The following is a 69155-nucleotide window of genomic DNA, read 5'->3' as shown; positions in this document are numbered from 1 at the left end:
GGGGGTCCTTGCCCGTTTCCACAGTGGCTCTAACCCTAGTCAGGGGCTACTCCATGGCAGGTGGCTGTCCCCAGAGACTGGTTTCAGAGCAACAGCCGTGTTAGTCTGTATCCGCAAAAAGAACAGGAGGACTTGTGGCACCTTAGAGACTAACACATTTATTTCAGCATGAGCTTTCTTGGGCTACAGCCCACTTCATCGGATGCATAGAAGGGAACACAGAGACAGCAGATATTTATACATACAGAGAACGAGATGAGCTAATAGCAGGAGGAGAAAAAAAACCTTTGAAGTGGTAATCAAGATGAGCCATAGAAGGTGTGAGGAGAACGTAACATGGGAAAATAGATTCAATTAGTGTAATGACCCAACCATTCCCAGTCTCTGTTTAAACCTAAGTTAATTGTATCTAATTTGCATATTAATTCGAGTTCAACAGTCTCTCTTTGGAGTCTGTTTCTGAAGTTTTTCTGTTGCAAAATTGCCACCTTCAGGTCTGTCACTGAGTGGTTAGAGAGGTTGAAGTGTTCTCCCACTGGTTTTTCAGTGTTATGATTCCTGATGTCAGATTTGTGTCCATTTATTCTTTTGCGTAGAGACTGTCCGGTTCGGCCAACGTACATGGCAGAGGGGCATTGCTGACACACGATGGCATAGATCACATTGGTAAATGTGCAGGTGAACGAGCCCCTGATGGCGTGGCTGATGTGGTTAGGTCCTATGATGGTGTCACTTGAATAGATATGTGGACAGAGCTGGCATCGGGCTTTGTTGCAAGGATAGGGTCCTGGGTTAGTGTTTCTGTTGTATGGTGTGCGGTTGCTGGTGAGTATGTGCTTCAGGTTTGGGGGCTGTCTGTAAGCAAGGACGGGCCTGTCTCTCAAGATCTGGGAGAGTGAGGGATCATCTTTCAGGATAAGTTGTAGATCTTTGATGATGTGCTGGAGAGGTTTTAGTTGGGGGCTGAAGGTGATGGCCAGTGGCGTTCTGTTATTTTCTATGTTGGCCCTATCCTGTAGTAGGTGGCTTCTGGGTACTCTGCGTAGTTCCCAGAGACTGTTTCTTAATGCCCCCTGACCCGTTTTCCAACTTGAGATCTCTCTGGGGCCTCTGTCCTCCTCCAGCATCTCCCCTCCGCCCCTAAATCTGTGGTAGCAGGCAGAGTGGGGCCGGACCAGATTCCCAGATCCTGACACCCTGGGAATTTCCAGGGAGCCCTGTTTCAGGCTTCGGCCTTCTCTGAACTCCCTTCCCGTGGGCACTGGCAGTGGTGAGCTAGGAGCCATGAAGCCCTGGCTGAGTGACCTACGGCATGCAGCCTGCCCAGATGTGCCTCGGACCAGCCTGCCTCTCGGATCCTGCCCGGGGAATCCAGGCGGCCAGAAGGAAGCACTTGTTTCGCTCCCTGGGTGACAGCTGCCGAGTGGCAGGCTCTGCTCCTGCACCCGGGCTATTGTGTATTGTGCTGTTCAGAGTCAGCAGCTTCCTCCCCCACCATAGCTCACACAGGAACTGCTGGGAAAAGCTCCCCACCACCTTATTCTCCCTCTCTGGGCCCCTCCTGGGCTGTGGGGTTTCACATTGGCTAGGCCTGAATCCTCTCGCCACCCGATCCCTTTGCCCTCCTGGCTCTTGGCTGCAAATCTGATCAGAGCTGAATTCCAGCCAGGGAAGGGTCAGAAGCTGCCACTCATGGGGGCAGCATAGGATTTGTGGGAGTCAGGGAAGTGCTTAGAGCCCCAGGGGCTGGGCTACGCCCATTGAAGACTGGCAGGTTCTTCTGTGCCATGAGAGGAGCCCCTGGCACTGCCCATGGACCAGTCTGAGAGCAAGCGCTACGGGTCCTTATCGCACGCCCATCACCACAGCATCTGGGCCCCTCCCCATCAGATGTTAAGCGACACAGTTGACATTGGTCACCAGGGCAGCCCAGAGGGGGGAGGGAGGCAAGTGGGGCAATTTGCCCCAGGCCCTGGGCTCTGCAGGGCCCCCCCACGAGAATATAGTATTCTATAGTATTGCAAGTTTTTTTAATGGAAGGGGCCCCCGAAATTGCACCAGGCCCCCTGAATTCCGTCGGTTTGGGGTTTGGTTGCCCCCTGGGGTGACGTGTGTGCTGAGGAGCGGTTTGTTTTGGTAGGGTTTTAGTTGCTATACACATTGTTCTGCATGTACGTTAGGAAAGGAAGTGAAATCCTGTACTGAGCACTGGGCGGGGAAGTTTGCGCCAGTCCCGCTGCCTGGGGGAGTTTGCGCCAGTCCCACGGCCTGGGAGAGTTTGCTCCAGCCTGGGATCTGGCCCACTTTGGTCAGCCCCCTTAAAGCACTGCGAGCGTCGTTTGGCCCCGAGGGCTGTGGCTTAGCCGGAGCAGCCACATGGAGCTTAGGGTCATGGCAGCAGCGTTGCGGAACTCACGCGTCTGGCCCCAAAGTTCGAGAGGTTTTAAAATAATTGTGAGGGTTTTTTTCTGGCTTTAGAGCCTTTAAGTCCCACTCAGGTCCCATTTTCAAGCTCTTTGCTCCAATCATGAGGGCTGGAAACCTGCTTTTTGACCCAATGGAAGCTGAGATTCTCGCCTCATCCCGTGACTCCAGGAGCTGGGGCTTAATGGAAACCCACCAAATGCCGTGAGACTCGTGCTGACATTGCAAGAGCTGGCAACGCGGCCCATTGCCCTGCAAAGCACACGGGGCCTGGCCGCAACTTTTGTGAGCTCAGAATGGCAGCACTTTTTATGCCTCTTGCACTGGTGGAAGACACCGTGCCGGGGCAGACCCAAGCCACACGGCGAGGATGAACTGGGCCCTTGTTCCTGCTGGCAGGGAAGCCCAGTTGGGACTCAGAGCAGATCCAATGGGCCAGATTCTCCTCCTGTTTCCCCTGGATTTACCCCATCCACTCCAGTGAAGTGACTCCTGATTTACACCTGTGTGGAGCAAATTCAGGCCCTTTGCATACTGAAAAGCTGATTGAAGGCTGGAGCCAAACCCTGGCCCTGAATATCCCCAGCCCCCAAGGGATCCGGATCCCCATATGGGCCCAAATCCGGATTTCGTGCCAGAGCCATGCATCTCCCTTTGCTGCTTATCCTGGTGCTGGGGGAACCTGCCTGCGACAATGGCCTTTCCCAGCCTCCTGTCGGCGGAGGTTCACATAACAGGAGGAGCCAGACGCTGACCGTGGCCGAGCACCTGCCCCATCCGGGGAGCCAGCTGCTCACTTCCGCTTGTCCAGACAGAGCGGAGCCGCTCACTAAACTGTTCTAGACTTAAAGGCACAGTGCCCCAATTCGGGAGCCTCTCTGCTCGCTGGGATGTGAGCATGCAGACCCTGAAGTGGCCTGGCAGAGAGCGGGTCCTTGTTCTGGTGTGTAACTGGCCAAGGGAACTCCTGCGACATTGGGCCCAAGAACCCTGCGGCCCCAACGCGCTGGGCTCTTTGGCTTGTGGATCCGGAGCTCGTCTGGGCTGGAGCCTGACACCAACGGTCCGGGCTGTCCAGATCCAGGCTGGTCCCCGTTCCTGACAGCTGCCTGGGGAGGTGCCAGCCGATGGGAACCTCTGAGACCCCCACGCAGCGAGGACAGCTGGATACAGGCTGCATGACCTGAGGCAAGGTCAGCGCCCTGTCGAAAACCTGCTGCAGCCCAGAGACTGTCCTGCAGCCCCACACCTCTGCCTTGCTACAGACCGATCTCCCCACACTTAAGGGATCCAAGCTGCAGCTCATAACCAGGGGCCCTGCTCCTGGGCTGCAGCCAGACTGCTTAGTGAATCTCTCGGGAGGAGAGTGCAACGTAGACCTTAAACCTCCTTTGTGCTTCCCCCGTGGACTTTGGGCCAACTGGGGCTGGGCCAGTGCCCCTAGCGTTATGTGGAGCAGCCCAGAGGCTGCTGTTAGCTACACTGGCTGGCTGGCCTGCAACGGCTGTGCTACCAGCCAGAGATAGCCAAGATGCAGGGGGACCTGCCCAGCCACAGCTCCTTCCCCCTGGCCACGTCCAAGGAGCAAGGCCGCCCAGAGGACTCAGGGGGCCTGGGGTCTTCGGTGGCGGGAGGCCTCCACATTGGCGGTAATTCAGCGGCGGGGGGTCCTTCCGCTCCGGGAACTGCAATCAAAGAGCACCAAAGACCTGCAGTAGGGGCCCCCCACCGCTGAATTACTGCTAAAGACCCAGCACTTCGGTGGCGGGTCCCACTTCGGTGGTAATTCGGTGGCGGGGAGTCCTTCTGCCGGGGCGGAAGGACCCCCCGCTGCCGAAGACCTGGAGCAGAAGAAGCTCTGGGGTCCGGGCCCTGTGAGAGTTTTCCGGGCCCCCCAGAGTGAGTGAAGGACCCCGCTTCAGGGGCCCCGAAAAACTCTTGTGGGAGCCCCTGTGGGGCCCAGGGCCTGGGGCAAATTCCCCCACTTGCCTCCCCCCTCTGGGCGGCCCTGCCCAGGAGCCAGGAGCTGGATGGAGTCACTATGCCAGAGAATCCCCCTGCATTGGTGAAGCCAGCTGTAAATCGGTGGCACCCGACAAGGAAATGGGGTGCTTTGCCTCCTTAGAGGGGTGGTGACTGCATCTCCCCCTGCCTGGCATCTTGTGCCCTCTCTGACAGCCATGCAAGGGGAGTGCCAGATGCTACCAAGGCCAGGACGGCACCCACTGGGCACCAGTGTAAATCTCTCTTCTGGCAGCAGGGGATCAGTATCTGTGTCGTGAGATGCACTGGATCTCTGGTGCCAAAAGCCTCCAGGGCTCCTGCCCCTCTAGCTCCCCAGGCTCTGGGGAGGCCTGGAGGTTTTCTCTCCCTCACCCTACAAGCTGGCTCTGTTTGGCCCCAACGGGAGATGTGGGTGCAAGCGAGGGTGCTGGGGGGGGCGGTTGCTGCTGTCGATAAAGCCAAGCACAGGGGTGAGGGTGGAGTGGCCCCAGGGCGTCGAGGAACATTCTTGCAGCTCATCTTCCCAGCACATCACGAGCCCTGCGGGGCTGGGAGCGGGGAGTCCTCAGGTGCACCCAGCCCTAGACGTTTGGGCTCCCCACCCATCTCCAGGCCAGACCATAAGAGCATATGAATAACACTCTGCCTTTGATCTCAGGGGCATCCTCACCCCCATTTTGCAGATGGGGAAACTGAGGCACATGGCAGGGCAGCGACTAGCCGCGGGCATGGCGTGAGTCGGGGATAGGACCCGCCCCTGTGCTATGGACCACGTGGCGTGGATGGGAGGCTGCATCAGTTGTGTGGGGCTGGGCGGGGAGCCTGCTCTGGCGCTGCCAGGAAATGGGGGGAAATGGCAACTGTGGCAGGATTTGTCAGGTCATCCCCAGCAGCCTGTGTGCCCAGAAGCTGCTGCCTGGTCTCTACCCAAACCCGCTCTACAATTGTCCTGTGTTTCCAAAGCTTGGGGGGGCTCCTGCCAGGTGCCAGCCCTCAGTAATTCCCAAGGAGCTTCCTGGCACAGGCACAGCTCTGGGGGAGAAAAGGTTTGAGCTCCTTTGTATGCACCTGCCTCCTCTTTCATCCTGCCCACCCCTGAGTCAGGCATGCCCTGCCCGACAATGGATGCCAGTGTCAGTTGGAGGGCGGCCTGCCAGGCCTGTGAAAGGGGCTCTCTGGCTGCAGGCATCGTCCGGGTCAGGCACAAGGGCCGGGCTGGGCCAGCACCTTAGTGCCCCAGGTTCAGGACCAGGCACGTAGGCAGCTGGGAAGGTCCTGTCTCCCTGGCATGGCCATTTTGGGACAGCGGCTCCGTGGCAGTGGGCAGATGAGTGACCTTCCTGTGGGCCGATGGCCAAGAACCTCGTGAGAGCCGCTTTCTTCTGACACTGAACAAGGAACTCTGGTTGCAGGAGGGAAGCAGCCTTATCCCCAAAGTTTCACTGCAGAGCTTCTGCCTCAGCTCTCCCCTGTTGCTCTGGTGGGCTGGCTCCTTGCTACACATTTAAAGGACCAGGGCACCCAGACTCACACCCTGCCTGCCCTGCGGTACTGCCCCTGGGGAAGGGAAGGCCTGGTTCCTGTTGGCCCCTGTCGCGAACAGAGGGTTAATAGATAAAGGGGCTGAGGTCTGGTGGGCAGAGGACTGGGAGCTAAGACGCCTGGGTTCTGTTCTCAGCTCTGAGAGGGAGTGTGGCCTAGTAGCTAGAGTACGGGATTAACAGGCTGGCAGGGCAGGCTTTAGGAAGTGTGGGGCCCAATTCGAACAGTTTCGATAGGCCCCCGGTAGGGATGATCAAAAAAAAAAACCATGTAAAAAAATATGTGAGGCTTGTACTCACTGGACAGTGCTCCAAGTCTTCAGGGGCACTTGGATGACGGGTTCTTCACTTGCTCCAGGTCCTCAGCGGCACTGAAAGACCCGCCGCCAAAGACCAAAAGCGAGCGAAGAACCCGCCACTGAAGTGCCCCCGAAGACCTGGAGCGCCGCCAGGTGAGTAAAAATTAAAAAGGCGCCTCTAGCCAGGGAAGGGATTCTCACTGGGCGCCGGGCCCTCTTAGGCGTGGGGCCCGATTTAGGGGAATTGGTGGAATAGGCCTAAAGCAGGCCCTGCAGGCTGGGCTCTAGTCCTTGCTCCGGGAAGGCGTGTCGCCTGGTTGCCAGAGGAGGGGAGAGGGGATCTGGACGCTGGTGCTTCCCTTCCCGTGCAGCGTGATCTCTGGGCCCCAGCATCCCCAGCAGGACACCGGGGCCAGTGGGAAGGAGGAGCGAGGCGTCAAAGTGCTGTGATCAGGGATGGATGATGCTGGGGTAGCACAGGGCGGGAGCAGCCATTCCGTCGGCTGTTTGGCTGTGGCCTGTTCGGCTTTAGCCAAGCGCCAGGAGCAGCGTCCGGAAGCCGCAGGAATTGCAGAAACTCCCACGGCCAAGTGCCGCCCCGCTCTCTGGCAGGCCTTCGGGGCAGGAAGGAAGGGCTTCTGCAGCTCCGGGGGCAGGAAACGCCAGCTGGGCCATATCCGCATTCCAGCATCCCCGCTGACCTGCGCCCTGGATGTGTCACAGGCCTCCCGCTGGGCCTGAGGGGTGGGCGCCCTGGCACGCAGGCGTGGGCAGGGCCGGCTTTAGGAAGCGCGGGGCCCAATTCGAACAGTTTTGATGGGGCCCCAAGAGGGATGACTAAAAAAAAAACCAAACCAAAACAACAACAAAAAACACCTGTAAAAAAAACACGTGGGGCTTGTATTCACCGGGCGGTGCTCTGAGTCTTCGGCGGCACTTCGGCAGTGGGTCCTTCACTCGCTCCAGGTCTTTGGTGGCACTGAAGGACCCGCCGCCGAAGTGCCGCCGAAGACCCAGAGCAAGTGAAGGACCCACCGCCGAAGTGCTGCTGGAGACCCAAAGCGCCGCCAGGTGAGTAAAAATTAAAAAGGCGCAGCTAGCTAGGGAAGGGATTCTCACTGGGTGCGGGGCCCTCTTAGGCGCGGGGCCCGATTCGGGGGAATTGGTGGAATTGGCCTAAAGCTGGCCCTGGGCGTGGGGCCAGGCTTTGGGCTCAGTTACTGGGTGGGCTCAGTTGGGTGTCTCTGCTTTACACCGGGGTAACTGAGAGCCCAGTCTGGCCCTGAGTCGGGGCCCACTCCCTGAGCCCGCTGCCCCAGTTTTCACCCCACAGAACTTGCCTTTCTCTCTTGGGCCTCTTGCCAGCCCCAGAGGTGGAGAGGGGGTGCCTGGGAGAGTGGCTGACTTGCTGCTGCAGGGAGACGCGCCAAGAGCAGGGTGGGCTCTAGCAGCAGAAACTCCTCCCCCTGCTCTGGGGTCTCCCCAGCAGACTTGTGTAAGTACGGGCATGTGTGTGTGCCGGGGTCTGCCCCAATCGCCTGGGACAACATCTTCCTTGCCTCCCTCTCTGTGATGCAGCGTGCGAGATTGCTGCTCACCCCAAAGGTGGCTGCATCTCACCTGTGTTCTGCACCTGTGCAATCACAAACCATGAGGATGATGCCCCTCATTGAATGAATGCAGAGATTGACACGCACTGCTCCTTCTTGGCCGTGCACAAGGTGGGACCAGCGACGGGCCAGCCTCCGGAGCTTTTCAGTGAATAGCCCGGGGCTGGAGAGCGCAGGAGGGAGCCCGTCCCAAAGAGCAGGGTTTTCTGAAAGGCAGCTCAGCCCTGTGGAGAGGGCCCTGGCCTAAGACCTGAGAGACCACATTGTATTCCTAGCCTGCTGTGTGACCTTGGGCAAGTCACATCACTGCCCCGTGCCTCAGTTTCCCCTCCCACTCTTTGTCTATTATGCCAACTTAGCTTAAGTTCTTTTGGTCAGTGACTGTCTCGCACAGAAGACTGGTAGATGAGAAGACCAGGCACCCTGGAGGCTTGTGGGCAAGGGCTGGCAGCCCATCATCTGTCGCTCGTGGGAGCTGCTGTGGCTGTGCAGCGTCATTTGTATACACCTCGAGTTAGCAGAAAGCCAGATGAGTTCATTTCCTGGCTGCCCTACACCCCAGAGCCTGAGAGCTGGGGGTAACCTCACGCTCTGCCCGACACCCCAGAGCCTGAGAGCTGGGGGTAACCTGACGCTCTTCCTGACACCCCAGAGCCTGAGAACTGGGGGGTAACCTCACGCTCTGCCTGACACCCCAGAGCCTGAAAGCTGGAGGTAACCTCATGCTCTGTCCTACACCCCAGCGCCGGAGAGCTGGGGATAACCTCACGCTCTGCCCAACACCCCAGAGCCTGAGAACTGGGGATAACCTCACGCTCTGCCCGACACCCCAGAGCCTGAGAGCTGGGGGTAACCTCACGCTCTGCCCGACACCCCAGAGCCTGAGAGCTGGGGGTAACCTCACGCTCTGCCCGACACCCCAGAGCCTGAGAGCTGGGGGTAACCTCACGCTCTGCCTGACACCCCAGAGCCTGAGAGCTGGGAGTAACCTCATGCTCTGTCCGACACCCCAGAACCTGAGAACTGGGGGTTAACCTCACGCTCTGCCTGACACCCCAGAGCCTGAGAGCTGGGGGTAACCTGATGCTCTGCCCAACACCCAGAGCTGGGCAGCTGCCTGGTGGTGGGGCCGAGTGGCACTGCTGAGGGATGCTGATGCCTGAACAGAGAGCGTGTTACTCTCGATTCACAGGGCGTTAAATATGTGTCTGCTCAGCGCCTTGCGCTATGGGCCCCTGACCTCAGCCGCTGCCATGATGGAGCCGTTAATCTGTCCTGGGGCCTCGGTTCCTGGCTGGGGTGCACGGCCGCTGCAGCGAACATGGAAAATGACGTTAACCGCAGCTTTTTTCCAAATCGCAGGAAATGTTTCGTTTGTGTCGGCTCCTACTGGATCCAGCCCAGCTTCCCGCTGCCCCCCTCCCGCCTCGGTGGGACATAGAAAGGGAGGAGGGGCAGGGCACACTTTCCACCGAGCAGCAGTAACCGTCTGGGTACCGCGTTTCCCTGAGTCAGCGTTTGGGAGGCAGCTTGTGAGGGAGCAGTGGGCTGGCGCGGGACAGAGGGAAATTTGGGTCCAAGAGGGGAAACGAGTGAGTTACGGGAGGAAGAGCTGCGGTGTGGCTAAGACGCAGGCCTGGCAGCACAGAGCCCTGGCTCTGATGGTGATTTGTTTGTATTGTGGTAGCGCTCGGGAATCCCATTCGTGGCTCCGGGCCCCGTTCTGCTAAGCACTGTATAGACAAGTAACAAAGGAGACAGGCCCTGCCCTGGACAATTTTCTGCCACTGTCTTCTTGGGTGAGCTTGGGCAAGTGCGCCGTGCCTCAGTTTCCCCCATCCATTAGGCGAGGATAACAATGCTGCCTTGTCTCCCGGGATGGTCATGTAAAGTGCTCTGAGATCATTGGCCAGAAGGAGCCACTTAGTAGCCACAGGCTCCTGAGTACTGATTTCTGGATGAAGTGAGTGGGAGCCAATCCTTCCTTGCTAGGACTCCAGTAACCCCCAGAGAGCTGCCACGGGGGTGAAATTGGCCCAGTGTGACCAGGAAACTACAGCTGCCCCCTTCAGGCTCCCCTAGGAATTGGGGCCTGCTGGCTGCCGGGGATGGAAACGTCTTCCCAGCCCCACCTGGCTGCTGCACCTCCCCTCTGACCTCTGTTCCCGCCTCCGAACACCCTGCAGCTTCCCAGCTCCAGGAGGGTCTTTGCCCCCTTCCCTAGGGCCCAGGCCTGTCCATTGACATTTGTAACAAAGGCGGCAGTGGGATCAGACAGATCCTCCATTTCCTTGTGGATCGTTTGCTAAATTCCTGAGGATGGACTGTGCCCATTGGCTGTGGCGTCAAGGCTTCCCCCTTGGCAAGCTGGCATAAACCGCTGGCTGCGCTCCAGGGGCAAAGGGATTGGTCGTGACTGCTTGGCTAAGGGGGCTGGCACCCGTCCCTCCCAGTGGTAGCAGATAACAGAACAAGGAGCAATGGTCTCAAGTTGCAGTGGAGGAGTCTAGGCTGCATATTAGGAAACACTATTTCACTGGAAGGGTGGTGAAGGACTGGAATGGGTTCCCTAGGGAGGTGGTGGAATCTCCTTCCTCAGAGGTTTTTAAGGCCCGGCTTGACAAAGCCGTGGCTGAGATGATTTAGTTGGTGTTGGTCCTGCTTTGAGCAGGGGGTTGGACAAGATACCTCCTGAGGTCCCTTCTGACCCTGATAGTCTATGATTCTCTGGTGTGCAGAACCAGAATCACACTGGATCTGACACTAGGGGCAGAGGCGAACTCATCTGAATCCAAACACCTCAAAACCACAGGGCAGCTGGAAGCTGGCTCCTGATTTGGCAGCCTGGCCTCATCTCGATGTATCTAAAACATAGGCCTTGTCCACACACACAGCCTGAAACCAGTTTGGCTTAAATCGGTGTCTAAACTGGGTTAGCGAAGCCTCTGCCAGCCCCTTTGTGGGCACTCACATTTCAGCTCCAGAAGGGCTGATTTTAGCTTCGCTTTAACTTCTTCCCGAGCATTGACCCCTGCCGGGGTTTGTGCGGCTTCAAGACAAGCCACGCAGCCTCGGAGGTCCTAGGGTAGCCTGGACTAGGGTAGGGGGCTGACCTGACCTGTCTGAGTTGGCCCAGTGGGGAGCCCCTGCTCTATGTTGCCCCGGAGGTGTGTGTGTGTGCGGATGGCTGGCGGGGGTGGGGTGGCGGGATGGTAGATAGTGACCTCCCTCCGCCCGCCTGCCAGCACATCCAAGGCTTTATGGAGATTTAACGACAGAGGAAGCAGCCCTGTGTGACACCAGAGCCCTATTCAGACTGGTTGCGCCATCCTCCCCTAGCGATTCACATACAGCTTCCTCCCCCTCCCCCTGGTAACAGCTTTACGAGGTGGGCTGGGGTTTTCTCCCTTTGAATGAGCCGAGGCCCATAAAACGCAGGCCGCCCATGGCAGGGGCTATGAGGAGCAGCACCTGGTTTACAAGGCGGAGGCAGGAAGCTGGGGGCACAGGGAGGCGATTTAGCAGGCCGGATGGTTGCAAGGAGGGGGCCAGGCTGGCCCTCAGACTGCAGATAGGGACGGGCAGAGAAGAACCGGCTTGGGGTAGGCATGGGTGCCCCACCTCACTGGCACCTCACGGACCTGATTGCACCCACCTTTAATAGAGGTGTGGCCCACAAGACTACCGATTCCAAAGTGCCATGTTCCATTTTGAGCGGAGCAGCCGGCCACGTTGCATCTGGGTGCCCATGGGCGTAGACGGGGGGGGCACCCCTCCCTCCTGCAAAATGCAGGGGTTGCATCGATGACTACAGTGATTTCCTCTTTGCACCTTCAAAACAGATGCTTTGATCTGGGGCTCCCCTCAGTGAGACTGGTGTTGGCTTGCAGACCTAAAGCCCCCACGCATCGTGGGTGGAATGCACGAATCCACCTAATTTCTCCTGACGCTCCTAACCCCCGAGGATTTCAAAACAGCACGGTTAGAGCTGTGTTCGTCCCAGGAGATGAGGGAGACAGGGCAGGCAAAGGAGTATCTTTTACTGGACCAGCGTCTGCTGGTGGGAGAGAGGCACTCTCGAGCTCCGATCCAGCTCTGGGAACCGTACTCAGCTTTCCAGGGAAGTTAGGCCCTAACTAGAGGTTAGGAGCCTACGGGCTGGTCTGCATCGACATTACTCAGAGCTGTGAAAAATTTTCAGCCTTGAGCACTGGGGTTAGGTCGACCTGACCCCTGGCATGGCTCTGATTGGAAGGAGTCTTCCATCAACTTTGCTACGCCTCTCGGAGAGACAGACTAACCACACTGATGGAAAAAAACCCTCCAGCGACATAGGACGTGTCCACACAACAGGGCTACAGCAGCCTAGCTGCTGCGCCGTAGTGTAGACAGATCCGTGTGGGCTTTGCAGCTTGCAGACGGTGCTCCCTGGCCAACTGACACATTGAACTGGCCTCTTGCTTGCGACTGATAGTCCTAGAAGATCAGTCCGGAACGTGGCTGTGGGGAGAAAGGGGGCAGCCAATGCCACTGGAAAACAATGGTTCCTCACCCTCAGCGACTCTGACGCGGAAAAGACTGCCAAGAAGGTGGAAGCCCTTTGACCCCACCCCAGGGTAGATGGGCCTGGGGTGTGAGGCTGCGAAAGGACAGCCAAGGAGTCTGCCAGGCACCATGAGCTGGGCTCTTCTGGGAGGGGCTCGAGGCCCTTGTGCAGGAGAGGGGGGAAGAAGAGCAGAGAAGAGACAATCGGGAGGCTCTGGAAGTCAGCCCCTGAGGCGTGACAGCTGGCTGGACCTACCCCGGGTCTCTCTAGAGAGCGAGAGAGGTTCAAAAGTCTCCACGTGGCTCCGTGGCTTTCAGAAAATGGCGCTTCCCGCAGCTATGCACAATTCCCCATCAATTCACAGCCAGGGCAGACCCAGCTCACTGAGCCCGCCCAGCCAGGGCAGCAAGGAGCCTGAGCCTGCTGCAGGAGAGCCCATCCCCTGGGCCTGGCTACCAAAGCGAGTGGGGCAGAGAGCAGAGCTGTCTGTCTCATGTGGCTCTGAGGAGATGGAGGCCCCATAGAAGGTCATTAGAAATGGTGCTGGCGAAGCACTGGGGGGCCATGGTAACGGTGATGGGGGCCGCTGTGCTAGGAGGGGGGAGATGGCCTCAGGAGCCTGCTGGGCCTTTCTCTTCTCTAATGGCGCTGCTCCCATGTGGGGTCCTTCCCCAGCATCGCCGAGCAGCTAGTTGCCCCTCCCCTGCTTTGCTGGATGGGAGCAAGGAGAGGCCTTACCCTGCCTCAGGGCACGGTGAAGCAAAGACCCTGGAGTTAAAGGAGGAAACCATCATCCAGACTGTCAGAGGAAGGCTGGCCTAATGGGCTGGGCACCTGCCTGGGGCTTGACCAACCTGGGATCTATGCCCTGCTCGGCCACAGGATCCCTGCGTGACCTAGGGCATGTCCCTGAATAAGAGATTCAGCATGGTCGGGGTGCTGTGGGTCTCAGGACTGGAGTGGTCCAGACAGCTCCTCCTGAGACGGGACTAATCCACCATAACGCAGCCAAGGCAAAGGACTCGCAGCCACTCTTGGCCCATCCCTCCAGGCCCTGCTCCACCGCTCATGGAAATCAGGGGGAAAAGCTCCCGCTGACCCCCTGGGCGTTGAGTCAGGTCCTCAGAGCAGGAACAATGGGCTCCCTCCCCTCACCCCAACCCCATTTGTGTGCCCAGACCTGGCTTTGGAAACTGGCTGGTTAGATTTGCCTGGTGACCATTTCTCCAGGCTCCTCAAGGGACTTTGTTATGGGGCTGGGAGCAAGGGGAGAGGGCCGGGATGAAAGGTTAACAAGCCGTTTAATTGCTGTGAAATGGATTGACACAGGCCTCATATGGCTTCCTATCTCCTGATGCACCGGCTGTCTCCAGCTGTGCTGCTTGCTGGCCTCCAAGCAGGGCAGGGGAGCAAAGAGCTGTGTTATCTCTGGTATTTGCATTCCTGGCTGTGAACTGTGGCACTCCACACCCCTACCTGTAGCTTTCCATTCCCCTCTGGACCTTGCAGCCTGCAGCCCCTCAGTGAGGAGCAGGCTGGGAGCCAGAACCCCCGTTTATTTCATTTGGCCTTCTTTCACGCTGGCAAAAGGTGCTGGTGTGAGCGGGAATGCCAGACATCTCACAGCCCCGGAGCATGGAGTTGTCCGTCTGTCTACAGACGAGGCACCGAATTCCCTCTGGAATAGTGATTTTGAGTGCCCCATCCAGATTTTCAGAGGTCAGGTGCTGAAGATCAAGCACTTTTAAGGTGTCTCAAGTTGCCCCCCAAGCAGAGGCACCCAAAATCAATAGTCAGTCTGGAAAACTGAGCCCACTTAAATTCCTATTTCTGTCTCCTCGTCTGTCCAGCCCTAAGCATCTCGGCTGAAACTGCCAGTGCAGGGGCCAGTGAGCACCAAGAGCGCATGTGGGTTTGGATTCCCACTGGGAAAAATGCTGAGTCCCATCGAACTCATTTCACAGAGGCCGGTGAATAGCTTAGTAGATGGGAACAGCCCCCACCCGATCCTGAGCTTGCAGGCATGCGGACCAGTGAGTTGTAGGGAAACCCTGCTGCATCTCATTGCCAATTCTCTGAGCCACCCGGGGCCTCTTGGGAAGATGGGTCCAAGCCTGAAATATTTCTGGAGGACTTGTGGCACCTCTTAGAGGCTAACACATTTATTTGATCATAAGCTTTCGTGCTCAAATAGATTTGTTAGTCTCTAAGGTGCCACAAGGACTCCTGTGCTTTTTGCGGATACAGACTAACACGACTGCTACTCTGAAACCTAAATATTTCTGTGCTTCTTTGGCTCCACTGAAGCCTCATTTCCTTTGCGCTGGGCATGGTTAACGTGCAGCTTTTGGAAGAAGAACCGCAGATGATAATGAAAGGAACTAACTGGCAGCTTTGTGGTTTAGTCTTTTAAGACCTTTTCTCTGGGGGCCGGGTCCTTCGCTGTCTCCAGTGGGTTGCTTAGCTCTTGACCAGACATCAGCCGTCTTTTTGCTCCTGGCTCCTGGCACATGGTTCTGGCCCAGCTGTGGGAGAAATAGCGATCGGGAGCGAGATTAAGATGACGACGGCAATCAGTTCCTGGCTGCTCTAGGGTAAACTGGGGGAAGGGATTATGGTATAACTCAGTGGTTTGACCATCAGCCTGCCAAACCCAGGGGTGTGAGTTCAATTCTTGAGGGGGTCACTTAGGGATCTGGGGCAAAAATCTGTCTGGGGATTGGTCTTGCTTTGAGTAGGGGGTTGGACTAGATACCTCCTGAGGTCCCTTCCATCCCTGATATTCTATTCTATGATTAGAAGAGGAGAACGAATGAATTGTCTTGACAGAGATTTGGGGAAACCAGGAGCCCTCAGGGCACTTTATGGAATGGAGGAGAACTTTCCTGTGGAAGCCCCACAGAACTTACCTCAGCCCCACATTTGCAGCCTTGGTGGCACCTGCCTTGCCCTAGCAGATGAAAGTTGTCCCAACATGATGTGCTTTGGCTCAGCCAGATGGGGCGCTGCTGAGTTAGTGACAGGAGGGATTTGCTTTGCCCATCTCAGGGAGCCAAGGAGACAGAGACTTGACCCCAGTTTCTGTTGGGAGCAGTGCAGAAGTGAGCTGCTGGGCTGAAGGTTCAAGCCCTACCTTGCCCCCCACCATCAGCACATCCTGCTGTTCCACCCTAGGTCCAGTGCAGAAGCACAGGGTTTGCTGTCCTGCCCGAGAAGCTCACAGATGTTGCCACCTCCCAGCTGTGTTGATCTGGATGGAGAGGTGAGGTCTCCTTTGATGATAGGCCCGAGGGTGATGCTTTCATCCCTGCCCTTGTGCTGAACTCCCCCTGGGATCGCCTGTGGGCCCTGGGCTTTCCCACACACTAGGTTTCCTACAGGCTCCCGGCCTGGCACCAGAGTCCTTGGGAAAACTGATTGGGAAAGGGCAGGAAAAATTGTTTTGCTAGAAGGATGAAAGGGGAAGGGGAGGGAGAATGGGCTCATCCGTGCCCCGAGATAAGTTGCCACTTAGCAGGGTCACAAGTCCATGGCGTGTTTACCCACCAGCCTCTCAGGGTGTGAAAGGCTGAAGAGGGCATCCCCATGAATGGCCCCTTGTGTGCAGCGATAACCGATAACCCCGGTGAAATGGGGCTGTTTCCAGCGCCCCCAGGGCTCAGCCCTTCCCTGCGTCCAGGACTTGGAAAACACACTCCAAAGCTGCCAGGTGAGTGCCAAGTACCTGCCTGGCCACGCCCCTCTGTGGCCACGCCCCCTGCCATTGAGAGGAAATGGAGCGACACAATTGGATACTGTCTCGACTGTAGCACTGTCAATCAACCTTTTGCTGAATGAATAAAATGTAACTGACTCAGTGGCCCAGGTCCTGTTTAACTCTTTCCTCCCTGCACTCTGCTGTCTTTTTACAGTGAAAGCTGTCACATGAACGCAGGAGCTGGGGTTTTAACAAATGCACCAAATACCGCAAGACTTGCCCTAAAATCATTGGAGCAGGCAACCCTGGCATAGGTCCAGAGCCCAGGATGGGAATCGCACAGGGAGCAGCAGGTCAAGGTCAAAGACCTCGGCAGAGCCGCTAGGACCTGGGAAGGCACCGGGTGGGAAGGCAGGACCGGACCATCAGGGGATGTTGCAGAGAAGGACTGAGGTGCGGCAGATAAACTGTTGGGGCCAGCAAAGCAGAGGACGCTGCTGGTCAGAAATAGAGAGAGGCATTGGCAGGACTAGGTCGAGGCAGGCTCGACTAGCTGGGCAATGGCAGAGGTGTGGGGGAGAAGCTCCCATGGCACTTGGCTCTAACTTGGTCCCTTCCTCACCTAGCTGGGCAAGAGAAATGAACCCTGGAATTCCAAACCAAAAATAGCACGAGACCCGGTAAACAGCTGAGGAGCCTCTGGCACCGAACCCGGAGAGCAAGGTGTGGCTGGCAAACCCCAGGCAGGCGGGAGGTACAGTTACACTGGCTGACTAATGGGTAGGATTTTGCAGGAATCGACTTCAAAGGCTACCATGAAATGTGACCGATCCGGGCAGGACGTCACCCTGAAAGCAACCGGAGCAGGCAGCAGATTGCATGAGGGGAGAGAAAGAGCAGCACTCAATTACCACATGTGGACTTTCTGCACAGGGACTTCAAACGCAGCTCACAGTACAATGAGCCGCTGCACCCACCGAGATGTCAGCAGAGCCAGCCGGGCCCGCTGGTTACACCCCATCCCAGCACTAGCGGGGGAGCAGGGGAATCATTCTCCATCTGGGCCCAATAACCCTGGAGCCAGGGATACTGCAGGTACTATCCTGGTGTCTTACCATCCTATTCATCCGGCAGAGGATCTCTTGCCCTGCAGGGTGAATTCCATTGAATGACACCGAGGTCCTGTAAAAAATGACACTCCCTCCCTCAAGGACTGGGAGCTTTCTGAACCCCAAGACTGTTGCAGCTCGGCAAGCTGCCCCACAACCCTGGGACTGCACCTCAGCGCTGTTCGGCAGCCCCTCTATGATTCCAGTCCTGGGGTCCCCACACACATCTCTGCTGGTGCCCCTCAATCCTGACCTCCAGCCCCTGCTAGTCCAGTCCTGAGTTTCCTCCTCCCGAGAGCTGTCAGCGCACCTCAGTCCTGATCTGAATCATACTCTACAAGTCTAGTTCCTGAACCTCATTGATCTTCGCTTAGCACTTTGCAGGGACAAATCTGGTCCCCACTGAAGTCCGTGGAGCAGCATCTCATGTCTAACCAAGGGCAGAATTCAACCCACATAGTGCATAGTTTTGTACCAGATCCACGCTGCTCTATGTCAGCTTTGGAAAGGAGATAAGAGGGGACACAACATTTTTTCCCCTGTACAATGTTGCTGAAAAAATGTTGCAATTTCACGTTAGACAATTACGTGATGCAAGATGAAACCGCCTGGTTCCCAATGAAAACATGGGACATCTGAACCAAACCACGGTCCTGAAATTTTTGAGCCATTTGTGGTATTGCTTGAAAACAGGATCGGTTCAGAATGCAGGGCAGCCTCATTCCTCAGTGCAGCCCCCCACTCCCGGCTACATTTCAAAACTTTTCTTCTTGTCAGATTGAACCCTTGGGGTGATCCCTCAAATAAAACATGGAAGACTTGATTTTCCCCTGGGATTTTATGTTATTCTGGCTAGATCCTTGCCCCCAAATTATTATTAGTATGTTGCATCTAGGGCCCTCAGACAGGGCTCAAGGCCTAGTTGTGCTACCAATAACACAAAGACGGTTCCTGCCCTCGAGAGCTCGCAGTGCAGGAACGAGACAAAACAGAAATGGTGGGAGGACAAGGTAACAGCAGGGAACAGAGCGAGTGTGCAGTGGAAAATTCCTGGTGGTCTCTGCAGTCACAGGTTAATTTCCAAGTCTGGAAGTCATGTCCTTCAGTGATTGATTTGGCTGCACAGCCTGCAAAACTTGCATGCATGGAACTCTGTGGAAGCCTGATGGGCCCCAATCCTGGTGATTGTTGTATGCAGGCTGCCACACACAGCCTCGGGATGTCAGTAGGAAGGCATCAAGCGGTGGGATCAGGGCCTTCCCTGCAAGAACCAGGCCGGCAGGATCAGGCTAAGCCATAATATGTTTTCCACTTGAATAAACCCCACTGGGGTGACGGTCCCTGCAGCAGCCAGGAGTTCAAGGCAGCCACTCGGAGGCTTGGCTAGCCCGTGATAAGGGATCATGGGACGTTATCATAATTCACGCCTCCCGGAAAGGTGTTGCCATCACATTACACTTCCCAATACACTAAACAGGAGGTTAAGGCTGGAGTTTTACGAGCGCTTTGTCGGCTCGGAATGGCATTCAGCACCTCAGGCCCTTCCCTGGACTTTACGGGAGAGCTCATTCTTCATTAGGGTTTATGGTGGCAGCATAAATACCACCTTCGATTATTTTTATAAGGCTTGCCTATAATCATCCCTTTGTAAAGGCTGTTCAGAAGGGGTCCCTGGGGGGCTGTTCTCAGCTGGTCAGAGTGCAGGAGGACTGGGGGGCTACATCGGCTCGACAGAAAATCCCAAATACATACAGTAGGAGGGAATGATCCTGCAGTACCGGGTGTTGCTAGGATAGGTCCTAGTGCGAGGGAACCGATTCTGATCTCACATCACCTGCTGGTCCCAGTGCTCAAGAACATGGCCAAGCATGTGAACAGCCCCCTGGATCTTTGCACAACTAATTCCGGGCTTAAAGCTGACAGTAGGACTAACTCCGCTCTAGCCAACACCTTGTGCGAAGCCAGCCAAAGAGGGAGCCCCGGCAGACCCCCACGTGACATGTCTTGAGTAGCTCAGTGGTTTGAGCATTGGCCTGCTAAACCCAGGGTTGTGAGTTCAATCCTTGAGGGGGCCATTTAGGGATCTGGGGAAAAATCTGTCTGGGGATTGGTCCTGCTTTGAGCAGGGGGCTGGACTAGATGCTTCCTGAGGTCCCTTTCAACCTTGATTATTCTATGATTCCTCAGCCATCACACCAGTGTCTGTGGAACCACTGGCATCAATCACACAAAAATCAGCCTCCCCAGAGAAGTCAGGGCCTGCTCGCCCTCTGGCTTTACTCCAGCGGTGCTTCACTGCCTGCCGTAGGGTGAGACGCCGATGACTGGGTCAAACAGAATTTCAGTGGAATTTTCAGGATGCTTTGGAGGGCTCACCATGATGCATGGCGTTCAGAGAGCAGCACGTGGAGTGATCTCTCTAAAGCGCTTGGGGCCAGCGTTTCGAGTGCTCTGCACCCAGAACGGGAACCAGATTTTAAAAACCTCTCTGCCCCCAACGTGCTGAGCGCATCTACAGATTGGGTTCTGACTCTCAGTAACGGAGCAGGCAGTTTTGGAAATCCAGGCCTTAGTGCAAGTTCTACTGCAGGCATTACAAAAAAAAAGATCTTACCCTGCTGAGGACATTAAAAAAATAAAAAGTTCTGAGCAGGTGAAAAGAAAGTCAGTATCTCAGTGTATCAGTGTGAATTACATCGAGGGAGTGTGGAACCATTGCTGGAGGATTGAGATATTACAAGGACATTTCCTACCAATTATTTGTCTCCTTTGAACTAAACCCTCTGTGTGTGTGTGTGGTGGGGGTGGGGGAGAGGGTCTGGCGGTAGTGGGAGGACAGGGAGGATATTTCTGTGTGTGTACCAGGAGTCCAGCTGCAAATGGGTGCGAGATCTCTTAAATACATTCGACTTTAACACCCAAATGTGTCCTTGTCCCTGAGCAAGAGGTGGGGTGGGCAGCGTTTCTCATCTTGCTCTGTTCCCAAGGATTTACCATATGCCCCTGCGTGAAGCTTTGCTGCCCGGTAGGAGGATCCCCCCCCCATGGGGTGAACAGGATAGCACCGGGATGAGGGGTGATAAAAGATCAAAGCGCCGGGGTCACACATGCTGGGGCAGAGGAGACCCCTTTGCCGCGCATGCTGGTGCGCTGTCTCTTTAAGGCATTCCTCAGGGCGTGGCCTGGATGACATCAGCTCGGGGCATGAATGAACAGGACTGAAGTTTCCCACAAACTCCCAGTAAGTTGTTCATGGCAGGAGGGCGCAGATAAGGCACCAGCGGGCGCAGCCGCCGCCGCCGCAGAGACTCGGATCGTTTCATCCTCTCCGGCAGGAGGGCCCAAGGCCAGAACCATGGAAAGCGGCTGGGCCCAGGCGCCCCTCTACTTCGCCCTCCTGCTGCTCCCCGGCGCCCTGCTCAGCTCCCGGGCCAAAGAAGGTAAAAACTAGGCTTTGCCCGGGGGGTTTAAGCCTGGTTCTGCCAGATGCAATTGACGTGCGGGGTCCCCCCGTCCGGGCGGCCCCTGGGAACTCGGCGCCCCTTTCTGGGCGGGGGGGAGCGGGGAGAAGTGAGGGTCTTTCCCTGCCTTTGCTTCGCGCTGCGCCGCTGCCGATCTCCTCGCGTGGGGCCCGCGACACGTGCGCGTGGGGGGGGGAGAGGGGCTGAGAACCGAGGAGAGGGGGCTGTGGCCCCGGGGGTGAGTGGGGGGCAGGAGCTGGCTTGGCCGGAGCGGAATCCAGAGGTGCCCGAAAGAACAACGCGCCGCGGAGAAGATTTGCAGGGCAAAGTCCCGCCGGCACCTCGCCGGCTCACAGACAGGTTGGTTTAGCGACGCGTGGGATTTGCTGGGGTTGGGTGTGACTCCGGATCCAGAGGCGCACTCGGACCCGGCGCGGACCTTGGCCGATTGACTACGAGCGGCGATTAGCGAGGAGGCACATTTCGGCCAGCGGGGTCTGGGAAGCGTCACGCGTGGGAGGTTTGTTAGCTGGAGGAACCTGCTGCCGGGGGTAGGTGGGAGAAAATCGCCCCGGGTGAATGGATTTTCCCCGGCTTCAGATACCTGGGGGAAGGCGAGGGGGACCCTTCTGCCTGCTCCAAGGCTTTGGAAGCCGCCTCCCCCCCGGAGAAGTCGCTATTGCCCCACGTCGGCCCAGGGTGGCTGATTCAGGGCGATGTCACGCTTGGCCTGGAAGTGCGAGCAGTGACACCCCGGTTACACAACCGCCTGGCTCGCCCCAACTGGGACAGGGCCCCACAGGCCCATGGCAGGGCCAGGCAGGAGGGGGAGGGGGTGACTCACTGGGGAGGTGTTGCGTTGCATGGTGTGAACCATTAAAGGGTGGGGGGGGTCTTTCCTCATTTTGTGCAGGAGATTCCTTCTTTACATGCAGTTCTGCCCATTGTTAATTGAGAGACATTATTGAGGTGTTGCCTGAATGCTGCTTTTGTGAAAATGTAAATTGCAGGAGTGGTCTTTCTCCTGATTTAGAAACCCCCCCTCCCAGCCACACCCATGAGATATCAGAGAGGGGCCCGAATTCTGCTTTCAGTGACCGCAGAATAAATCTGAATTTACCCCGCTGATTTCTGGTAAAGCTGTTCCAGATTGACTCTGGCCTTTAGCGTTAGGAAGACAGAATTGTTAAATTCAACTTGGGGGGACAGGGGGCAGAGGAAAATTGGTCCCAAATTCCAAACGTACTTTTACCATGTCATGCTTCCAGCCAGGCGGGGCCGAGGTCCAACGCAAAGCTTTTCCAGAGTTTGGATCTAGGCTTTTGGGTTCAGGCCCATGTCTGAAACATTCCCAGCGTTCTAAGATTTCACCTACACTCCTGGGGATTGCTGCCCTGGGAGAAAAATCAAAGCAGGTTGAAGCAGAGTTCCTGCCTGGAATAGTTAGGACAATATTAAGAGTTGTTTAGAAATCAAATAAACTTTACCCATCCTTCACTCACCCCTTCGTGCTGAGTGATTACAATGACCAGGACAAGGGTGCTTCTGGGGATTGTCTTCTTTCTGTGTCCTGACTGAGCAGACGCACCTTTATGCTGGTATAACTGTGCATCCATGTATGGCTTTAACGAGATCTGTTTCTAGACTGATATAGTCCTCAGATTGCTACCAAACAACCAGTGTGCAGACAAGCTCGCAGGGGTCAGTAACTGATCTGCGCAGTGGTCAGACTCCCTCTGGCTTTGAGCCGTGGCTTAGGTCCAGAGAGCAACTCAGGCATGCTGCTTGGAGGCCCCCGGGATGGCTCCCAAATTTTGATCGGCTCCAGATTCAGCTCAGAACTTTCCCAAAGCACAGGGCTGTGCCAACCTGGCGTCTGAGTCCTCTCCCTTATAGAGCTCCGGGGCTATCTGCAAAGTTCCCACCTAGAGCTGAATGTTGGGACGGAGGATGTGTGTCTGGACCCATCTTCCATTCAAAGAAGCTATTAGAAAAACCATTAGATCGAACTCTGAAATTTTGTGTGTGTATCTTTAAAAAAAAAAAAGTATTGTAAAGCCATCCAAACCCTAGGTGCTGGCACAGGACACCAGGATGGTTTTGGTCCGACTGATTTCTTTTAAAAAAGCAAGCTGAATGTGGCTTAGGCATGGAGGAATTTGGAATAATATGCACACTTGGGCAGATGGGCTGTAATTGCTCAGAAAGAAGCATAAGAATCTATTGCGTAAATAGTGATTTAAGGCACCATCCTCCCCTCAAACCCCCCCCAACAATTTAACAGCAGCTGCTAATTTGGGGTGCTTGGATTTTTAAGTGCTCAGCATGGGAGCTCGTTTTGTGGGTGCCCGAGAATTGATATTGCTGCCTCTCAGGTTGGCCACCCGCAACTAGCAGCCACGTTGGCTATTAGACCATCCTTAAAACCAGGCATCGCTACCACAGCTTCCCTGGGCAGCTTCATTAGCTCCCGTGAGAAGGAGCCGCTGGAGGGTTGTGCAGTTTTTCAGATTAACATTTGCCTTTGTTGTTTTCCAAGTGCCAAAAGTAATTGGTGTCTAATGTGGACTAATCGCTTGCCAAATTGCAGTTTCCAATTAACGTTGCTGTGGAATGAGAAGAGGGCTCGTTACTTGGTGAACTCCCCAGGTCTATTTTTATGCTTTTTATGCTGCAATAGACCAGCAAAATCAGCTGCTTTAAGAAAACGTGCTTTACATCAGTCCTCGGGCTATAACCTTCGAAGTATATTCAAGGGTGAAATTCTCCCTTCCGAGCTGCATGACTGATCTTGACATTACTATTCTGTTTCTCTGAAGAGTAACGATTCTGCATTAGGGAAGAAACCTGGAGTTCCTCCACATGTCGGGAGCGCAAAACATGCTAGATGAAGTCCGCAGCTGAGGGGCCAGCGGAGATCTTTGCCGTTAGTCCAGAGCCCTATTATTACAGTTAGGATGCTCTTAGGGTCTGAATACGGATCTGCAAAACTGGAGATCTAATCCCTGCTCTGACAACCCTCTCAAGGATGCCCTGCTTGGGCTAGCGTAGGCTAGGTAATTCTCCACCAAAGAGAGAAGCTATAGTGTAGAACAGGTCTCAGGTGTTCTTGGTGGGGCAACGCATGCGGGGGCGGGCGGGTCCCCTTTTATTGACCTTTGTGTTCTTGAGCAAATCGCTTCACTTCTCAAATAAGATTTTTTCTTTGTTGATTTAATGTTTTTAGTAGCCAGTTCAAACAGATTAAACACGGCACTGAAAAGTGAAGGGAGAAAAGAATTAAAATGGGGTGGAGGCAAGGAGGAGAATCTCTTCCAGCCTGGGAAAGCTTTGCCTGTGTGACAGCACAAGCAGACAGACAGACAGACTGTGATTGGGGTTCCCCCTCCCCCTTGTGTAAAACAGTTAAATAAAACCTCCGAGGTGGGGCTGCTTTGGTGGCCAAGCTCGGTGAGATGTTTGTATTATTCACATCGCCTCCCGAATAGGTTGGAGGGGGAGATAGTTAAAGTTACACACTCATGGCAGACACAGGAGCTTTGCTCACTGAGGCCCCGATCCAGCACAGCCCTTAAGCACATGCTGAAGTCCTGGAAAGCAGTAAGCACAGATCCTCGAAGGTATCCTTTTGGGGATCAGGGCCTCAATGCCCCCAAAGTCAAATGGGATTTAAACTGGGGCTGAAACCGGTGGTTGCAAAGGCTGCGGCTGTGTGAGTCAAGAGATCCGGGTTCCAGGCTCTGCCACAGATTCACTGTGCATGTCACTGCCTCGCTCTCTGCCTCAGTTTCCCCAGTGGAGGTGTTGGGGAGCGATCAGCCCTGCAGCTGTTCTGTCAGCTACAACCAGGGTGATAGTTCTGGGAGATTCCGATGAATCTTTGCAAAGCGCCAGAGGGCGGGGGGGGGGGGGGAGATAAATGGGTGAAGAAAGCAGAGGAAGCAGCACCACCAGGTGCCGTGGAATGACAGGGATGGAAACCAGCTGAACCCACCTTTGCGTATAAATAAGCCAGTTGCGTTAGCTGGGCAGTGGCAGAGACGGGTCGCAGCTGGCAGTCGGCCTGTAGCCACGAGAGAGGAAATGAAGGGCCTGAGTGAGATCCCTGGTGAGGTGTCGACTCCCTGCACAGCCTGGTTTCTGAGCTCACGGCTGGGGGTTCCTGGGCCTCACTGGTGACTCGCCAGGAGCCTGTGCACCACACCTGGTTTGCCTGCGGATTGCTGCCACCCTCATCTTTAATGTGGAGGCATGGCTGGTGGAGGGGCAGGTCCCAGCACGCGATGTAGCAATGCTGAGCGGGTCAGGCTGGGAAACAGGATGCTAGGATGGGTCACCTCCATGTGCTGCAAGGGGAGGGTGGTAGGGACCTTGTTAGGTTAAGCAATAGCCAGCCCCTTCCAGGAGTGCAGATTGGGATGTAGGGAGACGCTGGGTGGTGACGTTAGGTGGCACAGGCTGTGTTAATTAGTGTGGGGGCCAGAGGGAGCCCCAGTGTCTGTCTGTAGCTGGCAGCCTCAAGGATGAATCCTCTTTGGGTTTATCACAGGCCCTCCTGTGCCTGGGCTGCTAAATTCTCCTCCCAAAGCCACTCGGCTCAGGTGCGTAGCTCACGAGACCCGCCCCATCCCAGGCGCACGGGAGCTCGGAGAAAGCCCCTGTACAACACCAGTCATCAGCGTGGCTTTAACTCCTTGGCTGGTCTTTCAAAACCTGCTGTAACTTGCCAGGTGCAACCTGCTGATGGAGCAGGAGGGAGCGCCCTCTCCCTGCGTGGGCCAGGGGCTCGCCTCTGCTGCTAGCCAGTATGCAGGGGGGTGGGACAGATGCTCAGGCTGAGAACTCTCAAACTCAGCTCGCTGCCGCTGTGCAAGATCCCGGCTGTGCTTTGCCTCACTGCCACAGGGGAGGAGGGGGTTTGAGGGTGCAGGAGAACTGGGAAGACACCTCCTGTGTCCGGGAGTGTGTTCAGATCGGACCCGCAGCACTAGTCTCCCATGTCCTTTATCCCTGCACAGAGAGGGGATGCTGGCACCTGGATCAAAGAGGTGGCGGGGGGGCGTGGGAGAGAGCCTGTGGAGCTAGGCTGCCCCAGGTTAGCCGGGTGGGCCTGAACCCCACCCCCAAGCTCCCTGCTGGGGTTCTTCTTAGCCACGGGTTCATTCCCCCCCCCCCCCCCCGATTAAAGGCATTTCCAGTCCTAGAACTGGTCTGGGCCCAAAGCCAGGTAGCAAATGATGGATCCACAGAACCAAAGGGGCTTCGCTGCCCAGCCTGCTTCCCAGAGCCAGTTTGCCCCACGGATCCACCCTGCACTTGCCCCAGTCCAGAAACCCGCCCTTAGCCGCACCACCGCAGGCAGCGCAGAGGGGCGCTTGGCTGGGTATAAGTGGGAAACTGTGAAGGCAAAATGGGGTCTGGAGCCACCTTCGGTGAGAGTCGAAATGCAAGGGCTTGTTGGAAAAGGGGGGCCCAAGCTGGGTCATGTGTGGGGGATGCAATGGGGCTTAGGGACCCTCTGGGGTGCAGGGCATGGTCCTCCTGCAGTCCAGCCCCACCCAGGCGCCATCTGGTCAGCTCGGAGGGTATATCTGCATGGTGAGAAAATGCCGCCACCGGTCTCGCAGCCCGGGTCAGCTGCCTCAGGCTGCAGGGCTCTAAAACTGCAGTGTAGACGTTCCGGCTCAGCCTGGTGCCTGGCCTCAGAGACCTTTGAGCCTGGGCGTCTACACTGCAATTGTACAGCCTGAGTCAGCTGAGCCAGACCAGCTGCAGGACTAGTGCCTTGTAGCTCCTCCCCGAGATGTGGCGGCAGGGAGCACCCCCATGCAGCAGGCAGAGCCCAGCTCTTTCCTCCCCAGAAGCCGGCTGGTGGGTAGCAGGAACTGCAGGTCCTTTGAGAGGAGCAGAGGCCCTGCTGTTTCTCATGCCCAGCTGGTGGGGCTGGCAAGGGGGGGCGTGTTTCTTTAAGGGAAGCTGGCGGGCTGGAGCAGGGGGATCTGGCCAGTGCTGGTTTATAGAGGGAGGGAGGGTGTGGAGCCAGCTCTGCTGCCCTGGGAGAATCACCATGAAGAGATTTCCCCAGCCCGCTCCAGAGCAATGAGTTAGAACACAGCGGGGTGAGCCTGGGCACTGCAGCCCGTCCCACGCGGCCTGGGGCCCCTCGGTGTCCCGGCTGCAGCATTCCTCCCCCTGACTCCATCCAGGCTGCCCCTAGCTCGCACAGATCTGAGGGGGGAGAGTCGAGCCCCTTCCCCAGCCTGAATCCTGGGCTTTGTAACGGCCCGAGCCAGGAGCCCATGGGGTTCGTGTGCCTCTGGTCTGGCCGATGCCCTCCACCACTCGCTCAGAGATCCCTGATGCTAACACATTCCTGGCTGGCTGATTCACTGGGGCTTGGCAGGGCCCTGATGGGCTGGCTAATTGCTTCCGCTCAGGCCTGGGCCGCTCGCCCTTTGATTTCACTGCCTCTGTCATGCGGCTCTGGGTTATTTGTTTTTCTTTCCTTCTTTCCTTCCTCTTTTCAAACCCATCTGATCCTTTGGCAGGTCCCAGCCTCCGCCCCTGCGCTGATGGGGACGGGAGGCTCTGGCCCCGGCATGTCTGAACATGTCTTAGGAGGGTTTGGCTGGCTGAGGACAGGGGCTTGCCATGGCAGATCCGATCGCTGGCCAGTCAAGGCCAACAGTGGCCAGTGCCGGAGGGTCCCTGTGTTTATGTGCCTATGCAATGGTACAGGGCTCTGACGGTTGGGATTAGGGCTGTGTTTCTTTCCTGACCCTTGTGCCATGATCTGCCTTGTTGTCATTACCTTTGCTTTGCACGGCTCCAGTTTTTGCTTGCGGTTGCAAAATAGACTTGTCCTCTCAAAGACTCCCAACCGCAATGTTTGCCTTGATGAGGAAGGATGGCCTTGTGGTGAGAGCCCTGGGCTGAGACTCAGGAGGGCTGGCTTCTGGCCCCAGCTTTTCCACAGGCTCCCTGGGTGATCTTAGGCAACTTGCTTACTCCTTCTGAGCCTCAGTTTCCCCACTTTAGAGTTAAGCTAATCACATACCCCTAATCACACTCAGAGGGTTATGGGGGTAAATCTATTGGGAATGAATTAGGAGGTACTTAGAGCGATGAGGCTGCGGAAATGCTTAGAAATCCTGCAGTGGTGAGTTACACAGGTTGGCGATATGGTATGTGAAGACGAGAGGGTCTTGTGGTTACAGCAATGGTTGTTTGGGAGCTAGAGCTAGGAAAATGAGGGTTACCCGCTCCCCACCCCAGCCCTTTTTCCAGGCACAGATATCATCAAGCAAGGCCTGGCTCCTGGGACTGATTCTGCTCTCATTCCCAGCGATGTAATGCAGGACGGCAATAGGGTTACAGCGCTGCAAGTCAGAGAATAAGCGAGAGCAGAAAGAGTGGGGTGAGGCTTCCTCCAGCAATCCTAGCCCAGTCCATGTGCTGAGACCCAGAGAATGGAGACAGACACTCCCCACCCCCTTCTCCCCACCCCGTTCCAAGCCCCCTTGGAGGCAGAAGGGCTGGTTTGCAAGTTGCAGCGAAATGGTAATGAACGGTTTGCAGCCTTGGCAGCTGTGAGCAGCCACTGGATCCAAACCGGCGTCTGGAAGAGATTTCGTTCCTCCAGCACCGCGGCTCCTTCTCACACTGTGGAAAAAACTCTGGAGAATGGGAGCACTAAAGAGGAAAACCCCAGAGGTGACAGGGATCATATCTGTTTGGGTGAAGCACCAGTGAGTCGGGGACGGGGCGTGCAGCGGGAAGGGCTGAATCAGATGCTGCCAGCACAGGAGTTAGCAGAGCAAAGGGGCATCCTGCCTGGTATCCTGTCTCCGAAGCTGCATGCTTCCGAGAAAGGCATCAGACCTGCTACTGCAGTGATGGGGGGGGGGGGGGATTCCTGCCTGACCACCGCTGAGCTGGTGCCCTGAAGCATGAGGGCTGATAACCTCATAATCCTTATCCCAGCTAGCGCAGATTCATCTCTGGCATAACGCCATTGACTTCACTGGGGTTACGCCAGGGATGATTTGGCCCTATTGTCTGACCCAACCTGGCTTCCTCTTAGCCATGAGCAGAGCTGGGCCGGCCTGATCTTTGCCAGAACCTCCCTCCTGCACCTTTGGATCCTCTGCCCTTTCCCCTCCGGCTGCCGCCCTCTTCCTAAATATAAAGCCTCTGTCTCATTAGTCAGCTGCTCAAATATGAGGAATGAGGGCAAATAAAAAGCAGCCCGGAGATAAGCGTGCGATAAGAGCGCTGGTGTCTCCACCCCGATGGTGACTGCCCAGCACCGGGGGTATGATGCTGCTGCAGCCCCTGCGGCTTTGTGGACCCGGCACAAAGGGGTAGGGGAGAGTAGAGACCAAAGCCATAGGAAGCGAGTGGCTGTGTTGAGAGGTTACTCCTGGGCAGAGCTGTCCTGCTCCGGCTCTGTGCTGAGCTGCAGGGCCACCCGGATTTCATAAGCCACCATCGGCCTCTCGGCCTAGCCAGAGCAGGGAGCTGAGTGCTCGTCGGGGCAAGGGCTGAGCCAAGCCATGGGGCTGGGCCCTTTATGGTCCCTTGTGGTGCCCACAGGAGGTGCAAGAGGTTTGTTTAAAAGAAAAGCTGCTGCCTCTGTGCAGTACGGGGCCCGTCGGGCCTTTGACACCCAGTCTCGGCAGGGGGGCTCTTTGGTCACACAGTGGGGCAGAGCCAGAGCTTCGAGGGGAGCGTGGCTGCTGGATCTTTAACACAGAGGGGTTTTCTCCCCACTGCAGAGCAGGTGTTGACATTAAATAGGGCGTGAACGAAACCAGCCCCTGGCCTTGCACCCTCGCTCACACCTGTGCAAAGTGCTACGCGTGCCAGTGTGCGCGAGCGGAGGGTTCTGATTTGGGGGGGGGGGGGCTTTTGCCCCCACGGCTGGGCTTGGTGCACGCACCAGGCACCTGATTGTCTGTCGGCGGGATGAGGTGCCTGCTCCCGCGTTGTATATTCCTCTTCCCCTGGTCTAACTGTTCGTTTGCTTTCCCTTTCAGTCGTCCTGCTGGATTTTGCCAAGGCCCACGGGGAGCTCGGCTGGCTGACCCATCCTTATGGGAAGGGGGTAAGTCTGAATCCCTAGTGCTTGGTGGGAGCTCTTGGGGCGGGGGGGAGAAAGGGGAGAGGCTCACTCCATAGATCCGCTCCTAATTCACCCTGGGATTAGCGAGAGGAGAATTCACTTCGATGTCCATTGGGAGGCGGAGGACACAGGCGGTGCCCATCCCTTGATTGCCACAGCGCATCAGTAGAGCTCTGTGGGGAGGCCCAAGGGTGGAATAGCAGGGGCAGGTCTGCAGTGGGGCTGCAGGAGTGAGTGGCTTCGGCACCAGGGGGCCAGCATAGCAGACCGGTGCTTTGGGGATGGCCGGAGGGCGGCTGGAGCTCTCAACACACTCTGAACATTCGGTCGTGGGGGAATCTCTTCTCCGGCTCTGCCAGACTGCCGGGAAACATTGCAGCCCCTGGGGGAGTCGCATGGGGTGGGCAGGGGGCGAGGAGGCCGGGGGGCTGCCGTGTGGGATCAGATGTCCCTGGTTTGCAGCAGTGTGGAGACCCCCAGGCTGGCTGCCCCTTCCTCTTCCTCCCCCCGCTCCAACCCAAGCGACTATTTGTTTTGGTCTCTCCTGGCAGGTTTCCTATCTCCTGCCCTCCCGTGGGCCATGTCAGGAGGTTAATTGGCCGGTGTGTTCTGCCATCCGCTGACAAGTTAATCCCCTGGGTTTGCCATTTCCAAGGGCCAGGTGGAACCTGGCTGGCTCCAACCGCAGTCCCAGTCCTGCCTGGCTCTCCCAGACACAGCCTCCGCCCCAGCCATGCTGGCAGCCCGATCTGGCTCCCTGTGGAAAGATACCCACTGACAGGGCCGCCCAGAGGATTCAAGGGGCCAGGGAAAAGCGGGGGAGGTGCGGTGCACTTTTGGGCCCCCTGCCACCGAAATGCCACCAAAGACCCGGAGCGACTGAAGGGCCCCCCGCCACCAAAGACCCAGACCACCGCCGGGTCAGGGCTCGCAGGGCCCCTGTTTGGCCTGGGGCAAATTGCCCCACTTGCCCCCCCACCCCGGGAGGCCCTGTCCATTGATGTCAAGGAAAACTGTGAGTCAGAGTGTCCTTGGCTGGCCAGGCTTCCCAGGAATGGGATGAGATTTAATATAATTTCCCGCATGTGGAATAATTTGGAAGTAGGGCCCCGCGTTGGCTGGGGTGAGAACCGGTCGACAGCCCTGGCTATAGCCGGGAGTGGGCAGCGTGGTCCGAGCTCTGTGTTTGCACTTTGCAGGCTTGTGTTGGGCACCCAGAATCAGAGGCCCCTTAATAATGTTGGGCCTGAAACGCCACATGCCTCAGTTTCTCCATCTGTAAAACGAAGGTTGGTCTCTTGACTTGATGAGCGCACTGGAGGGTCGAGGGTCAATAGCCATCCCTGGACAAAGGCAGCGTGTCTGGAGGAGGCTAGGCTATAGGCAGCGGAGGGAGCGGGCGGAGGGCGAGCACGCTGAGTGGTATTGGGATCAAACTGCCCGTGGCTGCCTTTGGTTGCAGGGCAGAGCCGAGGTAGCTGCTGGGTTCGGCAGTTCCCAGCTCCCTGCTTCAGGGCATGAGCCAACCTCCAGCTGAGGAGTTCAGGAAGAAACGTAACCAGGGGCCCTGCAGGGTTTCTTGCACCTTCTGACCATCCAAGAGGGGAGCCAGGCTGGCAGTGCCTAGGCTTCATTCCCGGCAGCCCATTTTGCTCTCCTTTAACACCTCGTCTCCCCTGGGCAGTGGGATCTCCTCCAGAACGTCATGAACGAATCCCTCATCTACATCTACTCGGTCTGCAACGTGATGGAAGGCGACCAGGACAACTGGCTGCGGACCAACTGGATCTACCGCAGCGAGGCCAAGCGCATCTTCATCGAGCTGAAGTTCACGGTCCGGGACTGCAACAGCTTCCCAGGCGGGGCCAACTCCTGCAAAGAGACCTTCAACCTGTACTACGCCGAGTCGGACGTGGACTACGGCACCAACTTCCAGAAGCGCCAGTTCACGAAGATCGACACCATCGCGCCCGACGAGATCACGGTGCGCGAAGACTTCGCCTCCCGCAACGTCAAGCTCAACGTGGAGGTGCGCACGGTGGGGCCACTGAGCCGCAAGGGCTTCTACCTGGCCTTCCAGGACATTGGGGCCTGCGTGGCCCTGCTCTCCGTCCGCATCTACTACAAGAAGTGCCCCGGTGTGCTGCGGAACATGGCGCTCTTCCCCGAGACCATCGCCGGTGCCGACTCGCAGGCCCTGGCCAAGGTCAGGGGCACGTGCGTGGAGGACGCGGTGGCCAGCGAGGAGCCCAGCATGCATTGCAACTCGGACGGGGAATGGCTGGTGCCCATTGGGCAGTGCCTGTGTCGGGCGGGATACGAGAAGGTGGAGGAGAGCTGCAAAGGTACAGGTGTCCAGATGAGGGTGCGCTTGGGGGGCGGGGAGATCTCCTATGTACGAGGCTGCTGGGTACTGTGGTATCGCAGGGCCTTGGAGCCCCATGCCTCGTGTCCCGTGTATAGATACTCACCCCCTGCCAGGCCTGGCCTCCAGCACCCTTTGCTCCTGTTCTAGGCTGCCCCGTGCTCACCCCTGCCAGCGGCCCTCAGTCCTGATCCGTAGCATCCTCTTCTGTTCCCAGCCATAGGCTCCCACATTCAGCTCTGCCGATGCCCCTCAATCCCGACCTGCACACCCCTGCTTACTATTCCGAACCCTAGACTTCACAACCTGGCAAGTCCAGCCCTGAGCTCCCCCCTAACCCCCCCAGATCTAGTGATGCCTCTCAGGCCTGACCCAGCCCTGCGCCTGGGCACACACAGCGCCAACAATCAAACTCAGCCCTGACCTGTGGCCACGTGGTATCTCAGCCATGGGCTCCCCACACAGCTCTGCTGATGACTCTGAGCCCTGCCCTGCACCCCAGCCCTCTCTCCCAGCGCTGGGCAAGTGCATCAATTTCCATTCATTCTCTTCTCTGCACCACTCCCCCTTTGGGGGCGCCCAGCTGGGCTGGGTTTCGAGGCCGTTTCCCTGCTCCCGGAGGGCACCAGCCAACCGGAGAGCAGAGATCTGAGCCTCCCTGATAAAACCCTCCTAAACAATAGGCATCAGTGTTGGGAGCGGTGGGGGAGGGGACATGGGGTCTGACCATGGAGCAGATGCCTGTGCCGGCCTGGCAGCTCTCTCATGACATGAGTGGTGAGGAATGCAGTGGGAGAGGGGCCGGCGGGATAAACCCCGGAAATGTGGAAGGTGGTGCCGGGGGCTGGGGGGAACTCAGAGTTTGGCAGGGTGGAATCGACCCCCCCTACACACACACACATGTACCTGCTGTCAACCCTCAACAGCTCAGGGGAGTCAGGGGTCCCCCAGTTCAAGGGGCAGGGAAAGGTTTGATTTTAGCTGCTAACAAAGCAGCCAGGAGTCCTGGGACAGTGGGGTGGGGATAGGGGAGGGAGCTGAACACCCAGGCCATGTCCTGCCAGGTGCTGTTCTTCCTAGCCCAGCGCGTCCGCCAGGGACACCTCCAGTGCACTGCTGGCTTGATGGCCCTGGGTGTCTATTTGCCCCCCGCCCCGACAAGCCCAGCATGGGCAGCAGCTTGGCATGCCCCTGCCCCTAGAGGGATCCCCCTAGGAGAGACCCCACGGCCCGTTCAGTCCCCAGCTGCTGTCAGCTCCTTGCCTCAGACCTGAGAAATATCTTCCGCCAGGTGGGAGAGAGGAGAGGAGCATGGAGCCCTGCTCCGCCCTGGTGTCTGCAGGGGCCTGAGCTGCATCTAGGTTCTGGATTGGCCCTCCCCCTCCTGGATCAGGGCCTCGCCGGCCCCACAGGAAGGGGGTTACAGTACCATGGGTGAGCCCTGCCCTCACGGGGAGCTCTCGCGCATCAGCGGCTGGTGCGGTGGGATCCCCCGGTCAGGTATTGTGCATGTGGGGTGGCCTGCTGGAGCACTCGCGGTTATGTCACAACTGAGAGCTGCTTTGATCCAGCCATTCCCCTCCCCTTGGGCTGCCAGGGTCCTCGCTCCAGCACCTGCCACTCAACCCCCCGGCTGATGGGGCTCATGGGCCGTGCAGGGCCTACGCCCTCTCCCTCTGCCATGGCTGCCCTCCCTCCAGCCCAGCTGGGTGAGAGTAGTGCTGAGCCCCCGCTTGGCCCAAGAGCCCCCTGGCCAGACAGGGGGAGCTGGGATGTGGAGGAAGGGAGCTGCCCCTTCCACCCCAAATTGCTGAGCCCGGGGGGCTGCTAAAGGCCGTCCCCTCTTCGTACAGCCTCAGCCAGCTCTGCAGCTGGCAGGAGCGTCCTGGGGCTCCATTTCCTCCCCAGCTTCCCTTGTGCAGAGGGGAGCTTGACCGGTCAATGCATCAGCCTCCCCCCACAACACCTGTACTGGCATCTGCCTTGGGTCACAAGTGACTCGAGTTTGTTGGTCTCAGCCCCACTCTTGGAGGGGAAAGTGTGCTCAGGGACCTTCAGGGATGGGCCCAGGGCTGTTGGAGCAGGGGTCGGGCGGGGGTTGGCACTGTCTTTACTGTGGCTGAACAGCCATAAATTGGGACGAACCTTCCCCCAGCTTCTGGCACGGGATCTGCAACGGGCATCAGCTCCCATCCCAGGTGCATTGTCTCCTGGCTGGGTTCCCTGGTTGCTGGGAGCAGGTGGGCTGGGATCAAGGCCTTGGGGTGCTGGGGCTGGCGTCTCTCTGGAGATTCGGCTCTTTCAGCTGTGTGCCCCCGAGTTGGGAACAGAGGGTTTGTTCACAGGAGAATCCTGGGGCTACAATAGCAGTGGGGGGCTCAGTGTGATTGAGGGGGACTGGCAGAGCTGTGGATGGGGAGCTCAGTGCTGGGATAGCTGGGGGCTGGGGATTGGGATTGAGGGGTGCTGGCAGAGCTATGTGGGGAGCCCAGGGCTGGGATAGCTGGGCGCTGGGGATCGGGATTGAGGGGTGCTGGCAGGGCTATGTGGGGAGCCCAGGGCTGGGATAGCTGGGCGCTGGGGATCGGGATTGAGGGGTGCTGGCAGGGCTATGTGGGGAGCCCAGGGCTGGGATAGCCAGGGGCTGGGGATCGGGATTGAGGGGTGCTGGCAGGGCTATGTGGGAAGCCCAGGGCTGGGATAGCTGGGCGCTGGGGATCGGGATTGAGGGGTGCTGGCAGGGCTATGTGGGGAGCCCAGGGCTGGGATAGCCAGGGGCTGCGGGTCGGGATTGAGGGGTGCTGGAAAAGCTGTCCCCATGGGTCCTACATGTGGAATGGCAGAGTTGTGGGTGGGGAGCCCAGGGCTGGGATAGCCAGGGGCTGGGGATCGGGATTGAGGGGTGCTGGCAGGGCTATGTGGGGAGCCCAGGGCTGGGATAGCCAGGGGCTGGGGATCGGGATTGAGGGGTGCTGGCAGGGCTATGTGGGGAGCCCAGGGCTGGGATAGCTGGGCGCTGGGGATCGGGATTGAGGGGTGCTGGCAGGGCTATGTGAGGAGCCCAGGGCTGGGATAGCCAGGGGCTGCGGGTCGGGATTGAGGGGTGCTGGCAGGTCTATGTGGGGAGCCCAGGGCTGGGATAGCCAGGGGCTGGGGATCGGGATTGAGGGGTGCTGGCAGGGCTATGTGGGGAGCCCAGGGCTGGGATAGCCAGGGGCTGGGGATCGGGATTGAGGGGTGCTGGCAGGGCTATGTGAGGAGCCCAGGGCTGGGATAGCCAGGGGCTGCGGGTCGGGATTGAGGGGTGCTGGCAGGGAGCCCAGATGTAGAATGGCAGAGCTGAGTGGGGAAGTTTGTCCCACCCCTGCCTGGGCCATGCCTGGCTTAGTCCAGGGTTGTCACAAGCCCAGTCCAATCATGTCACAGGCTGGTCAGCCGCCCCTGAGTTGTGGCGACTGTGTCCTGGAGCAGGGCACGGCGGGTCAGGCCCTGCACTGGCCACCTGGCAGGGCCTGGGTCGTAGATCCCCCAAGTTAAAGGGAGCTTTGTGCCAACTCAGACCGCGCCCGGTGCTGAGCCAGCCATGGCTGCTGTCAGTGGGAGGGGAGGGTCCTGGGCCCCAGTATTACCCTGGGATCCTAGCAATGGCCCTGGGCACCCCCACAGCCAGCCTTGGACCTGTGAGTCCAGGTAAGGGGTGATGGGAAAGCAGCAAGTTGGGGTACACCCCCCACACATTTACCTGGAGGGCGCTGTGAGCAGAGAGGCCTTCACAACCCACACACAGAACATGCCATGAGGGGGGGCACCATCTGCAGCCAGCCCCAACTCCCTGCAGAGCTCAGCCTTCCCGGGGGCGGAGAGGAAGGGAGTGAAACAAACGGGAGATAAGCGATTGGGGGCTGGAGAGGGAGCGGGAGGGGCCCCCTCCATTTTGTTGGGGTCAAGAATGGGACGGGAGATAATCCACAGGTTTGCATAAAGCCCCCGCTCAGTGCCCGATCTCCAGCCCTCGCCCACGGGTGCTCCGGGGAGAGCCAGATAAGGAGCCTTCCAGCACCGGAGACGCTCTGCCCCCCCCCCCCCCCCCACAAGCCAAGGATTGTTCATGGAGACTCCTCTCCCTCTCCCCGGTCCGTAGAGGGCTCTCCGGCCCCTCCCTGCTGCTGCGGAGGTCACCCCAGAACTGCAGACCCTGTACCCCCTTCCCTCCAGGCCAGGCGTAGGCCCAGTGGGTCACCATGGTGACAGCATCCTTGCTGCCCTCCAGTCCCCTCTGTCTCCAGCTGGTACATGAGGGGAGGAAGCGGCAGCTCCCGGGTGGGCTCCCTGGTGTGGGGTGGGGAGGGGTAGGTTAGACCCCCGGGGGAGCTGTCCTCAGCCAAGACCCAAACCGCCCCATGCTGACATCAGGTGGGGCTCTGCTCCCTTCCGCTCCTCCTCATTCTTACTTCATCAGCTGCGCAAAGGGATATGCATAGTGCCCCCTTCCTGTTCCCAGGCCCACTTTGAGAAGCTTTAGGGCAGGGCCCTGCGGTGCTCCCCCAGGCAATGCCCAAGCCTTCATTCATCCTGCCCCCCCCCCCCCCAAATCTGCTTGCCCCTGTGCCCTGGTAGCCAGGTGCCAGCTGCACGGCGAGGCCCAGCGGAGAGTGCCCGGGCACCAAAGCACGTGTGCAGAGTGTCATTGCACTAGCATTCCCCAGGGCATGTCCCATGCCAGCCGGCCTGGCTTGCTGGTGCCACCCGCTCAAGCCCCTGACCCTTTGGCATTGACAGATGTCTCCCCTCATCTCCTGGGCAGCATGGTGCCTGCTTCCCCCTCCCCCACGTTCTTGTTTGTCAGCCACACTCCATCCGTCTGACTTGTGTTTTCCCCTCCCTCTCCCCAGCCCATCCGCCACCCCCCATCGTCCTGGGAAAACAAGACTTGCTAAGGGTTTGCACCCCCTCCACTAGCTCTCTATGCTGGCTGAATGGAGGCATTGTGTCTGCAGGAGTGTGTGTGTTTATGTGTGTGTGTGTCGGGGGGGATGGACAGGGACCCCGCCTGCTGATGGGCTCCCTCATTAAGTCAGATGGCCCTTTGGGACTGTGACCCGTGCGGGCTGACACCTCCCTTTGTCCCAGGCAGGCCCTGCTCTTCCCGCTGTCTCTGGCGGTGAGTCAGATGTGCTTCGTTGACAGGCCCTGCAGTGGGTGTCCTTGGCCTTTTGGGGGTCCCCTGCCGCCTAGGGCGGAGGGAGTCCTGACCATGAGGCCCAGATGCGGCTCACAGAAATCCAGCACCCAGAGTGTGGCTGCCTCTTCAGTTGAGCCCAGTGGTGCAGCCTGCAGAGACTCCAGGCCCCAGCGTGCAATGCAGGATGGCTGCCCAGCAGTGCAGCTCCGCTGGTATCACAGTGGTGTGGTATCACGGTGGAGCACTGCACAATGGAAGCTGGGCTGCCCCTTTGTTTGGGGGTGGATGGAGCACTGCACGCTGGGACCTGTAGTCTCTATGGGCCACACACACCCCTGCAGAAATGATGGCAGCTGGGTTCACTAGCGCTTTGCCTGGGAGCCCAGAAGGCCTTCAGATGGGCAGAGCGTGGGTGACCAGGAATTAACAGTTCCATACAAATCCCACCTCCACCCCCCCCAACCAGCTCACAGCAGTAGCCTGGGGGTGTGGCCCTGAGGAAGGACACAGTGTTATGGGGACTACCCCAAAGGTTGGGTAGGACCAGCCCCAGCTGCTGCTGTGGGACCACGAACCCTCAAGGAGCCTCAGTTCCTGGAGGCCCTGCATGGAAGTTGGACTTAAAATGGGGGGTCGTTCCTGGCATTGCGTGGCGAGCATGAAGACTGTCTGTATGCTTTGCGCCTGTCACTGTCTGTCTGACTCTGCCCCCGTGCCCGTAGGAGCTGAGTGCCTGCGGGGTGCCCTGGGGGCACGGAGAGAGGGACCACAGTCGGTACCACTGGCAGGGCCGCACATCCCGGCAGTGGCTCCCAACCTGACTGGCTTCCTCTCCCTCCGGGCAGGCCAGCGAGCACCTTGCTCCTCTGGCCACTTGCCACGTGCCTGTGAGCTGCCCCTGTGATCTCTCCCTGGTCGGATGGAGGCGCTTCCTGCCAAAGATGGGGGGCGGGGATGGAGAATGGAATTTGCCCTTTGTGCAGAGAGGTTCTCTGACCTCCGGGAGCAGCGCTGGAGCCTGCTGGCCTCTGTGAAAGGGAGCCCAGGGAGCAGGAAACAAAGGAGTTTATCTCCAGGAATAAACACAGATATTCTTAGCCTCTCCTCCTGCTGCCAGAGTCCCCACCCCTCCTCCATGAAAGCTTCACCCCCTCCTTCCGTTCAGGGAACATGTAGAGGAGTCCGTACCCTGTGCATCTCGCAGGGGTCTGAGCGAGTCAGACCCTGCATTCTGCATCTATCTGTGTGTCTGTCTGTAATCTGTCCCCATACATTCTATCTATCTATCAGGGCTGCCCAGAGGATTCAGGGGGCCTTGGGCAAAGCAATTTTGGAGGCCCATTCCATAAAAAAAAACTTGCAATACTATAGAATACTATATTCTTGTGGGGGCCCCTGCAGGGCCTGGGGCAAATTGCCCCACTTGCCCCCGCTCCCCGGGCAGCCTTGCTATCTATCTATCTATCTATCTATTCTCCATACATCCCATCTGTCTGTCTGTCTATTTATGCATCAGTGTCTATACGTTGGAAGTTAATTCCTATAAGTCTAATTGCTCCAGAGAGGCCCAAGGTCCCTCCTGCCCTCTCTTACTCCTCCCCTGCTCGGGGTAAGGAAACCGGCCTCTGGGCACCAGTGAATTCCTGACAGGTTTACTGCCCTATTGTTTCAAGGTGCAGCCAAAACCACCGAGCAGGGCAAGCAGAGACCACCCATGAAATAGGGGCAGCCTCGCTTTGGGAGAAGTGTTGTTTTTTTCTTCAACCGCCCAAGAAAAGAGGCAGTAGGGAGGGGAAACTTTCCTAACATTAGGGCTAGAGGGGTACTTAGCTGCTGTAGGGGAAGGGGCTTCTGAACCTCTACAACACCTCTTCCCTATAACCCTCCACCACCGTGGGCTCAGCACCACTGGGCTGGCTCGCAGGCCCCTTGCTTGCTTAGCTGCCTGCGGATGGGTGCTGGGGCCAGGGCCATCTGAGCATTTGGTCGAGACCTTTGTGTTTTTATTAAAGAAACACGACGATTGAGAGGGGGAATCAGTGCCCAGCGTCACTGCCCCGGGCAGAGCGGAGGAAAGGGCCTTCCTGAAAAGTCACGCTGCCTTGTGGCTTCCGAAACCACTTCCTCTTCGGAACGCTGGAGGAAGCAACCCGCACAGCCTAGGGCAGGGTGAGGAGGCGGAAACTGGGTTCCTGTGGAAAACCCAGATCAGATGGGGAATGAGTCAGGCTCCCACCGACCCCTGCTACTCTCTTTGTTTAAAGATACCAAAGAAAAGAAACTAACTGAGTCTGCAAACAGTCCCAACCCAACCTTGAGATAAGGCCTTGTCTACACAGTTCTTGTGGTACTTTAACTGTATCCCTTTGAAATTGGTCTAGCTCCAGCGGTACCACTGCCTTGTGTGCGTGGCCGTGATGGTAGAAAGGTGCCGTAGCCTGGTATAGCTGTAGGGAAGGGGGAAAAGGCACTTCTGTGCTGGGACAGCTGTGTGCACACTGGGGGTTGTACTGGTCTAACCATATTGATAAAAAGTCGCCCTTCTAACTGGCAGGGTTAAAGGAGGATGAAATCAGTGTGTGGACGAGGACTGTGTTACCTCCCAAAACCGAGTAAAAATTAATGTGAGGTTCCATATTTGCCGTTGATTCCCCCTGGCCCATTCCTGTGGTTTGTCAGCCACGTTCTCCTGCATTTACGCACAGTTTTCTCATCCCTGTTGCTGTGGAAAACCCCCCACCACTGGTGGGAGGAGGTTTCTTTGTAAAAAGTACTCTGAAGGGGAGTTCAGACAGACTGAGCCATAGGCTTGTTCTCTGTAGCATGACTGCAATTGGTTGGCATTACGGTCAAGACCCCAAGCAGACAGTGAGGGCCCATCACACTAGATGCTGTACAAAGGTGAAGATACTGCCCCGCCCCGCAGAGCTGACGGCCTAAGTGCTGTCCTCTCCTTGCATGTATCTGGGATCCGTTCCTACGCTGGGGGCTGCAGAGGGTGCAAGCTGAGCTCCTCAGGAGAGCGGGAGTCCTCACGTCAGTCAGCGGCTGCTCATTCAGGTGGGCGCCCTGAGCAGTCCCCCGTGCCGGGATTGGCTGCAAGCCTGGAGGAGGGAAGTTTGAAGTGCCAGATTTAGGGGAGGAATGTACTGATCTTGGATTGGAAACATGCGTGTGTCTGTCGGCCTGTCCTATTAATAATACTGGACAGGAGGCTGGGCAGGCACGGAGGGGGAACCTCCCCCATCTGCCTTGTGGGAGCCTGAGCTGGGACTGAGGGGCGCAGGAGTTGAGGCTGCAGGGCTGACCCCATCTCTGTCGCGAAAGGGAGATCTGTGTCTGGACGGGGGAGGTTAACACCAAAAGCTAAACCCACCCCAGGCCTCGGAAAGTCCAGCCCAGTCCCCGCACCCCAGCTGGTCTCTATTCTTACGCCGGGGCTGTCAGTAACTTTTAGAAAGGAAGCCCCCAACTCCGCCCCCCCGGAAACATACAACCCCATCAACATGCCTTGGGGGGCCAGCATTGGCCACTGTGCACACTCATGGTAGTGCCCCCCTGCTGCTTCCTTCCCCCTGACTGCAATGCCACCTCCCAGTGTCCTGGTTGTTAGGCTATCTGAAGAGCTATCCCCGGCATCTGCAGACCCACTGGTCACCATCTCCTCTCGCAGTCCCTCCTGTGTTTCCTCCATCGCTTTGCATCTCCTGGGTCACAGGGGGTCAGGCTGGGCTCCGGGGAGGCTCTGCGGGAGCAGGATGTGTTGGCTGCTGCACGTTCAGGGCCGTGAATGGGTGTTACCCCAATGAGTGCCCCTATTGCCTAACCTGTGCCCTGCTCTCCCCTCGCAGCCTGCCCTGCTGGGTTCTTCAAGCCGGACATCTCCGGTGATGCCTGCTCCAAGTGTCCCCCCCACACGCTCTCCTCTCCCGAAGGTTCCACCTCGTGCCCATGTGAGGAAGGCTATTTCCGGGCGGCAGAGGATCCAGTGTCTTTCCCCTGCACCCGTAAGTATGAGACCCTGCTGTGGTGACAAACCTCTGCTGTTCTCACCCACGTTCCCACTCCAGCTGCCCCGGGGACAGGTCAGAGCCTGCTCCATTTTCCTGACCTGTAATAGTAACCCTCTGCTCATCTAGAATAGCAGTGACCCCTGAGGAGCTCAGAGCGCTTTGTGAGCATTAGTGCTTTCAGCGTGGGAGGTAGGTAAGGGCTCCCACGTGTTTTATAAGTGGGGAAACTGAGGCCCAGAGCAGTCGAGTGACTTGCCCATTGTCACACAGTGAGCCAGAGGCAGAGCTGGGACTAGACTCCAGGAGTCCTGCCTCCTAGTCCCCACCTCTAAGAACCACCCGCCCCTCAGCTCTGTCAAGTAGCCCACATAAAGCTCCTCCCGCCCGTCCTTATGAGGCTGTGAATCGGTAGGAGACAGCCCAGTCTCGACCCTTGGATCACATCAGCCCAGTGAGCGCCACCCCCTGAGAGCTGGATCATCGCCCACCAGGAGAACACCCCAAATGATAGGAAGTCCCACCTCTCATCCCCAATGACACATCCCATGCCTTTGAGGGCGGCACTTCCTGTAGTGACGTCATTCAAACAGCAACGGGGGATGGATCTGGCTGCTGTTCCCCAGGGCTGGGATGGGGCATGTCGGTTGGCTCTCCCTCCTCCAGTTCCAGAAGCTCCAGCTCCTCTCTGCTCTGGGGCCATGTGCCCCCAAAAGGAAATGCCTTTGGCACCATGACCTTCCCCCCCACCATCCAGGTCCCCCTTCCGCCCCCCACAACGTCATGGCCGTCGGCTTGGGCGCCAAGGTGCAGCTGCGCTGGTCCCCACCCCGTGACACAGGTGGCCGTAAGGACATCACCTACAGCATCACGTGTGAGCAGTGCTGGCCGGACTCGGGGGAGTGTCGGCCCTGTGACAACAGCATCCGCTACTCAGACCAGCCCCAGGGGCTGACCAGGACATCTCTGACCATCAGCGACCTGGAGCCACATGTTAACTACACCTTCACCGTGGAGGCCAGGAACGGGGTGTCCGCCTACAGCCCCAGCCGCAGCTATGGCACTGCGAGCATCAGCGTCAACCAGACAGGTAAGGGGTGGGTCGGTCTATATAACTGGTGGACTTGTATCAACATGCCTGTTACATTCGGTTGAGGGGGGTGATTTATATACAGATGAGGGAGGTGCACTGGTTAATATGGGAAAGTGAACGTCAGGTATGGGGTTTGATGGGGCTCGGCAGGCAGGCAGCAGAGAAGGGGTTAGATGGGGTGTGGTAAAGCAGCTGAAGTCACCCATGCAGTAGAGGAGACCATCCGCTGGTGACTATGGCAAAGCAGACGCGCTGCTGTGTAGTTAGATGTTGGGACTGGCCATGCTTGTGTATGCCAAAGCCCTGGGGGCTGCTGGGCCTGGCATCTTGCCACCTGCTGATTGAGGTGATGGCTTCATGCCTCCTAGTACCCACCTGATGGTCGCCTTCTTCTCCATTGCCCAGAGCCTCCCCGGGTGACATCGGTGAATTTGGACAGCCAGACTGAAACCAGCCTGAGCATCTCCTGGACCGTCCAGCCCCGGCAGCAGAGCCGCGTCTGGAAGTACGAAGTCACCTACAGCAAGAAGGTAGCGCTGGCTGGTCACTCTCCGAGCTAGTCACGCCCTCTGGGCTTAGAGGGAAGGAGAGGGGACCACAGCTTCCTAGTGGATCTGCCCATGGAGCCAGTTGGAAGGGGAGGGCCTAGCTCGGATGCACAAGCCATAGCATGAATCAAGCTGTTGGAGTGGTCTCCAGGAAAACTCAGAGGGACATCAGGTCACTGGGGGTGGGGGGAAGGGGCCTGGTAGTGAAGCCAGATTGTCCTCACTGGCTTGGCCTCAGCCACTGATCCTTGAGCCAGACTGATGCTGTCACTGGCTTGCCCCTCTCCTGTCCCTGGCTGGGCTCTGGGGCGCTGCCTGGTCCTGCGAGGCTGCTGATCTTTGTCGTGGGCGTTGTGTGCTTTGCTTTCTGAAGATGGATGAGAACAGCTACTCGGTCCTGCGCTCCGAAGGGAACTCGGTGACCCTCTCCAAGCTCACCCCGGGCACCAAGTACGTGGTGCGGGTCCAGGCCCTGACACAAGAAGGCCAGGGGGCCTACAGCATGGAGTATGAGTTTGAGACACGTGCTGAGGGTAAGTATGTGAGGGAGGGGCAGATCCCACTGTTACTACCCCCATTTCCCAGCTGGGGAAACTGAGGCACGGGGCGGCAACGTGACTTGCCCCTGGCCACACAGCGAGTCAATCGCAGAGTCTATGGGAATAGAACTCAAGTGTCCTGTCTCTGAGTCCCCAGCTCTGATCACTTGCCACACGCGGCTTCCAACTTTGCCTTTCCTTGCGCCCCACCTTCGAAATGTACCAACCCTCAGCGCAGGGCAGAGATCAGAATGAAGGGTGCCGAGAGCGACAGAGGGAGCGAACGCTCTCTCTGCCTGGACGTTGCTCAATCTCAGGTGCTGAGGGACTCCCCACCACCACCCACCACGCTTGGAGAGGCCTGGGCAGAGCCCGGCCAGTAAGGAGCCACACTGGGAACGTGCGGTTAGTTTCCCCGTGGCTTCTTTCACAGTCTTTCCTTCCTCCTGCAGGCTCCGAGAGCACGAACACGGCCGCTGCGGTCGGCGGCTCTATTTCTGGGATCATTTTGATACTGGTCGTGGTAGCTGTCGCCCTCTACCTTCACCGAAGGTATTCGCATCTACCCCCCTTTGTTATTAGGGTGTCCATAGCCCAGGAGCGGCTGTCTGTCCCTTCCCCATTGGAGCTCCCTTCCCTGACAGCCAATGCACCCGCTGGCCTGGAGGTGTGGAGGGGGCAGTATTGCAGGCAGCTAACCTGGGGCCTCGCAGCTAGCCCAGGCATCTGTTATCACGTGATTCCCCGCTGCTGACCTGGCATTGGCTGCTGAGACGTACGTGGGCCGGGTTGGGTCCAGTGTAGGCTGTGTAAGAGCAACTGAAATATTTACTTAAGGAACTGACCTTTTGCAACCCAGACACCATGGCAGGAGAGCCTGGGTGTGAAGCTGACCAGAGAGAGAAGTGAAACAGACTAGTCTGTTCCCACTAGGCCCTCAGGCCCTTACTCACTGGTTACCCAGCCTGGGCATCACTGGGAGCTTTGCCCGAGGAAGGACTGAGTGCAGGACCCCCTGGAATCTGATCCCCCATATTAAGAGGCAGGGCCGGGGGCTGGATGGATCTGGGGTCTCTTCAAAGCAAAGAAGGATATGGGGGAGAGGAGCTTGTCTGGCATGTTCTCTCATGTGATTTGGGATGCAGTGGGGAGCGTCTCCAGGCCTAACCCGCCTTGTTGTTGTAGGAGAAGGCGCTCGCGGGCCCGTCAGTCGTCCGAGGACGTTTACTTCTCCAAGTCTGGTGAGTGAGAGACTCCAGCGGGAGCTGGGTCGGACCCACGCCAGGGAGTCTGGCAGGGAGCATGTTCCCTTTAGAGACGATGTGGCAGATCCCAGCTCTGTGCTTGGCTGGGGCCAGGAGCCCCTGCACCTCCTGGAGGCAGGGACAGCGCTTCCCCCGCAAGGTGGTGGGCAGACCCAGCACAGTCCGTGTGTCTTTCCTCACCTGCCCATGCAAGGGCTTGGCAGAATGTGGCCTTACAAGCCCCGGCCCCCTGTGAGCGGCCTGCTGGCCCCACAGCCCGCTGCTGAAGAACAGCAGTCCCTAGCGTGGGACCCTGGTGGTGGTTGTGCAGGGTGTAGCTCGGCTGCGGGGCCCTGAGTGAGCAGGAACCCATAGTGTGACCCATAAATGTCCATGCAGGCTCAAGGGAGACCCCACCACCCGCTGCTACCCTGACATCAGCGGAATCCCTGTCTGCAGCAGGGGGAGGAAACGGGTGTTAGGCTGAGGATGCCGGGGTGGCTGGGCTTCAAACGGCCATGAGTAGGATGAGATCTTGCTGGGGTCCTGAGCCCCAACCTCATGCCTGCTTCCATGTGTCCCCTCCCTCCCTCCGCCCCACAGAACAGCTGAAGCCCCTGAAGACCTACGTGGACCCCCACACCTATGAAGACCCCAACCAGGCGGTGCTGAAATTTACAACGGAGATTCACCCCTCGTGCATCACCCGGCAGAAGGTGATCGGTGCAGGTAGGTCGCTCCCTCTTCCTGCTGCGAGTGGCTGGTGCCGGTGGGGCCTGCCTTCCTCACGAAGGCTGTGATTGGTGTAGGAGGGATACGGCCTCCTGGTGCAGCCAGAAGTTGAAGGGGCTTTCCCTCCAGAGAAGCAGCAGATGGGCCTTTGCATCGCCCAGCGGTGGACATGCCCAGGTCTCCAGTAGCCTCAGGAGGGTCACCCTCTTCCTCCTTTCCTCCTGCCAGGCGAATTCGGGGAAGTTTACAAGGGGACATTGAAACACGGGAAGAAGGACATCCCAGTGGCAATCAAGACCCTGAAGGTTGGCTACACGGAGAAGCAGCGCATTGACTTCCTGAGCGAGGCCAGTATCATGGGCCAGTTCTGCCACCACAACATCATCCGGCTGGAGGGCGTCGTCTCCAAGTGTAAGCATCCCCCGTCCCCCAATCCAATACGCCCTATCCGTGGTCCCATCTCACCCGACAACCAGTTGTTTTTCCTGCCAAGAGCACTGATTTAGCTGCAAAAATGGCAAAGTTTGTGCTGGGGGCGACTCGGGAAAAGTCACTGTTCTTAAACCCAGCTTCAAAAAATCCCCTCGCCCCTCACTGCAGGACTTTTACCAGGGCTCATTCCTACCGAAAGGTACCCGGATCCTGGGGTTACACCAGAACAACTGCTTGAAGCAGGATGTGGCGGCCGGCTTGGCAGGGCTTGGCTACAGACACATTGGAGTAGACCCCTCCCGCTAGCATGACCCTTTCACAGTCACGTTCCCTGCCAGGTGCCCATCAGCGCAGATGACGCCCATGATCGGTGGAATCTTGATCACCTCATCTGGGCTTGTTCTCCTGGGAGGCTGTTCCTCTCCGCCCCATGACAGCACCCAGCTCCCCTTCCTGCTCTGCATGCACAAACGCCCACGGGCTGTCGCCAGGCGCTGCCGGGGCCTGCGGGAGGGAGCCCTGCCAGGGCTTCTCGTGATTTACACTTCTCTTTTCAGACAAACCGTTCATGATCATCACTGAGTACATGGAGAACGGAGCCCTGGACAAGTTCCTGCGGGTGAGTGTTGTGGTTCCTCGCTCATGAACAGAGAGAGAAGCACAGTTCAGTCCCAGCCAGGCCCACCCATTTTTAAAGGGACGTTGTCGAGAACTGCAGGCCACGCCCTCGGATTTAGGTTTTGTCCAATAACAAGGAAGGGAATCACCAAGATTTAACACTCAGGGTGAACGTTATTTGCTTTTTCAGTTCAGCTGAAATAGTTGTAAGCATGTGGGAGGATGAGAGTCTACGAAACTCTCCTCTACGGCCTTTGCATCCCTGGCATCTGCACCCTGGGCTCATGTGTCCCGGACACGAAGGGAAACCAACGAAACGAACCAGCCTCGTCCCATGGCTGGAGCTGAGCTGAATGCAAAGTAAACGAGCTGCATCAGTGATGCAAAGTCTGTTGGGTTGTCAGAATGCTCGTGATCTGAACCCCGGGAGCTGGAATACGAGGCAGGGAATTGGCTCTTTAAATGTCTCATTTTTTTTACCACGACGTTAATAAGAAAAAGAGCCGGACTGTCTAACCCAGTGTTCTTCAATGTTTTTTGCTCAGCCACCCACAAACCACCATATCCCACAATCCTTTGCAGGTACAGTGAGAGGACAGTCAAGCCCGTAGATTTACATGCAGTGGCCTGTAGGGGAGTCAAGCCCATAACTCCTGGGGTTCCACATGAGTGTTAAAGATCTCCCAGCCCTTTCTTTGAGTTTGGATTTGTGCCAGTAGCCGCACCCGTGATTCACCCCCTCTGCCTCCACTGTTGTGCTGTGCACTGATGGGCAGCCACCCTCCACCCTAGAGGTGGCTGCATTTTGGCTGCATGGCATGGCTGTAGTTTGTGGCACGTTCTGGGTTCAAGGAGCCATGTAAACGGGAGATGCTGATAGAAGCACAGTGCATGCGGGGAAGGTGGTCGGCTTAACCCCTTACCATCCTGAGCGTCTCTTCTCATCATGCAGGAGAAGGACGGTGAGTTCTGCATGATCCAGCTGGTGGGCATGCTGCGGGGCATTGCCGCGGGCATGAAGTACTTGGCCAACATGAACTACGTGCACCGAGACCTGGCTGCCCGCAACATCCTCGTCAACAGCCAGCTGGTCTGCAAGGTGTCCGACTTTGGCCTGTCCCGTGTCCTGGAGGATGATCCCGAGGCCACGTACACCACCAGCGTAAGTGCTCGTCGGCTGCACTACCCTGCTCCCCTAGGGTCATCGAGAGTCTTCTGCGGTGGGGAGACTGAGTTCCCCTGCTATTCTGGGGCAGAAGGCCCGCCAACGTCCCTGGCTACACAGTTCTGCCACTGCCCCTCAGTCCCAGCCCGCAGCCCCTCCTGCTGTTCCAGCCCTGTTTCCTGATTTATGTCTGCTGCTGCCTCTGTATCCCAAACTGCAGCCCCTGCTGCGAATCCAGTCTTCAGGCCTCTCCAGCCAGCTCCCCTGACACAGCCTTAGGCTTGCAAGAGAGTGGGAGAGAGGGCGGGTAACACGAGACAGGATCCAAGAACTGGCAGCAGCAGTAAATCAGCACTCAATGTCAGGGTCCCTCAGTGTAGGCGCAGACCAGAGGGGTTGACTATGGGACGCAGGGGCACAAAGTGAGGTTGGAGCCAGCACTGTCGTGGCAAATCCCGGTGTGACTGTCCCTGCTGCTCACGGGAGTTTGGAGAACGCCCCCCATGGCCTTACACTGCTCCCCTTGGCTGAGAGGGGTTCATTCTGTCTCTCCCAGGGAACAAGGCCCAGCTGGTGGACACGGGGGAATGCAGGTGACCCTGCCCCTCCCACCCCCTACCCCAGGGCATGGGGCTGATCCTGTCCCATTCTCGGGAGGGGGAAGTATCACGGAGTCCCTGGGCGATGCTCTGGAACTGCTCCCCACAAAGCCAGGCAGGACTTTGGGGAGGCTCCTCTCCCTTGGAGCAGACTATCTGCAGGGCAAGAAGCTCACACGTCTTCACCTGCTGGGTCTGACTCTGGAGCATTCAGCATCCTCTGCCCCTCCGTGCTCTTCCCACAGCGAGTCCACCCCAGCGGGGTCCTGGGGAAGCCGGAGGGTCCTGCACCGCCACTTTGCAGTCAGACGTGACTCTCAGCCAGCCAGTAAAACAGAGGTTTATTAGCTGACAGGAACTAAAACAGAGCTTGTAGGTACAGAGAACGGGACTCCTCGGCCGGGTCCATTCTGGGGGGCAGTGAGCCAGACAACCCCTTCTGCCCTCACTTCCCATCCCCAGCCAGCTCCCAACTGAAACTCCCTCCAGCCCCTCCTCTCTGCTCAGCTCCTTTCCCGGGCCAGGAGGTCACTTGACCTCTTTGTTCTCCCCCACCTTTAGCATCCCCTTGCAGGGGGGAAGGGCCCCGGCCATTAGTTGCCAGGACACAGAGTGTCACCCAGAAACTGAGGACCCCCCACAGTATTCAGAGGAAACACTGAGTGAGAACAGTCCCACTTTGTCTTAGGAAGGGCAGTAGAAGAGCCCCCAAGATCACGATGGGAGCCCACCCTCCCCCAGGAAATCTGCTCCGTCAGCCACGGTGGGTGGACACACCCCTGGGCTGGGGGCAGCTGAGCTCTCTCCGACAGGCAGCTGTGGCCTATGCCTTCCCCCATTGTTGGCGTAGGACCTACACTAAGTGGGCATGGTGGTTGGGGCTGATGGGATGTCAGAGAAACTCTTCCCCCCACACACACCCCCAGCAAGGAGCATGGCCATGATGAGAGCCCGCCCTGCTCCTCGAGCCTTTGCCCAGCTTGGTCTGGGCCCTGCTGGTGCTGCCCCCTGTGTAGCCCCCTCTGGGTCCAGCAAGCTTCGGCATGCCCAGTTGTGGGCACCGGTGTCGCAGCCTCCAGTGGTATCAGCCAGGGATGGAGCAGGCAGGCAGCAGTGTCAATCCCTGGGCTTTGTGGTTCTCGCAGGGCGGCAAGATCCCCATCCGCTGGACAGCCCCGGAAGCCATCTCCTACCGGAAGTTCACCTCGGCCAGCGACGTGTGGAGTTACGGCATCGTCATGTGGGAGGTGATGTCCTACGGCGAGCGGCCCTACTGGGAGCTCTCCAACCACGAGGTGAGCGCAGCCGGCGGCAGACGGGGGGTGAGCAGAGCCGGCCTGTCTGTGTCTGAACGGCCCTGATGGGGATGGACTGCCGGGCTCCCCCTGGGAATGGCTGCAGCGTGTCCCTAGAGTGGGGATCTGGCCCCACGCGCCGGCTATTCGCTGAGCCCACTGCCCTGGCACTGACAACGCAACGGGCGTGTCTCAAAGGGGCCTCAGGGGAGGATAAAACAGTTTCTGTCTGTCCATGTCTTTCCACCCATCCATCTCCCTTGAAGAGCTTGGACATCTGAGAGGCCTAGGACGGGCTCGGGACCAGACCCCAGCCTGGCTTGGTTGGGAAACGCTGCTCCGTCTGCTGGCCCTTTGTGGCCCATGTGAAATGCCCTGAGGGGCCACATTTCCAGGGACAGGTGTCCACAGGACAAAGCCCACCCAGTGGCCGGCAATCTCAGCTGCGGGACCAAGGAGCGAATGGGCCATGAAGACCGAGCTCCTCTTTTGGGCCAGAGTGGTGGGGGGGACAGGTCACAGGGCAGCGCGGGGGAAGCCTGCACTGCTGTTAGCCTGGCAGTGCCACAGTGCTGCCTCCTTGGGCATCTGGAGTGGGTGTGGTTAACATGACAAGGGGCTTTCTTGAGCCCCCACACTGGGCAGCATGAGGCCCCTCCCTTACACAGCAGAGCCCCCGGGCTGTACCATTGCAGCCAGCCTGGTGTATGATCTGGGTTGTTTGGCGGGTGATGAACGAGGTGCTCTGGGATGGTCTGACTCGTGTGTCTGTTCTCAAAGCAGGAGACAAGGGGTTGCTCCCTGTCCAGCCAGGGATTTATGGGAGAGCTCCCTGCCCGCGGGTGGGCTCCGGACAGCTCTCTGCAGCACCAGGTTTGCGCCGAGCTGGGAGGGCACTCCCTTGACTGCAACAAATGGCCCAGAGCTAGCTGCGTTCGCCTTGCCAGCGCGTGGGAGGCGGGTGCCTCTGATCTGCAGGTCACATCTCTCACCCTTCGTGCCCCTTCCCTCGGCAGGTCATGAAAGCCATCAACGAAGGCTTCCGGCTGCCTGCCCCCATGGAGTGCCCCTCTGCCATCTACCAGCTGATGATGCAGTGCTGGCAGCAGGAGAGGAGCCGCCGGCCCAGGTTCAACGACATCGTCAGCATCCTCGACAAGCTCATCCGGGCCCCCGAGTCGCTCAAGACCATGGCGGACTTCGACCCCCGGTAGGCAGCTGGCCACCAGCCCTCTCCGCATGCCCCTTGTCCGGAGCCCACCTGCCAGGCCCTGGCCCCAGCTCAGCCAGGGATTCCTCTGGGTGAAGGGGGGTTTGCAAACCAGGGCAGCAGGAGGCAGCTGGTCCGAGCCACCTCTGCTTCCTGATGACAAGACACGGCGCCGTGTGCAGCTGGCATCATGGAATAGGGGCCTGGCAGCAGGGGCTCAGGCAGGGCTGGCCCAGAGGCAGGGCTGCTGATTATACGGGAGGGTGTTTCTGTAGGGCCGTGGCCTGCAGGGGGTGGGCACCACAACAGGAGCTGGGAAAACAAGAACGGGCTGGGGGCAGCATGCCAGCGTGCCTGAGCGCTTTGTGGCGCTGGCAGGAGGCTGGTGCAGGGAGGTGAAGACCTGGGCTCCTCGGGGTCGGGGCATCCTCGCTGGGAATTCCAGGTGGTGCTAACGGGAGGGGCTGCCAGCTGGCTGGTGCCCAGGGGCAGGGCTCGGACCATGCGTAGGGGACGCAGGGCCAAACCCAGCCCTTGAGCCAACAGGGCCGTGCCAAGGCCGAATTCGGGGCAGGCCCATGGGGCAGCAGACATGGTCACGGGGAGCACAGACTGGCAGGGGCTGGAACCCTCCCACTGTAGCGTGCAAGCAGGCAGCCAGGGCTCCCCCGTGGCATCTCTCCCCCATTGCACCCCCAGGGATCTCCTAGAAGCCGAGCCCCTGGGAAAGCTGTGAAGCAGCTGGGCCCAGTGAGCCCCCACCAGACTAACAATGAACAATAATTCATACGCATTTAGCACTGACCCAGCCCTTTACCAACACGATGCAATTAACCCTCCCAGCCGCCCCGCCCCATGGAGTGGGGATATGTTACCGCCACCTTCCTCTGACAGATGGGGAAACTGAGGCACAGATCAAGCTCTTTATCCAAGGTCACCCAGCAAGCTGTTGGCGGTGCTGGGTTAGAACATCGGGGATTCTGGCTCCCGGCCCTGTGCTCAGACCATTGGAGCATGCTGTCCACTCATCAGCCCTGACACATCAATGCCTTCTCCCACGGGGTTTGATGCCTTTGAGATGAAAGGGAGGCGTGGCGAGGGGGTGGAAGCATGCCATACCTTGGGAATGGGAGGTGTGACGCTCCCTGCAGAAGGGGTGCTGGGGGAAAGGGTGTGCTTTACTCATGTGGCTCATGGAGGAAGGAGAAGTGACCTATGTTGGGTGTCTTCCCCATTGGTCTAACTGCCCAGGGTGTTGGGCAGAGGAATCCACCCCCACCCAGCTGCTGCCCTGCCCTGGGGAGACGGGACGCTAACATCTGGGGGCTTTGTGTCCTCGCAGGGTGTCCATCCGCCTGCCCAGCACCAGCGGCTCAGAGGGCCTTCCCTTCAGGACCGTCTCCGAGTGGCTGGACTCCATTAAGATGAACCAGTACACGGAGAACTTCCTGTCGAGCGGCTACAACGCCATTGAGAAAGTGGTGCAGATGAGCAACGAGTGAGTCAAACTGCCCCCTCCGCTGCCTTTGTCTCACATCTGACCTGCTCGCTGGCAGGTCCCGCCTCTGAGGGCTTCCAGGGCAGGGCCTGGGGCTGATCCGGGCACCCTCCCGCCCATGCGGATCTGATTGCTCACCACAGGCCCCATCCTTCACTGGGGGCAGACTCTGGCTTCCCAAATGGGCTGCTTAGTGTCGTGCCAGGGCAGGGCGGGTCCTGGGCATTCCAGCGCTAGTCAGGGTAGAGGGGCTGCAGCAGGCGCCTACCGCGAGCTGGATTGTCTCTGCCTGTGGCACTTGGAAAAGGAGTCAGATCACTGGCCTGAGTCCTGGGTGTGGGGGAGAGAGCTCTGACCTGGGGGCAGCAATGGGCCTGGCACCAGAGTCCTCCATGGGCTGGTACGTAGGGCCTGATGCCCACTGAGCTGCTCTTCCTACCTCCAGGGCTGAGCTGTCGCTTTTCGCGTGGTTCCCTGCCAGTGTCATTCTCCTGCCCTTGTCGACAGCTGGCATCACCTCCCCCTGAGTCCTGCCTGCTTTCTGCCAAAGGAGGGCAGTATCCCGTCAGCTGTCCCTGATCAGACAGCGGGGGCACCTGCTAGCTCCCTGCCCCCGGAGTTTCATCTTTCTCCTGTGCTCCCAGCTCCGGCTGGCCCCAGAAGAGGGAGGCCGGGCCCGGAGAGCTGAGCACAGAGCTGCTGTGTGGCACTGCATGGTATTAACCACTGTCCCCTCCCTGCTCTGTGTCGGCCCTGTCCCAGCTGGGCCAGGCACAGGTGAGCTGCCAGGGGCCGAGGCGGGGGAATGGAGCTCCCCTTCGGGCTCTTTCTTTCCTTGGTGGCTTGGGCTCAGTTTTGCCCCTCTGCCTTCCCTGCTCCCAACCCCACAGCCTGAGGGTCTGAGTTCCTGGCAGAGCCATGGGAAGCCACGTCCCTCTCCACGCTGGGACCCTGCTCAGAGTCACCCAGAAGGGAGAAGTGCTGTAATCTCCCCCCTGCTCCCTCCCAGGTGCTCTTGGAAGGGGGGGGGGAGGGCTCTTTTCCTTTCCTCCCCTCTCCAAATCCTCATCGCCCAGGAAATACCAACACCCCAAGCCCTGTAGGATAAATATAGCCTGTGTAAGCAGCAGGGCTGGCTGGCTGATGGACCAGGCTGGGAATGTTTTCTGTACACCCCAGGGACGGGGATGGGGGTGAGCATCCGGGGGTGGCTGCAGAACATCATGTTCCCTAAACAAAGCTGGCTCAGCTAGGCCCCAGGGGATTCTCCTCTGCCGCCCAGCCCGGGGAGCCTTTGCCTGCAGCATGCCTGATCTAAATGCAGAGGAGGCAGTATGGCCTAGTGGCCAGGGCACTAGAGTGGCACTCAGAAGACCTGGGCTCTATTCCCAGTTCTGCCACCAGCCTGCTGGGCAAGCCCCTGCCCCCAGTGCCTCAGTTTCTGTTTCTACCCTAAGCTGTTCAGGACAAGGGCTGAGTCAGGTGTTGGATTTCTGTTGGGGCCTCTCGGTGTTCTTGGGCTGCCAGCAGGGCTGAGGGAGTTTGGCTATTTCCAAGGCTGGAAGGCAGACTAGCTGGCCTGTCCCTCAATGTCTGTAGGGAGGCAGCATTGTCTAGTGGCTAGAGCATAGCACTGGGTGGGTGGGGGTTGGATCTGATTCTTGGCTCCGCCATGCCTGTGACCATTGGCAAAGCCGTGCCCGCCCACCTGGTTCCCCAATGAGGACAAAGCTCCCTTTGTGAAGCGCCTGGAGACATGCTGCGGAGCTGAACGAGACTAATTGCCCTTGTTAATTCCCTGTGGAGGTGTGTGGAGCTGCCTGTTTTCTCCACTGGCCTTGCCCTAGCCCACAAGGTGGCTCAGCGATGTCTCAAGAGGTGGTGCCGATCTGAACACGCACCTTGTAATTAACTGGCTTTACAGGGAAACAAGGGAGAGGCTCGTTAACAGACATGCTGGCCTGCCCTCCCTTTATTGTTGAAGCGCTGGGGCTGCCAAGAGGAAGCAGTGTCAGGACAGGGCATGAGGAAGATTCTCCAGGCTCCAGCTGGGAACATGGGGCCTCCCCCAGAGCTCACTGGAGCCTGGGAATCTTTCCCTTGGCTTCACTAGCTTTGGATCGAGCCATGGGCAGTTGTCCTAAGGGAAGGATCAGGCTGGGTCACGGGGGGAAGGAGAAGACGAGAGAGGGACGGGGAAGGAGAAAGGGCAGGGGGAGATCGTGACGACGCAGGGTGGCTGCCAGTCCTCAGTGGTGGTCACGAGAGGTGCAGGTGGCTCCTTGGTCCTGAAGCCAGTTCAACACCATCTGCTGCTTAGTTTAGGGCAGCCTCAAGGCTGTTTTCAGCTCTGCAGGGAGTAATGCACCAGACAGGGGTGGCAGGGGCACAGCCGCACTCCAGCCATGCCCCCTTTCTCTGGCTGCACCCCACATGCTCAGGCTGCTAGGTCGGATTTCATGGCCGCTTGGTAAATGCGGGCTGAGTCCTTCTCCCCTTGTGGATAGCAGTTCAAACCAGCTCGGACCGGAAGGGCGGCCCTCCTCCAGGCCTGGCATTCGTGCATCGTGGTAGCGGCTGGGCCTTGCTGACATTCCCCTTTGCCTTTCTGTTCTCCAGCGACATTAAGAAAATCGGGGTGCGTCTGCCGGGTCACCAGAAACGCATCGCCTACAGCCTGCTGGGCCTGAAGGAGCAGGTGAGCACGGTTGGCATCCCGATCTGAGCAGGAGCCGGCCCCAGCCCAGGCAGCCTGGTCGCCTGCATGGAGAAGGAATTGCTGCGGGAGAGAGAGCCACACTCAGCGGCTGTGCAAACCGGGAAATACTTGAAGTGGAGAATTGAAGTGCCCTTCGCATCGTCCCCTAGCCAAGAGCCTCTGAGGACACTGACCGGCTGGATAGCGGTGCCCAGAGCGGAGTCAGCCAGTCTCTCATGCCAATTATACCTCCACAGCTGTTAGTTTTATTTATTGCTGATATTATTGTGATTAGGATTGGGTGATCTCTTACGTCCCTAGAAACTGCAACCGCTGCTGTGCAATGGTAGCTGGCTCCAGGGGGAGGCACTAGGCTGCAGCCTGTTCTGAAGGACCGCCCTCCTTGGGTTTGGCTCGGGGACCAGCTGCCATCCTTGCAAAGCTCCAACTGCCTTGCGTGCAGCCTCATGGCCAGATGTCGGGCAGGTTCTGTGCTTGCAGAGGAGGACCGTGGCGAACTCTTCCTCCACCTGCTGCTTGCACGGGGCTGGCCAAAGCAAAGCGGGGCTCCTTGGGCTTGTCTTTCGTTCCCTGCTGTGCTGACCCTCTCCTGACCGGCGGGAGTATGTGGATTTTCCAGAACGGCCTCCATTTCTAAGCAGAGGGTAGGCCGGGACTTTGCTGTGACAAAGCAACATTGATTTTTCCTTTGCTCTTTATAAGAGGATGAAGATTTATAGTCAATAAAACGATGCAGTTTAAACGTCAAAATAACCAAGTTTCCAGGTGCGGGGAACCCGCATCTTGGCCAGGGTGACCCAAAGCCTGGCTCGATCTACTTCCTTGCTCCTTTCCTTTTGCCGGGCACTGAGACGCCACGTCAGCGTGTTTGCTTTTTAAGTGACTGGCTGTATGAAGAACCTTTTGCTGAGCAGTTTTTTTCTCTTGTCCGTGCCACAAGAGAAGGGCAGATGCCAGTGCCTTAAATTTGACATTCCTCTGGTAGCGAGTGGAGCAGATGACGGTTGTTAGCTGTGCCTGAGGTCATGTAAACCATTTTCCTTCTTTCTATTTATTCTTCCACTCTGCTCCCCACCCTGTGCGCCGTTGTGTTTCGCTAGACGCGCTCTGCTAGTCTGTCAGTGTTCACTTTTTTGTAATGTAATTTATTATATTTTTTTATATTTATTGATGGAAATCAAAGGCCTTTTGCCCTTTCTCAAAATTGCTGTTAAGATTAAAACTGCCGACAGCCTAATGGAATTGAATTTGCTCGTGGGTTCCAGGAAAATTTGTTCTGCGATTTTTAATAAAATGTGCGGATTTTTTTTAAATACTTTCCACTGAGCATGCACTCTTGTGTGGAGCAGGGGACACGCAGGTTCACTTTATTGTTTGCTCAACATTTGGAGAATCGACATGGTAATACATAATGACCCATTGCCTGGGTCATCGGCTGGAATTGACTCCACAGCCTCTAGATTCAATGCAGAGACCTTCGCTGCCTCAGCTAATTTACTAAAGCACGTGACGTTCCTTTCAATGGGACTTAAATACTTGTTGACGTTGAACATGTGTGTTAAGGGAGCTTTTCAAAGGCATAAACCCAGCTATGTAACCAGTTCCCACTGAGCTGGATTTCTGGCCCAGATGCAGGGAATAGATAGATGGATGGCGAGAAACAAGCGGTGCAGAGGAATTCTGGGGAGGCGCTGGAAGACAAGCCGCGCTCGAGTGGAGCTAGCCTGTGTCCACATTACAGAGCGGTCCCCTTAGCAACTGTTGAGTTGGGCTCACTCCGATATTGCCCTGCGCTCCCGCTCTGGCCGGCCACCTCAAATTAACAGCAGCATCACACTTGAGCGCCGTGCAGAAAAGCTAACCTGCCCGCTGTGCGTTGGGCATTGGATCCCAAGCTGGGAGCAGTTGCTGGGGGCTTCCCACTGGGAAGGGGGACGGCAGGCACACACCACAGACTCGGGGCTTGTCGACACCCAAAAACCTGTATCACTTGGATTGAACCTGGCTCATTAAAGCAGCACAACCCCTCACTGGTGTGGATGCAGAAGCTGATAGAAAGGCGCTGATAACCAGTACAGCTAGTCCCAGCTAGGGAGGGGTATAAGCTACCTAGTATAAAGCACTTTTGTACTGGTTTAACTGCATCCACACAAGGAGTTGTACTGGTAGAACTATAAGTATAAATCACCCCACCCCCGGCCCACTAGGACAAAATCTCTGCCTTGTCCACACAGGGTGATTCGCTTTCTGGGGTGTGATTTTGAAAGCACACAGAGGGGTTGTGTATTAATTGGTCCGTGGAGCCTCTCTTGGTGTGCGCTAAAGGTTCCCTGGTGCGCTTTAATGCAGCGCTGTTTCAAACTGCACTACGTTACAGTGTGTCAGCAGGCTCTACACTGCCCAGTTCATGCCCAGCGTAGGAAACCTCGCCAGCGGAGCGCATTACCCCACCAGTGCCGATGTGGGACCTGCTCCCTCCTGGCAGCAGAAGCTTGTCCCGAGCTGCTGAGTTCCCCAGCAGGTCAAATTGTCGGGCCAGCCAGTTCCAGGTTCAGTTGTTGCTGCCAGCTTAGCCATGTGTATCGGGGGCTCCAAGGCCTTCACTCAGCCCAGCTGGGTGGTCAGACACCTCCGAGGTGCGACTCCTATTGGCGAGTCGCTCTTCAGACCAAATGAGAAAAGGCCAATAAAGTTTGGGTTCTGGACAGAGGCCCAGTGACATGGAGAATCCATTGCCCACCCCTCTGCACGGCTCGTGTGAGGCCCCCCGTGCAGTTGTGTGCCCACCAGGGTGAGGTGTTGCGGAGCCATGCACCTTGCGTGTCTGGCGCCGTGCAGAGAGGCGTCTGTGGGTTGCTGCGTGGAAACATGTCTGTGCTCGCAGGAGCAAATTGGCACAGCTAGCTGCCCAAGCCAGTTCTTAGGCCGTTAGTCGGGATTTTACAGAGGCGGGCGAAGGAGATTTATTTGCATGGCCGAGCCCGGCTTAGTCAGCAGCGTCCTCCTGAGATTGCAAAACTGCCTAGGAAGGATTGCGTTAAAGCCTCTGCTTATGAATCGCTCCAGCCCGGCTTGGAAGCTGAATGCTCCTAAAGAAACAAGCCAGGCTTTGCGCATGAGGACCCAGCCGAGGGCCTGTTCCCATAATGATGGCTCCCAAACGACAGGAACAAGATAAAACTGTAGGGGCAAAGGGCAGAGCTGGGGTCAGCGCATGGGAAAGCATTTCCCCCGCGCAGAGCATATGCAGCCTCCCGGAGAGAGCCTGTTTCCTCGCAGAGTTCTGGCAGCGATTCGTGGCAAAGGCTGACTAAGATGGCAATAGTTTAATGGCAAATTAAACAGCACAAAGGGACCAATCGATTAACCCATAAGCTTCCAGGGCCAAAAAACAGAAACAGGGACTGGCAGTTGAGGCTGTGGGGTCCTAGTCCCAATTCATGCCCCTATCTTCAAAGGTATTTAGGTGCCTAACTCCCATTGAAGTCCATGGGAGTTAGGCACTTCCTTTGAGGATCAAGCCCTCTGCCCCGACCATGGGCAAGTCGGTTAATGGCTCTGCATGTCTGCCTGCCTTTCAAAGGGGCCACGCTGTGGTTCTACCCGAAGCTGATGCAGCCGAGCTGAGGCAAGCACAGTGGTTGCAGGCGGATGTGCTCTCTCCAAACCAATGTCTGCATGAAAGCAAGCTGGAATGTAACCTCGGCGCGCTTGCCAACAGCTCTCAAGCGAGTGTCCCTTGGCCCAGAGGAGCTGCATATTTCACAAAGTCCCGGCCCTGCCTGTTAACCATAAGCAATTCAATTAGGCTCGGATTCCACCTTTAAATTGAAGCCCGGTTCAGAGATGGAAACCGAGCAGCGTTGGCCTCGGCGCATCATTCCCTAGCGGTGTCGGGTCGCGCGCGCTGGCATCACCCCCGAGCATCTTCCCTGTGCATCGTGTCATCTTTTAAAACCCAACTGTCTCGTCCAATCATGGTCAGCAAAGTGCCGCGAGGATTTGCTTGGGATAAACGCTGGGTTCTGTGTTCAGTGATTGTTCTGATCTCTGGCTTCCGGGAGTCTGGGCCTCTCTGCAAACAGGGAGGGAGGTTAAGGATGGATCAACACGCCTCTTTTTCGCTCCTTCAAAGTAAAAAAGAAAGAAATCCATCGACTGTCCCAGTCCTCCCAATAATGCAGGGAGAGGGGAGAAGGCCTTTAAAGAAAGATGTTTATATTGAAAGAGGAACCCAACAGGCTGATCTATAGATCCGCAGATGGTCAAATCCGAAGGGACCCTCATGGTCATCTAGCCCAGCCTCCTGCATGCAGAAGGACCCTCAACCAGCGATTCCTGCAGGAATCGGTTGAGCTAGAGTGGATCCGGTGCTGATTTAAAGCTGCCCCGTGACAGAGTTGCCATGACCCGCCTGGGGCAATTGGCCCGGTGGTGACTTACACTCACTAGAAATGTGCACGTTAGCTCTAGTCTGAATTCAACTCCCTGCCACTGGAGCTCGTTCCCCCCCTTGCCAGCTGAGTCTCCTGGGCAGGGCTGCTCAGAGGGGGGGGGCAAGTGGGGCAATTTGCCCCAGGCCCCGCACAAGCCCCCACAAGAGTTTTTCGGAGCCCCTGGAGTGGGGTTCTTCACTTGCTCCGGGGCCCCCAGAAAACTCTCACAGGCCCTGGGCCCCTGGAGCTTCTTCCACTCCGGGTCTTTGGCGATAATTCGGTGGCGGGGACCCCTGCTGCAGGTCTTCGGGCACTTCGGCGGCGGGTCCTGGAGCAGAAGGACCCCCCGCCACCGAATTACTACCGAAGCAGGGGACCCCCGCTGCTGAGGACCCCAGGCCCCCTGAATCCTCTGGGCGGCCTTGCCCTGGGAGTTTAGCAATGACAGAGTGAGGCAGAGGAGAGCAGGAAGCAATCCGGGCGTCTTATGCTCCTGCCCACCCTTCACAGTCACCCACCCTGCCGCCCGCTCCAGCGGCCCAGCTCCCTGCTGGCTGAGCTAGAGGAGAGTCTGGTATCTCTGTTCGTAATACAGGGCCGAGGACACAGCAGAGCAGCTCTGCTCCTGAGCTTCATCCCTGCGTCTCAGGCTGTGCTGGCCGGGGTCGGCCCTTTGAGATGCTCCAGGCAAGTGCTCAGGGAATGGGGCTCTGAGCAGCTACCTTCCCGCCTGATGCCATTGCCAGAGGATGGGGCGTTGGCCTTCTTGTGCCTTCCTGGCTGCTGCTGAGACCACAGGAGGAGGAATTTGCTTGTGGCTCTGGTCTATTCAGGTTCTTCTCCTGGGCCCATCACCAAGGTATCTGGGCCCAGAGCTTCTGGGCTGCTGAGGCTCTCTGGGAAGCAGCCCTGATTTCCAGAGGTGCTGAGCGCCCACCTGGCCAGCTGAACTCAGTGGGGTGTCGGCACAGGCCCAGCCTATCTCGGGGGGGCCAGGCAAGTGTTCCCACCACGAGGGGTTAATGTCTTCATTGACAGGCCCTTTTCGGACTGATCCAGTGAGCAGGGGCTGCAGGTTTGTAGAAATTTTGGTGGTGCCCAGAATGCCCAGAGCCCACTCCCCCCATACTCCACTCCCGCCTGCTTAAGGCTCTGGGAGGGTGTTTGGGTAGGGAAAGGAGGTCTGGGGTGCAGGCCCTGGGCTGGGGCAGGGGATTGGGGTGCAGGAGGGGTGCAGGCTCTTGGAGGGAGTTTGGGTGCAGAAGGGGTGAGAGGTTGGGCTCTGAGATGGAGTTTGGCTTTGGGTGGGGAAGGGGGTCTGGGGTACAGGCTCTGGGATGGAGTTTAGGTGCTGGGTGCAGGCTCCGGGCTGGGGCAGGGAGTGGGGGTGCAGGAGTGGGTGAGGGGTGCAGGCGCTGGGGTGGGGGTGCAGGCCCTGGGTCGAAGTTTGGGTGCAGGCTCTGGGTGGGAGTTTGGGGGCAGGAGGGAGTGTGTGGGAAAGGGGGACACGTGGGTGGGACCCTCTGGGGGCGGAAGGTGGGGCCGAGGGAGAGACCCGGCCTCAAATATTGCTGGAGCCAGGCCCCAGGCCAGGAATATTCCTGGTGCCCAGGCCCCACAGGCCCATGGAACTCGCCACCTCTGCCAGTGGGGCCCCTGCTCCTCTGAGCCCAGCCCTCCCTGCTGCTTTTGCACAGCCATAACCTGGGGCATTGTCCTAATGGCCCTGTGCTTGGCGAGGAGCTCATGGCAGGAGGCCAGGTGCCTTTGTCCGGAGAAGCTGTTCTTTAAGAACCCCCTTTGTCCTGGCCTTGGAAATGCAGCGTTGTTGCATTTGAACACACTTCCCCACGTTATCCAGGCAGCCTGCGCTGGCTGCGTCATTCAGGCCTGGCTGGCGAAGCTCTAGTCATTCCAGTGACAGTTGCCCGGGGGCTTGCTTTGGTGGTCCCCACTGTAAAAAGTGCCCAGCCCGGTGCTGCACGCCTTTTCACGAAGAGCCCTCAGCCTGTTGTGGTCCCTGTGTGTCAACGCAGCATGTGGCTGCAGCAAGCACACCAGAACCCGGGCCAGGAGCCAGGTTTGGCTTGTCATTTATGAGGAGGATTCAGCCAGGTGAAAGATACTGAACTCTACAGCCACCATCCCAGCCGGGCCCTGCACCAAGAACGTGGCACCCCCAATGTCTGTCTTGCACTTTGCCAGGGGATGTGGTGGAGTTACATGAGCACCACGCAGGGGCACAGTCCAGCCCAAAGGCCTATCCAGAGCCGCTGGCTGCCTGGGTTTGACCAGTGGCTGCTACCCCATGGACTGAGAATCTAGACATGGCCGACGTGAGATCTGCTGACTTTCAGGCTTCTGCCCGCGCCATTGACCCACACTGCCTCTCAAGTGTTAGGCAGTGTCACCTAGTGGTTAGAACAAACGGGATTGGGGTCACGACACTGCGGCTTGTCCATTCCCCTTGTTATCGACGTGACCCAGGGCTAGTCGCTCGCCCGCCTTGTGCCTCAGTTTCCTCACCTATAAAGTGGAGTTGGTAAGCCCGGCCTACATCCTGGGGTTCGATCACTGTGGAACTCTTGGGTGAAGGGCATTGATATTGCTGCAGCTGCCAAGTAGTTCTCTGGCCCGCTGGGTTTTAGAGGTGGCCCCATGAAGCAAACACTAGCCCAGGGCTACCAGGTTTCCAATCAAGCTGATAAGTTCCTGTGATTTCCCTTCCCAGCAGCTCTAGAAGAGAAAGATGCGAAAACGGCCTGACCCGCTGGGGTCACTTAGCATGGAAAGAAGTTTGTTTGGCTGAGTGATGACCCGGCCCTGCCAGAGCTTGAGAAAAAGGAGACGGCCGAGTGGACGCGTGGTCCACACTGCTGCAGTCTCGGAGAAACAAACTGCGCCTCCCCCAGCAGGCCAACCCGTGGACCCGGCGCCAGCCCAACGCCACCCGCGGCAGCCCCCGCTGTGCTCCGTCGGGCACAGGAAGGAAGGGGTTGCTCCCACGGGCACGGGCACGGGAAGGAGGGGGTTGCTCCCACGAGCACGGGAAGGAGGGGGCTGCTCTCTCTGGCAGCCTTTGCTGGTCACGTGAGTCCTCCCTCTCTGGGCCTGGGAAAACAGAAACGCTTTGTTTTTAAAGTAGGGCCATGTTGTTTCCTGTCATGCTGCGACGCTGATCCAGGGCTGGGGGGCGGGGGGCACAACTGGCGAGGGTGGTGTCCAGTAGACTGGCCCCACTCCCTCTGGTAGCTGGTCAACCTCAGGGGGCATGAGGGGCTCTGCGGTGTTTGCTGGAGCACCCCCGTTCCTCCACCTCACTCTGGTTTGTTCCCTTGACCCTATTTCCCCCTCCCCACTGGGCTATTGTGTCTTAGCTTGCAGCCTGCAGGCTCCTGGGGGCAGGGACTGGTGCTCTCAATCCAGGGTCTGATTCTCCTGGGTCTGGTTCACTAGGGAGCTGCTTTTCATAGGACTGCGTGTGAGTGGATGCTCAGCACTCTTGGCAAGTGGGCCCTACGTGGTTGTACAGCACCTGGTGCAACGGGGCGCTGGCCCGGCTCCTACGTGTTTGTACAGCGCCTGGCGCAACGGGGCACTGGCCCGGCTCCAACGTGTTTGTACAGTGCCTGGCGCAACGGGGCACTGGCCTGGCTCCTACGTGTTTGTACAGCGCCTGGCGCAACGGGGCACTGGCCCGGCTTCCCTCCAGGAGCCTCAGCAATATAAACATGACTGGCTAAGTATGCCAGACCAGGCTGGTGCAGCCTTTGGCCTGTGCCGCCTTCAAGCCTGTCAGCGAGGCTTTCTCCCAGCACCTCCCATGCAAGGGCTTGCCGCGAAGCTGCGCAGAGAGCTCTGCTCAGGAGTGAGTTCCAGCCCTCAAGTCCCTTTGGGATGTCCCTAGCCAGGCCCAAGTGCCGTGGGCTTTCCCCAGGGAACAGCCAGCCGGCCCTGCTGTGTACAGCATGTTCTGGGGCTGCCTCTCCTGCTCCCCACACTGCGTACAGCAGCCCTAGGCAGAGCCTGCTGGGGGGGCTGGTTTCCGGGCTGGCGGGGGGGCTTTCCCAGTCCCACACAGCACCTCAGTGGCGAGGAGGGGAGGAGGGGCACAGCGGGAGGCAGATTCCTAGCCACAGTACAGTGCCGTTAGCCCGAGTTAACCCTGCCAGGCTTGGCTCAGGCGGGTGGGCCAGTACCGTGACCCCCAGACGTGCAGGGGCCTGTAGCAAGGCATTTGGTCACGCCCAGCACTGAACACACATTGCTGGTTAGGAGTCCCTGGCCCTTGGTTCTCCCCACAGCCTTGTCCCACCGGGGCCACCTCCCCACTCGGCTTGCGGCGTTCCTGGGTGATGCCCCGTCTCGGTCCCCTCCCTGCCCTGGCCCCGGAGCCTGACTCGCTGCCAGGGAGGTAAAATTAACACCCTGCCCAAAGGGGATTAGCCCCCCTTGCAGGAGCCAGGCCAGGCCACCCCAGCAGGAGGGGAAGAGGAGAGCAAAGAGGACTGCCAGAGCCGCTCTCCCCTTGCCGGGAAGCTGCTCTGGGGCCCTCACCAGCTCCCTGCACACAGTCACTTTTTTCCTCTGTAACCACTCACTTCGCAGGCCCTTCAGGAAGGCTGGCATGGGCTGGTGGTGGAGGCTCTAGTCCTGGCTTCCCTGCTCTGTGGCTCAGTTTCCCCAGCTGTACGATGCAGGTGTTACTCATTACCACCCTCCCAGCAAGAGCGCGAGGCCAAGGGCATTAATAGCGCTGCAGTGCTAGCCCATCACAGCTACAGGCAGGGTGAGACCTCAGCTCCTTCTTCTCCAAAAGCCCAGGCCCCTCCTGCTTGAGCTAAAGGAGAATCGCCATCATCTGTGAGCAGTATGAGGGCTATGACACACAGACCAGCACTTCCGAGTCCACCCAATAGTCACCAGCAGTGACATATGCTAGCGACACCTCGATAACTGCTGCAGGGAGTCTAAACCTGTCCCAGACCAGATACAAACCCAGGGATCTCTGCTAGGCCCGGGGTCAGACTGTGTGGTGCTGCATGGCCCGGGGGGCGTGAGCCTACTGGCCCAGCCGCTCCCTGGGGACCCCACCTTGCAGGTCCTGCTGCACGTCCATAGCGTGGGCTCTGGCGGGGGCCCAAGGCAGCTGGCAGGGTGAGGGCCATGGGCTGGGCCACGTCCCAGCTGAGGCCTGGTTACCATGTGGCCGTTGAGATAGCTGTTCCCCACTGTGCCAGGTGGGCTGCTATAACCCGTCTCCCCCATCCCCCGGCCTGCTGTGGCACTCTGCCCGCTGAGAATGGTGCCTGCACGGCTACCTCCCACAAGCCCTGGTCTCCTGCTACCCCTCCTCCCCAGCCTCAGCTGGGATGAGGCCACCTGGCTGGAGCCACTCTCCATGGCCCTCTATGACTGCCATTGGGCCGGCTCTCCCTGGACAGCCACGTGCTGCTGGGTGAGGCTGGCTCTCTCTGGCTCCCCTCACTACCTGTGGCCAAGGCCATGGCAGCGCCACGTGCTGGTCACTGATCTGCCCAGCCAGCAGCTGCTGGAGGCTCAGGGTCTGGGGCCGGATGCCAGGGGGAGCAGGAATTCTGGGCAGTGGCTCTGGCATGCTGGGGGGTCGAGCCCTGTGTCCAGGCTGGGGCATACGCCACAGGCTGGCAGCACCCTGCCCTGGTTAGGCTGGGCCTCAGGAGCCTGGCACAGATGCCATGCTGGATGCCACCCTGCAGGAGGAGACTATTGGAGGGTGTGCGGGTACCACAACATGTGGGCATCAGCCATCGTCCTGCTGTGAGGCCTCTGGTGACCCATCAATTCCCCCTGGAGGAGGCGCTGTAGGCGCTGGGCACCTCCAGGCCGGGGTGGGCCTGAAGGTCATGGTGACGTATGCCCCGATGGCCCTGGAGGTGGGGGTGGGGCCTTGTCCCACGGAGGGTGTAGCAATCCTAGTGCTAGGCCCTGACACCAGAGGAGCGGGGGCAGCCTGCAGGGGGTGCGTTGGGTGAACTTGCAGGCCTGGCCCAGCTGTGATCGATACTGTGTTGGACAGCAGGGGCTGAGCTGTGACAAGCCGGGGTGGGGGGGAGTGCCACCCGAATGGTGGTGGAGGGCTCACCAGGGCCTCGAAGCCATGGACGGCAGGGGAGGGAAAATACAGGGCAGGGGAACAACTCTCCAGTGGAGTGAGCCGGAGAACAGGTGGGATGGGTGGAGGGTAACCCTCCCCCGACTGCCTGCTCCTAGGAGTAATTCCCTGGGGCTGTGGGGTGATGCTGAATGGGGCAGCAGGGAGGGAATGGCTGACATTGAGGCATTAGTCCTCCACTGGGTTCAGCAGGCTTACCCCAGGGATGGGTTTGGCCCCTAAAGGATAGGGCACTGGCCTGGGATCTTCGGCAAGCCCCTTTCTGTGCCTCGGTTTCCCCATTTGTAACGCAGGGATGATGGTCCTACTGACCTTCCTTCGAGCCCTGTGGCTGATATGGGTTAACTATAGTTAATGCTGCAGACAGTACTGCGTAGGGCCCAGCCCGGGACACGGGCCCTGGGGCCTCCCCTACTCCTCCCATGGCCTCCCTCAAAGTGCCCGGGTCACAAACAAACAGCCCCGAAGAGGCCCCCACTCCTGCACTTCAGTGCACAACGCCCACCGAAGTCGCAGACTCCAGCCAGCCATGTCGCAGACTCCAGGGATGTTTATTTCAGGCCACCCAACCGCCCTCCCTTGAGCCCACTGGCGACCCAGGTGGAGCTGGTATTTTAAAGAGCCTCTGGTTCCCTGCCCGCATTTCATCACAACCGCAGCTATGCCCAGGCCCATTCCACTGGGACCTAGCCACAATTGCAGCCTAACCCTTCATCTTCCACTGGCCTTGGCCAGCCAGCCGGCCAGAGCAAAGAAAACAGCAGTTAGCGAGTGGCCCGGCCCATGTGCTGAGCTTGCATGTTGGGACGGTGGCTTGGTTTTAGGATTTTGGCTTGAGAAACAGAGACCAACATTTTACTTCATGGGCTAGAACTAGTCTCTAAGAGCCCCTGAAATTGCCGCTGCCCGGCCTTCATAACGTCGTGGTGAGTCGCCTGGCTAGAACGGCTCCCGTGCCGTGGTCTCAAAGCGCTTCACTGCCTCGATTTAGCCTCAGCGTCTGCATGGTGAAGTGGCCTGTATTGCTAAGGGTGGGCAGGCGACTCTGTGATCTAGTCGATTTCACCTCTGGCCTTTGGCCGAAGGAAACCCTTATCGTGTTGGGTACGGGCATCATTTGCCATGTGACGGCTGGCTCGTGACACGGATGGGGACTGCTCAGTGTCAGAAATAGAGCGATCAGGTAGCAAGTGTGAAAAATCAGGACAGGAGGTGGAGGGTAATAGGCACCTTGATAGGAGAAAGCCTTAAATATCAGGACTGGACCTATAAAATTGGGCCATCTGGTCACCCTAGTTGGAAACACAAGCTGTTTTGATTGGACGCCGAGCTCACATGGTGTGGTGTTGTCCTCTGATTGGACGACTGCATCTCTTTGGGTTTGATTCTCCTCTTGCTCACCCTGCGTTGACACTGGGGTCATGTAACCCCAGTGACAGCAGTGCAGGGACCAGCCCCATTTCTGTGCCTACGCTCACCACTAGGAACGCTCAAGTCGCTACAATTGTTATTTGTATTCCCACAGCGCCTAGAGGTGCCAGGCAAGACTGGGGCCCCATTGTGTCCATGTGCTGCACAAACAGAGCACGGGGGACAGTCCTTGCACCAAAGAGCCCCCAGTCTAACCTGATGTTCCCATAGACTATATTTTTCATAGCGTCATTGAGTTTAAGGCCGGAAGGGACAAGTAGACCATCTCGTCTGACCGCCTATATTTCACATTTCACCCCTGTATTGAGCCCAATAACTTCTGCTTGGCTAAAACATCCCCTCCAGCAGATCCAGACTGGCTGCATCAAGAGATGGAGAATCCACCGCTGCCTTGGGTTTTGCAGCTACCTTCCCTGTTCACCATGCGAACCTGACTTCTTTTTTCTACGTTTCTGCCTCCGGCTGCCAGCGATTGCTTCTTGTATCCTACAAACATGCCCAGCAGCAGTAAATGGAGCAGTGGTGCGCAAACTGGAGAAACTGGAAGCATAATAGTGGCAGAGGGATAAAAACAGAGTGGGTATTGTGGGGCGGGTGTGTGTGGGGGAGGATTAAAAACCATAGTACCTGCATTCCCGCCTCACAAACAACATGAACATCCTGGCCAGCAGCTGCTGCTCTCCAGCCGCCCAGCTCTGAAGGAAGCGCCGCTGCCAGCAGCAGCGCAGAAGTAGGGGAAGGGGCACCAAATCCCATGAATGGAAAGGGGGGGGTTGCGCCTGGAAAAGTTTGCACACCCCTGTGCTAGAATATTCAGGGAAAAGGGAAAGGCAGACGATCAGTGGCCACTTAACTTTTTGTAACACTGTTCACCCAGTTCTATAGCTTATCCCTGTATTACCGCTGGGGAAACTGAGGCACACAGACATGCTCAAGGCTGCACAGCAAGTCAGAACCAGGGTTAGCTGACACCTCTCCCTGGTCCATGCTCGAAACACAAGCCAACAATTCCTCCCTTTGATTTGTCATTAGTTACCTGCTTTTGCCTCTGTTACTCTATACACTGCTATGATCAATGCAACCCTCACTTCCCTCAGTAAAAATATTTACTACCAAAACCAAACAGCCCCCTGAGATTATGTGATCCTTACAAACTGTCTCCTGCCTCTGGTTCCCATTCCCTTTGGTCTAATTCTCATCCACTGTGGTGGTTGGGTCTGTGGTTAGTACAATATCGGTGACAGATGTTTTCTGCTGCTGGGACCCTGCTTTCAAGCTACAGGCTGACCCTTGCATTCATCCCCTTGTTGGTTGTTTATTCCTGTCTGTAGCTATTTTAGATCTTTGAGAGATCTGTGTTCCCAGCGGGTCCCAAAGGGAATGCAGGCATTGAGCAATAGCATCCAGCCTGGGCCAAGGAGGGAGATGTTAATGGCCAGGGCACTGTACTTGTGACCCTAGGAAGTGCAGTCCATGACCACAGCGCTCCTGCTACAGAGCATTGCTGAGCAGTGATCCAACAACAATGGGCTTCTTTTGTTTTCTGGAGGTGGGAGAGCGGGTCGTGTTGCAAAGGAATACGTCCAGGACCCCAGAGTTAACCGCCTGTGCTTCATTTTCTTTTGACATGGCCTCAAGAGACAGACCGTGGCAGACACTGTCTCCTAACAGGTCTGTGAATTTCAGGTCAGTGAAATTCCCCCTCTTCAGAGGCCTGGCACACATTACTATGTGGGTGTAACTAGAGCTGGTCGAAAAGTTTCCAATGGAATGTTTTACTGTTTCCATGGGACAGCACCAGGGCCGCCCAGAGGATTCAGGGGGCCTGGGGCAAAGCGGGGGTGCTGCAGTGCTTGTACTCACCCGACGGCAGTCTGGGTCTTCGGCGGCGGGGGGCTCTTCAGTCACTCAGCATCTTCGGCAGCACTGAAGGGCCCCTGCCACCGAAATTCCGCCAAAGACCCGGACCGCCGCCGGCCCAGGGCTCACTGGGCCCCTGTGGAGCCTGAGGCAAATTGCCCCACTTGCTGCCCCCCTCCTTCCCCCGGGCAGCCCTGGAAAGCACCAATT

At 57.9% G+C, this 69155-nt stretch overlaps 1 protein-coding gene across 1 annotated transcript; it reads left to right on the top strand.

Moving 5' to 3' along the window:
• The first annotated feature begins 20492 nt into the window (after positions 1-20492).
• Positions 20493-56377, top strand: EPHA2 (EPH receptor A2). Its single transcript, XM_030537722.1, has 17 exons — positions 20493-20670; positions 29730-29797; positions 31500-32160; positions 41214-41369; positions 42130-42462; positions 42871-42995; positions 43387-43546; positions 44005-44104; positions 44738-44793; positions 45400-45525; positions 45757-45939; positions 46518-46579; positions 47531-47740; positions 49488-49637; positions 50654-50847; positions 52190-52345; positions 54965-56377. Exons 1-17 carry the CDS (start codon positions 20586-20588, stop codon positions 55068-55070), a joined length of 2931 nt encoding a protein of 976 aa, XP_030393582.1. The 5' UTR covers positions 20493-20585; the 3' UTR covers positions 55071-56377.
• Positions 56378-69155: the final 12778 nt, after the last annotated feature.

The sequence above is a fragment of the Gopherus evgoodei genome, chromosome 18 (genome assembly GCF_007399415.2).
Source record: "Gopherus evgoodei ecotype Sinaloan lineage chromosome 18, rGopEvg1_v1.p, whole genome shotgun sequence".
Lineage (NCBI taxonomy): Eukaryota > Metazoa > Chordata > Testudines > Testudinidae > Gopherus > Gopherus evgoodei.
The sequence above is the reverse complement of the archived record's forward strand: the minus strand, read 5'-3'. Positions and strand labels throughout refer to the sequence as shown.

What these genes read in the sequence shown, in the direction of transcription:
- EPHA2 (XM_030537722.1), top strand. Translation starts at nt 20,586, where the DNA reads ATGGAAAGCGGCTGGGCCCAGGCGCCCCTCTACTTCGCCCTCCTGCTG. An exon ending in CGTTTACTTCTCCAAGTCTG is followed by an intron (nt 44,794 to 45,399) that starts GTGAGTGAGAGA and finishes TCCGCCCCACAG; the next exon opens with AACAGCTGAAGCCCCTGAAG. An exon ending in GGGAGCTCTCCAACCACGAG is followed by an intron (nt 49,638 to 50,653) that starts GTGAGCGCAGCC and finishes TTCCCTCGGCAG; the next exon opens with GTCATGAAAGCCATCAACGA.